This window comes from Cynocephalus volans, chromosome X, assembly GCF_027409185.1.
Source record: "Cynocephalus volans isolate mCynVol1 chromosome X, mCynVol1.pri, whole genome shotgun sequence".
Classification (NCBI taxonomy): Eukaryota; Metazoa; Chordata; class Mammalia; order Dermoptera; family Cynocephalidae; genus Cynocephalus; species Cynocephalus volans.
Window position 1 is genome coordinate 70,021,457 of NC_084478.1, and position 72,089 is coordinate 70,093,545.

The 72,089-nt window shown below is 40.0% G+C and overlaps 1 protein-coding gene across 1 annotated transcript; it reads left to right on the forward strand.

Annotated features, from left to right (window-relative positions):
• Nucleotides 1–32,643: 32,643 nt before the first annotated feature.
• On the forward strand, nt 32,644–40,942 carry LOC134367543 (A-kinase anchor protein 4-like). Its single transcript, XM_063084285.1, has 5 exons — nt 32,644–32,739; nt 33,799–33,849; nt 34,362–34,463; nt 37,594–39,699; nt 40,787–40,942. The coding sequence occupies exons 1-5, from the start codon at nt 32,644–32,646 to the stop codon at nt 40,940–40,942; spliced, it is 2,511 nt and encodes an 836-aa protein (XP_062940355.1).
• The last annotated feature ends 31,147 nt before the right edge of the window (nt 40,943–72,089 follow it).

Genomic DNA, 72,089 nt, shown 5'->3' on the forward strand with positions numbered 1-72,089 from the left:
TGCTGCACAGGCAGGGCCTATCAGGAATTTGTGTAGCAGTATTACTTGATATTTTATTTAATAATAAACAGTTATATAGGATATACTAGTGCTAGGCGTTATTCTAAGCACTTTAAAATATTAACTCATTAACAAATACCAACTTCGTGTTGACCCATGAGGTAGTTGCTATTATTGTCCTCATTCTAGACATGAGTGAACTGAGGCACAGAGGGGTTGTCACTTACTCATGGTCATACAGCTAGTAAGCAGCAGAGCTGGAATTGAGCCAACTCTTAACTATTATGCTCTACTTCCTTTCTCTACAATAATCTTGGATATATGGTTGAATTGAGGTCTTTTAAATCCTGTTAAAGAAATCTTGAGATTATTCTTTCTTTCTCTTCAATAAACTTTTCATTTTGGAATAATTTTAGATTTACATAGATGTTGCAAAAACAGTACTGAGAATTCACATAAACCTTTTACCCAGTTTCCCCTTATGTTAACATGTTATATAACCATGGTCCTTTTGTCAAAATTAAAATATCAGGCCTCGCTCTGGCGCCCTGAACCTGCACCGCGCAGGTGAGCCTGCCAGTGCCAGCCCGCCAGCGCTACCACATGGCTCCACGCAGCCCCCTCACCCGCCGCCTTGGACCCAGGCAGGGGGGAGCTCAAGGCCCCACCCTGGCACCCTGAACCACCACTGTGCAAGTGAGCATGCTGGCACCAGCCAGCCAGCAGAATCACGTGGCTTCATGTGGCCTCTCATCGCACCTCAGACTCAGGGGGGAGCACCAGTCTACAGATCTGACCCACCGAGTTTGTCCCAGCAGAACTCCATGCACTACAGGCTCATTCTATGACCACAGAGTCTCAAACAGGAGCCAAGTTGGTTTAACATAACCACTACCACACCTACTGCCAAGCAAAGACAGTTCACCCCCCACAGTAGCAACCAAGGCCACTCCACAGCCAACCTTAGTGTAATAGAAGAAGCAAACCCCCTACCAAATGACCAAGTATCAGTGAAAAAACACTAGAAGTACAAAGAGTCAAGAAGAAATGACACCACCAAAAGGATACAGTAATGTCCCAAAGTCAGACTACATGGAACAGGGAATCCTTGAAATGTCTGGAAATGAATTTTGAGCAATGATCTTAAGAAAACTTGAAGAAAGAAAGGAAGACTCAATTAGAGAACACAATGAAACAAGAAAAAACATCCAGAATATGAAGGAGGAAATCTACAAAGAGATTAATGTCATAAAAAAGAGTGTAGCAGAACTTCTAGAAATGAAAGACTCACTCAATGAAATAAAAAACATGACTGAGAGCTTGAGCAGCAGGGTAGAGCAAGCATAAGAGAGAATTTCAGAGCTTGAAGGTGGTCTTTTTGAAATAACTAAGGCAGACAAAAAAAGGAAAAAAGAATTAAAAATAATGAGGAAAACCTAAGAGACATAGCAGGTAATCTCAAGCACTCTAACATTCGAATTGTGGGTATTCCTGAAGGGCGGGAGAAGGGAAAAGGTACTGAAAACCTACTCAAGGAAATAGTAACAGAAAACTTCCCAGTTGTAGGGCTAGATACAGACCTTCAGATCCAGGAAGCTCAAAGGACCCCAAACAGATTCTACCCAAAAAGACCCTCCCCAAGACATATTATAGTTAAATTCACAAAGCTCAAAGACAAAGAGAGAACTCTGCAAGCAGCAAGAGAAAAGCGTCAGGTCACTTATAGGGGAACCCCCATCAAACTAACAGCAGACTTCTCAACCAAAACCCTTCAGGCCAGAAGAAAGTGGAATGATATATTCAAAATACTAAAAGAAAAAAAACTGCCAGTCAAGAATTCTTTACCCAGCAAGGCTCTCCTTTAAACACAAGGGAGAAAGGCCAGCTTGTGGCTCACTTGGGAGAGTGTGGTGCTGATAACACCAAGGCCATGGGTTCGGATACTACATAGGTGTATGGCCAGCTGGCTTACTGGCTGAGTGTGGTGCTAACAACACCAAGCTAAGGGCTAAGATCCCCTTACCGGTCATCTTTTAAAAAAAAGAAAAGAAAAGAAAAAAGAAAAAAGGGACAAACAGTGTATTTCCCAGACAAACAAAAGTTGTGAGAGTTCACCACCATATGACCAGCCCTGCAAGAAATTCTCAAAGGAGTCATTCATCTGGAATCTGATTAATGGTGATCATCATCACAAATACACAAGAAAGAGCAAAACTTACAGTTAAAACAAAAATGCCAGCACGAAAGAGAAAGAAGCTAAATCATTCCACCTCAAACTCCCAACTCACATTGAAGAAGAGAAATAAAAGGGGAAATAATTATCAAAAGATATTTAAACCACCTAAACAAGTAGCAATTAAATGACAGGAATTAAACAACACTTCTCAATAACTACTCTAAATGTGAATGGACTAAATTCCCCATTCAAGGGCCAAGCCCGTGGCACACTCAGGAGAGTGCAGCGCTGGGAGCACGGCAACACTCCTGCCACGAGATCGGATCCTATATGGGAATGGCCAGTGCACTCACTGGCTGAGTGCCGGTCACGAAAAAGACAAAAAAAAAAATTAATAAATAAAATAAATTCCCCATTCAAAAGACACAGACTAACTGACTGGATTAAAAACATAGGCCCAAGTATATGCTGTCTTCAAGAGACCCACCTCACCTGTAAAGACACTCATAGACTAAAAGTGAAGGGATGGAAAAAAGATATACCATGCAAATGGAATCCCAAAACGAGCAGGAGTAGCTATTCTTATATTGGACAAAATAGACTTTAAACCAAAAAACATTAAAAAAGATAAAGAAGGCCATTATATAATGATAAAGGGAACTCTCCAGCTAGAAGACATAACAATCGTGAACATGTATGCACCCAATACCGGAGCACCCAGATATATCAAGCAAACACTCTTAGACCTAAAGAAGGAGATAGGAACTAATACATTAATAGTGGGTGATCTGAACACCCCTCTCTCAGTATGGGACAGGACTTCCAGGCAACAAGTTAACAAAGAGACACAGGGTCTAATCTACACCCTAGACCAACTGGACTTGGCAGATATATACAGAGCATTTCACCCAACAGCTAAAGAATACACTTTCTTCTCATCAGCTCATTCTACATTCTCCAGGACAGACCACATATTAGGTCACAACACTAGCCTCAGCAAATTTTTAAAAATTGAAATCATTCCAACAATCTTTTCAGACCAAAAATGGACTAAAACTGGAGATAAACAATAAGCAAATCACTGGAAACTATACAAATACACGGAAAATAAATAATAGGCTCCTGAATGACCTATGGGTCCAAGAAGAAATTAAACAGGAAATCAAAAAATTTCTAGAAGCTAATGAAAATAAAGGTACATCATACCAAAACTTGTGGGATACTGCAGAAGCAGTACTAAGAGGCAAATTTATTGCAGTAAATGCATATATCAAAAAAATAGAAAGACTCCAAATAAACAACCTAATGCTACACCTCAAAGAACTTGAAAAACAACAACAATCCAAACCTAAAGTTAGTAGATGGAAAGAAATAATTAAGATCAGAGCAGAACTAAATGAAATAGAGACCCAAAAAACAATAGAAAAGATCAACAAAACTAAAAGTTGGTCTTTTGAGAGGATAAACAAAATAGACTCACCATTAGCTAAATTAACAAAGAAAAGGAGAGAGAAGACCCAAGTAACAAAAATCAGAAATGAAAAGGGAGACATTACAACTGACACCACAGAAATACAGAGAATCATTAGAGACTATTATAAACAACTGTATGACAACAAATTTGAAAATCTGGAAGATATGGATAATTTTCTAGACACATCCAAATTACCAAGATTGAACCAAGAAGAGATAGAAAACCTGAACAGACCAATAACAAGTAAGGAGATTGAAGCAGTAATTAGCAATCTTCCAACAAAAAAAAGTCTGGGTCCTGATGACTTTACAGCTGAATTCTATCAAACATTTAAAGAGGAGTTAATACCAATTCTCATGAATATGTTCCAAACAATTGAAACTGATGCTACTCTCCCAAACTCATTCTATGAGGCCAACATAACTCTGATACCAAAACCAGATAAAGAAACAACAAAAAAAGAAAATTACAGGCCAATATCCTTGATGAACCTAGATGTTAAAATCCTTAACAAAATATTAGGAGTCAGAATACAGCAATATACTTAAAAAATTATACACTATGACCTAGTGGGATTCATCCCGGGGGTGCAAGGATGGTTCAACATATGAAAGTCAATAAATGTGACACATCACATCAACAAGCTCAAGGACAAAGACCATATGATTATCTCAGTAGATGCTGAAAAAGCGTTTGACAAAATTTAACACTCCTTCGTGATAAAGACTCTCAACAAATTAGGTATAGAAGGAAAATATCTTAACACAATAAAAGCCATTTATGACAAGCCCATCACCAGTATTACTCTGAATGGGGAAAAATTGAAGGCCTTCCCCTTAAGGATGGGAACAAGACAAGGATGTCCACTCTCACCACTTCTATTCAACATAGTACTGGAGGTACTAGCTAGAGCAATCAGGAAAGAGAAATAAATAAAGGGAATCTGGATTGGAGAAGATAAAGTCAAACATTCCCTATTTGCGGATGATATAGAAAAACCTAAAGACTATCAAAAATCTCCTAGAGCTGGTTAATAACTTCAGTAATGTTGCAGGACACAAAATAAATCAGCAGCATTTATATACTCAAATAATGAATGAACAGAAAGAGAAATAAAGAAAGTAAGCCATTTACAATTATCACCAAAAAAATACGATACCTAGGGATCACTTTAACCAAGGAGGTGAAAGACCCCTACAATGAGAATTACAAACCACTTCTGAAAGAAATTAAAGACACAAAAAGATGGAAAGATATTCCATGCTCTTGGATCGGAAGAATTAACATTGTGAATTAACTACCCAAAGCAATCTACAGATTCAATGCAATCCTCTTCAATGACATTCTTCACAGAAATGGAAAAAACAATCTTACCTTTCATATGGAAAAATATAAGTCCCCTAATAGCCAAAGCAATCCTGATCAAAAAAAAAAAAAAAAAAAAAAAGCCAGAGGCATAACTCTGCCTGACTTCAAACCATACTACAAAGCTGTTGTAACCAAAACAGCAGGGTACTGGTATAAAAATAGACATTCAGACCAGTGGAGTAGAATAGAGAACCCAGAAATCACCCCTCAGGCTTATAGCCATCTAATATTGGACAAAGGCAACAAAAATCTACATTGGGGAAAAGATTGCCTCTTCAACAAGTGGTGCTGGGAAAACTGGATATCCATATGCAGAAGAATGAAACTAGATATGCATCTCTCACCATACACTAAAATCAACACAAAATGGATTAAAGACCTAGGTATAAGACTCAGAACTGTAAAATTACTACAGGAAAATATAGGTGAAACACTTCAGCATGAGGTTAGGGCACAGGCTTTATGAACATGAGCCTGAAAGCACAAGCAGCAAAAGAAAAAAATAAACAAATGGGACTATATCAAACTAAAAAGTTTCTGCACAGCAAAAGAAGGAATCAATAGAATGAAAAGACAACCTATCCAGAGTGGGAGAAAATTTTTGCCAACTATGCATCTGACAAGGGACTAATATCCAGAATATACATAGAACTTAAGTAATTATACAGTAAAAAAAATAAATGACCCAATTAAAAAATGGGCAAAGGAGAGGAATAGACATTTTTCAAAGGAAGACATAAAAATGGTCAACAGATACATGAAAAAATGCTCAACATCACTAGTCATTAGGGAAATGCAAATTAAAACCACATTGAGATACCACCTCACTCCAGTTAGAGTGGCTATAATCAAAAAGATGGTGAATAACAAATGCTGACGAGGGTGTGGAGAGAAGGGAACACTACTACACTGTTGGTGGGAATGTAAATTAGTACAACCACTTTGGAAAACAATTTGGAGGTTTCTCAAACAACTACACATAGATCTTCCATATGATCCAGCAACCCCTCTTCTGGGTATATATCCAGAGGAATGGAAAGCATCATGTCAAAGAGATATCGGCACTCCCATGGTTATTGCAGCTCTGTTTACAATAGCCAAGATACAGAACCAACCTAAATGTCCATCAATGGATGACTAGATAAGGAAACTGTGGTACATATACACTATGGAATACTACTCTGCCATAAAAAAAGAATGAAATTCTCCCATTTGCAACAACAGGGATGAACCTGGAGAAACTTATGTTGAGTGAAACAAGCAAAGCACAGAGGGATAAATACCGCATGTGCTCACTCATATGTGGGAGCTGAGAGAGAAAGGAAGGCAGGAAAGAAAGACCACATTAGTGCCGTGATCCAACAGAGGGAGGGAACATTCCTAGGGCTACAAATTGGAGTTGAGGGGAGAGGGGGAAGGGGAGGGAGGTTGGGGGATAATTGGAAGGGGACAAAGGGTACGAAAGTAATTTCTGGTAATGGGTATGCCCCCAATATGAATCTGGCCCCCACATCATGGGCAGGAGGGGGGACAATCAGCTTTGTATCTCATGAATATTCATAATAAAAATTTTTTAAAAATCAACATTGTTACATGACTGTTAACTAAACTACAGACTTTATTCCTATTTCACCAGTTTTTCCACCAATGTCCCTTTTCTGTTCCAGAATTCCATCCAGGATCCCACACTGCATTTAGTCATTGTCTTTCCTTAGTCTCCTCTGATCTGTCTGTTTCTCATTTTTTCCTCAGTTCTCATGACCTTGACCATTTTGAAGAAAGCCCCTCACTTTGGGTTTGTCTGATGTTTTACTCATCTCTAAAGTTATGGGTCTTCAGGAAGAATAACACAGAGGTGAAGTGCCTTTCTTGTGTCATGGTATCAGGGGTTACATGACATCCACATGATATCACAGGTGATAACCTTGATCACCTTGCCGAGGTAGTCTTTGTTGGGTTTCTCCACATAAAGTTACTATGTTTCCATTTCTATACACTTTTATATCCTATGTAGATATTGGTTTGAAGCCAGTTATTAAGTCCAGCTCACACTGAAAGGGGAGGAGATTAAGCTCCACCTCCTGGAAGGAGTGTCTAGATATATTATTTGGAATCATTCTGTAAGGAAGATTTGTTTCATCTCCCCCATTTATTTATTTGTTTAATTATTTATTTATATCAGCATGGACTCATGTATTTTATACTTTGGCTTATAAGTCCAATACTATGTTTTTTATTCCTTTCTAAAATCTATATCCTTCCTATAACTTTGAAAGTTTATTGGCTTGAAAACCCAGAATTCTTTATTGTGGGTTTATTTAAAGCAGGGGCTATCTAAGTTCTGGTAGAAATTTTGTGGGGTGTGTGTGCACATGCATACAACCATTTCACAGATGAGGAGGTTGCAATTTAGTGATGTTAAGTGAGTCAACCATGCTTGTACAGGATGTGATGGAATCTTACACAGGAATTGTCTCTCCAGAACTCCCGACAGTAGATCTCCATCTTCTGCTTAAACGCCTCTTGTGACATGAAGCTTATTACCTCACAAGGCAGCTCTTTTGCTGTAGGATCTGCTCTATTTCTAATGGGACAAGAGTCATCCAGGTAATGGGACTGGAAGAGGGAAAAGGAGATGATGGCCTTGGGAGGTGCAAAGTATGATGGAGCAGCTGGCAAGAAAAAGGATTTGACTAGAGAAAAAGTGGTGATTGAGGCTACAGTGGAGCAGCTGGAAACTAGCGTTTCCCTGGGTTTCAGGGAAGCAGTTGTCTGCCAGGCTGATAAAATGTATGCAGAATGAGAACCGGTAGTGGCCACCCCCCACACCCCAGGCCCATCTAGCCACCATTCTTCCCCCCAGTGGACACATTTGGCTTCTGTACTACTCCTTTTGCCCGTCCCCAATACTTCCATTTTTTAGATATAAACTATATGCATTAATTCAACAAATATTTCTTGAGCACCTACTATGTATGCTGGGACCTATTCTAGGTGTTGCAAGTGAGTGGGAAGGGCAGTGTGTGTGTGTGTGTGTGTGTGTGTGTGTGTGTGTGTGTGTGTGTGTATGAAAAGCCTTCTATTGCTCATTTTTATTTGGTTTAAATAAGTATTTCTCACACCTTTTGTCCCTGATTTCTTTTCTAAAAAACAGCTTTATTGTAATATAATTCACATAGCATACAATTTGCCCGTTTGAACTGTACAGTGCAGTGTTTTTTAGCATATGTGTGGAACCATCACCACAGTCAAGTTTAGAACACTTTTATCACCTCAAGAAGAAACCATTTAACTATCATTCCCCTGTTCCCCCATCCCCTCCCCCAATCCCCAAGTAACAATTAATCTACTTTCTGTCTCTATGGATTTCCCTACTGGAAACTTCCGTATGAATGGTATCATATAGTATGTGGTCTTTTGTGGCTGGCTTCCCTCACTGAGCATAATGTTTTCAAGGTTCATCCATGTTATAGCATATGTATCAGTATTTCATTCCAGACCAAGGGGAGGCTATATCCAGTTAGCTCGCTAGTAATGTTACTCCAAGGGGTTGTTAAACATCTGACTGTGTACAGGCTTTATTAAATGGTGCTCTTTCTGAGGAAAGCCTCATCCTGTGCTAGGTAGTCTCAGCTCCTCATCGTGGAACAATTGTGCCAACACCCTCCTCCTCCCTACCCCAAAGATTTATCTTCTTAACTAATTTTCCCTGCTAACTTCTGTGTGGGTAGAACGGTATGCAGGCCACAGGAGAGGACTAGCTAGTGTTCAGTCTGAGGGTTGTTCGGCCACCCCTGGAGCCCTGTTCAGCCAGTAGCCGGCTCCCCACCACGACCCACTGCCCCCCAACCCTGGCCAGGCTGGTTCCACAGGGAAGATTCATCCACCTGCAGGCTGGACATTGCCGAGGGCCAGGAAGAGGCAGCTCCAGGACCTAGTAGGGGAGGGAGAGCCAAATCGTGCAATTCCTTAGGGTTCACCACTGTAATCAAAGCTATCTCGGATCGCCTCCGCCACCTGCCTCTTTGTCTACTTCGCAGTGTCTGTTTCTCAGGTGAGGGGAGCTGGAACCCTGGAGGGTGGAACGCTGGTGCCCCAGGGAGGGTCTGGAACCAGCAGGAGTTAATCTTATCATTCTTGGGGCTTATTAGCCTCAGCCATAACCTCCCTCCCTCCGCACTTTTCTCCACAAGGACTTGGATTTCTTGACCCAAACGTGAATTGGGGCAGGTCCAGGGCCCAAAACTTAGCTTAACTGTGATCTCGTGGATCGGTGGCAGTGAGGGTGGGGGTGGGGATAAGCTTACTTGGCCCACAAAGGACCAGCGCAGCAAAGTGGAGCCTCTGGGCAGTCTGCATGCTTCTGCCTGCAAGGTGGGGGTATTAAGTACTGCCGTTGTCCTGGAAGTGAACTGTGCACATATGGGCAAGAGCTGGGGGCACAATCAGCCTGGACTCCTCCCAGAGAAAAGACACTGCAGCCAGACTACCTGGGTTCAAGTAGTGACTCCATCACTTATTAGCTGTGTGACTCTAGGAAGGTCACTTCAACTCTCTGTGTCTCAAATGCCACATTATGGGTTCCCTGTAAATGGGAACAATATTTCCTAACTCATAAGATTGTTGAGAGGGTTAAAATGTATTAATATAGTAAAAGTGGTAAGTGTAAACTGTTATCTTCATTGTGGATGGAAAGGAGGGCAAAGGTCTTGGCGTTCAAGGGCATGGTCCTGGCATCGTTGATTTCCATACAGCCAACAGGCCTTGAGCATCTGGTGTGCAGGCCCTTCATATACAATGGCAGCAAATCATCCCACCAACCCAGTGAGGTCTGTATTATCAGCCCCATTTTGCAGATATACCTCTTAGCAAGGAAAAGGATAGGGTGGGGGTGAGCAGGGAGTGAATGAGAAAGTGGAAAGCTCAGTCTCCCGGCTTCCCTGCCAGTGCCTTTCCACTTCACAGCGTGCCATGGAAAGCTGAGGAAGGAATAATTCCTGGGCAGCAGGACCTCAGACGTACCCATTTTCTCCTGTCTATGTAGGCGAAGTGCAACAGCTTGGAAGGAAGAACTGCCAGCAGGGAAGGTCCAACTTCCTGGTTGGACCCACAGCCACGTTTTGGCTACTGGTTCTTAAGGGTTGTGCGTTTTCCCTGAAGTTGCAGTGTATTTCCCCCCTATAGGCGGAACCCAGTAAAGTAAGCTACTCTCCTGTTAGCTAATCTGAGTATTCTCTGCAGGAAGAAACTAGATCCCTGTTATTCACCAACTCTAGCCGCCTTGTCCTTCCCAGCCCTTGCAGGCAAACCTGCACAAACATTAGTCCCCTTGCACAATGAAGACTTTGATTTTTAAGGAGTAAAAATCTCTCACCCCACTGCAGACTTACCAAATAAACATCTAGTGATTCCCCAAGCAGAAGAGATATTACTTGAGGAGGGAGAGATCAAGAGCAAGAGAGAGTGGCCCCTACATTTCTGAGCCCTTGCCACTCTCACAGGGAAGGAGGGAGCTGCCTTTCACTAATATAAAAATGGAGTCCACAAAAGTTCAGAGCCTTAGCTCAGGTGGAGAGTAGCAGAACCGAAGGTCACAAGTATTGATTTCTAGCTCCTGTTTTTTCCCTCACAATTAGGACTCTCCCTAGAGAGAGGAATAGACTTGCCTCCTGAGATTACTAGCCTGACAAATTTCAGTGTACACTTCACCCTCCACTCTCAAACCCTAGGTCAAAGCCAAATTAAGACTAATAATATAAAGATTACAGTTCAGGGGTAGTGGTAGTGGTGGTAGTGGTGGTTTGCTGACCAACATTTTACAGAACCAACCTGGACACAGTGATAAAAGCCCAAAAAGAAACCCATAATGATATATAAAAAATAATTATACATGGATTATCTTAACATAAAAATATTTTTAAAAGGTATTTATTTAAAATTATGTTATTGCTTACTACTCTGTATACCAATGCTATTGTTTAAATGAGACAGTAGTAGGACTAGTTAACAGTGGTAATTAGTAGTAGTTGATAGTAAGACTAATAAAACAAATAATATGTGTGGCAAAAATATAATATAATGTCTTTATGATGTTTCTTTCTGTCCCTCTGATACACCAATTTATTTTAACTCTTTTTTTAACTTTTTACTAGATATTTAAATGTTGTAGGCCATGTTATTCTGTGTTCCTCATGTACATAAATATAAAACTTTTTAGAAAAGAGAACACAAATACAATAGGACTAATTGAACAGATATTACCTATATTTGATTTTTAAAAATAGCAAAGATATGTTTCTTTTGGTCCTATGATACAGTAGGATATTTTTATTCTTTCTGTTTTGTTTTGTTTTATTCTGATAATACTCTGAACTGTCTGTAGCCATTAGGACATTTTTTTTTTTCTTTTATGTGGTGGTAAAACTTTATACAATCAAATATAAAATTCACTTTGACCTACAGCTCTACTCTTATCAAGCCCATATTATGCTGATTCTTGGTGTCAGGTTAGTGTGATAACACCAAGCTAAATAGCCTTTCAACAAAAAAGTTTGAGCATTGAATACTTAGGATTTAACTTACTAGCCACAGCAGGTTTTTAGACTTATAGGCAAGTCCAGCCACTCTGTGTCTACAGGATTGTTTTAGTAGACCAGCTGTTTGTCAATCAAGCCTGTTGTGTCTACAAATTCATCATACAGGCTATCTATGTCTTAACATGCCTATCATTTATAAATACTCTGAAGCAAACCTCTCTTTCTCAGGGAAAATGTTTCTAAAGCACAGAGGTAACTTGAACTTGTGAATTGAGGTTTTATTGAATTAGTTTTATTAAAGAAATTGAGAAAGTACTGCTTCATGTTGCTGCTTTACCTGTAGTCAGTCCATCCTTTTCTAGGCTTCCATATGACCTCTTCAAAGGCCTTCAGACAGTTTTAGAGGATCAGCAGATAAATTTGTGTTTACTGTGATCCTTTTCCTCCATTCTCATGCTCAATGTATTTCCAAATTAGAGAAGGACATTCTTCTTATCCCACACTTTGTAATTATAATTTTATGATGAGTGACATTTTAACATTTTTTCCTGTGGTGTGACAATGATAGACATCTTGTAGGTACATGTCTAAGGAGGCTAGCTCCTTCCATTTCTATGAAGTAAAAAGTTGTCTTTTTGAAGAAATTAAAAAGTGACCCAAAACTTTCATTATGAAAGCTTTGATTTTACAGGTAAGCAAAATACATCCATTTTTAGCAGGATTGTGTACTGTGTACAAGGTGTACATGACACTTTACAGGTGGGATCTTTTAATTTCTTTAATAAGAAATTTATAGACTGAATGGAATTTTCCAAAATTTACATTTTTACAGTCTGCTTAATATGCAGATAGATGAGCAAAGTCTATTTTGTACTGTTTCATGTTTTCTTCAGTTTCATTAATACCTTCAAGAAATCAAGATGATACAAAACTCCATTTTTAAAAATCAAAGTATCTAATAGCCATGGGACCTTTTTTTTTTTTTTTTTTTTTTTTTGCTTCAGTGCGATGCATTCTTTGATATACTGTAAGAAACCATGATCGTTGATAAGATCTGACAGAATCAGCGCTATAGTGTAAGGGACCAACATATCTGTCATCAATATTTCCCCCTGCAGGACATTTTAGTGGCAACCTCTGATCAGGAAATATAATTTTATTTAGTTTCATAGAGCCATCAAGGGAACAAGACAATAATGCATGTTCATTTGTGTGGTATGTGGCCATTATTATTCATTGGCCACTATTTTCAGAGACCTTGATAGTTTTCGTTTTGTTTTCTGGCAGCTAGCTGGTGAGTGGATCCAAATCCTTGACCTTGGTGTTACAAGGCTGTGCTCTAACCAACTGTGCTAACCTGCCAGTCCCAACATGGCCACTATTGTTAACTGAGCATTGGCATCTTTCAGGGAGACTTTTAATTGATATAGAAGTACTTGAGGGTCTTATGCTGAACTCGTGAGATTTACTCTCCATATGTGCTTTCACACACCCTTCTCCATCAGTGCTCAATCCCCAATTGTTTTCTCTGTACAGTGTAGTGTGTTCTGTTTAGGTCATTTACCTCCCTAATCCAGTTGTATGTGTTCTTCATCTGTCATTAAAATAACACAGTAGTTCAGCCTTCTTTTCTTCAGTGATCCTGGCATTGATGTGTAATAGTTTTCATTTTCATTATCTGCTTTCTTACAAAACATGGTGCTATGGGCTGAATTGTGCCCCCCCCCCCGAATTCATACCTTGAAGCCTTAACCCCCAGTACCTCAGAATGTGACTGTATTTGGAGACAGGGCCTTTAAATGGGTGATTAAGTTAAAATGAAGTCATTGGGGTGGGCCCTAATCCAATCCGTTCAGTGTCCTTATAAGAAGGGGGAATTTGGACACACAAAGAGACACCAGGAATACATGAGCCAGAGGAAGGATGATGTGAGCGCACAGAAAGAAGGCGGCCACCTACCAGCCAAAGAGAGAGGCCTCAGAGAAAGCAAACATGCCAACACCTTGATGTCGGACTCAGCCTCCAGAATTGTGAGAAAATAAATTTCCATTGTTTAAGCCATCCAGTCTGTGGTATTCTGTTATGGCAGCCTGAGCAAACTAGTACACATGGTTACAATATTAAAGATGTTAGAGGTTAAACCAGCACTGTCTCGATATATAGCACAACAGTTGATCCACAGGCAAAGTCAAAGATGGACTGCTAAAGCTCATGATTTCAATGCACTTAAGTTGCACACTAAAGAGGCATCACTCACAGTGATGCAACAATGGATAATCTATTATTGTGAACCAGATATCGTGGTTGTCAATGTCAGCAGTTAGGAGAACAAAACGGTCACAGCGACTACGGAAGGCAGATAATCTAAGGCATATCCATTTCACACTAAAAACTGTTGTTTTCACCCCTATTTGGGGGGTTATCTTATGGGTTTTCTATTCTTCCCCCAATCTTCTGTACCCATCACAGAAACTGAGGCTTTCCACATCCCACAGAGGGGTTTCCTGGGGTTTGGGACTTTCCATGCTAAAAGTGAAACAGTGCAAGGCAAACTAAGACAGTTTGCCATCCTGGGTGGGGCTACCCGGATGATGCATTAAATGTTCTATTTCATTCTTGGGTGCTGGTCACATGGCATTTACTTCATAATGACTTTAGCTGTACATTTTATGCATTCTTACGTGCGTGTATTATTTTTCAAACTACATACATTTTGGAAAAAGTTATGTTCCCACTTCCCACCCCTTATGTAATTCAAAATAAAATTATACTAAACCATAAAATAAATGGAATGAAAGCTAACCAATTTCTGATTTTCCCATATTTTATATGTAATGTAAAATTGATTTCCATTTTGTGATGCCCCTGCTTTGCTGATGCCCTAGACACCCATTTCTTTAGGTAACCCAGTTATTACCCTAGGTGAGTGATATTGTGTTACCAGAGGCCACACTGGCAGGCCTCTGGTCCCATCCCTATGGGTCCTCTTGCTTTTTATGACTCTTGCAGGTAGAGTTAGTGGTTCCTTTCCACTGCACTTTGTGAGTCCCTGTGTCAATCACAATTAATTGGAATAAGGTGTTTACTGTGTGTCATCCAGTATTGCACTGAACGTCTTCTGAGAGGAATTGTGCCTTATTCATTTCTGCATCGTCAGCACTTTGTGGTTGACACTTGGTAAACATTTGTTGAATGAACAATAGGCTTTTATTGGGGCTATCTATTAAAGTCATCCCTCCCTCATGTGCAACTGCATTTTTAGCCTGGCTATGTTGGCTAAATCCCAGGTCTGGCTCTGTCCAATTAACACTATTTGTTTTCTTAATATTTATTGAATCAATGAATATTGGGTGTTAGAAGCAAAACCAGAACTTGCTTTGGCCAGTAGAAATTGGGACCTTAAATGCTGCTGCTAATATGATTCCTTTTTCTTTTTTTCTAAGTGACCTGCCCTAACTTCTGCATAGGTAGAATTTGCTCTTCTGTTTTGTTGCATAGGAACTTGTAATGGGCCATAATAATTAACCACATTGTATATTGACGAAATAAAATTAAATTGAAAAAAAATAAAAATAAAAAAATAAATGGAGCCAAGAAACAAACAAACAAACAAACAAAAAAACACTTTGTTTTCTGAGCAGCCCCATCAACCTAAAATGTAGAGCTGGTACAAAATTCATTTCTTTGGGATATATTTATTGACTGTTCATTGCATGCCCTGACCTGTGCCTAGAGTACAAAGAAACAAAATATAAATTGAAAACATAATTGAATGCTAAATTTCTGGCAGGGAAAATTGGTCTATGTGAGTAATTTACTAAACTGTCTGCATCAATGATTCCTGGAAATTACTGTTTGGCGTCATCTTTTATAGACAAGCAGAGCTGAAAATTGACAGTCTGGTCCATGCTTGGGAACATTCAGATTCCAGAGGCATCTTACTGGGTCCTTCTACCCCATAATTCTCTTTGCTGGTAACAATAATGGATGCCCCTCTATCAAGAAGTCTGTTATACCATTGAGGATGGAGGTTGTAGGAAAAGTCTAGTGGGAAAGGGTGCCACTAGAACTGTACAGAGGCTAATACTAGGACACTAGACCACCTTAGGACCTGCCTAGATAGCACATAAACTGCAAATGTCTAGAAACAGGCACACTTTTACTTTTAAGTTTTTTGGTTTATTTCTGCTACATAATCTGGCTCTCACAACCCTGAGTGTAGTATCAAAGGCTGGATGGGTCCTGTATGATCAGAGTTTATTTTCAAAGAACAGAATCATCTCCAGTTAATTTCAGCAGAAAGGGATGTATGGCATTTTAGTGGTTTACAAAAACATTGGTGGAAGTGAAGAAAAAGGATCTAGGTAGAGCTTCAGGAATGCTCCCAAATCCACACCACAGAACTGGGCTATGTAGGTAGCTGCTACTCCTGCCGTAGAAGAGAGCTATCTGTCAAACTGGAGAGCAACCACCATAGCAGCTCGTTCCCACACTGCACCATCTCTGCTATGATCTGCACTAGTAAATGTTTGGCCTTGAGTCCTGCCTCTCTCCCACTTAACTCACATCCAAATTCAAGTTTTGAACTAGTTTTGGTTAGTAGAACTTAAGTCACATCCAGAATCCAGTTACAAGGAAATGTGGAAAGCAGAGGTTTGAGCTTTCCAGCCTCTGAAATACAGGAAAGCACACAATAAGGTGATTGAAATGGATATCGTGTGAGTCAATCTTTAGGATCTGTCACGGGCCGTGATAATTGCGATTGGTCAAGGATTATTGTATCAGCCAAGATATTTTCAATTGCAAGTAATAGAAAAACTCGAACTGGTTTAAACAAAATAAGAATTTTAATGGCTCATATGACTAACAAAACCAGAGGCAGGGTTGGGTTTGGACAAGGCTTGGTATGTCAGTGCTTCCTTGGTGTTGGCCCCATTCTCAGGCAGGCTGGCCCTCAGTGGTCCCAACACAGTGTCAGTAGCTCCCAAGTACATGTTTCCTTCTTAATGGCCAGACAAGAGAGTCTGTACCTCACTCAGCATTCCTAGCAAAAGTTCTGAGATTGGATCAGTTTCTGTCATATACTCACTCCGGAATCAATCACTGTGGCCAAGTGACTGTTAGGTGCTAATTGACTTGGCCAAAGCTGAAATCATGTTTCTGAACCTATCACTGTGGCTAGAGATGTTTGGAGGAACAGAGAATGGGCTCTTTATTTTAAAAGTTATTTCCACATGTAATGCATAAATACATTCTCATAAAATTTAATAGTTCCTGCCAAGTTGCCCTTCAGAGTGGCTTCAATTGACATACCTACCAGCAGTGTATGAGAGTATCCATTTTCCTTTACCCTCATCAATACTTGGTTGAAAATCTAATTGGAAATCTTATTGAAAATCTAATGCAGAGTCTCATTGTTTTGATTTGACTTTCACTGATTAGTATTGAGATTGAACATATTTTCATATTCCTTTTGATTATTATTAGTTTTCTATTCTGTGAATTTCCTGTTCATATCCTCTGTTCATTTTTCCACTGGGATGTTGGTCTTTTCCTTATTAATTTGTAGTTCTCTTTAGCATAATAAAATGTTTAATATAGACAGTAAAATGTTTTCAGCCTTTTACAAATTCTAAAACTCAAAACAAGTTCTGAAACTGAATACGTATAGAACTCCATTCTAAGTCAGCTATGGTTTGCACATGCACAGACAAATATTTCGTATACTATACACTCACGTTTTTGTTTTTCTGAGAGACTTCCTTACAACTAGGTGCAAAGATCATGGGTTAAACTGAATTCATGCAAGTCATTTCTATTAATTTTGAGCAGAAATCTTTAAAAAGTAAAAATCAAAGCATGAGTTGCCACAATTGGCATTACTTATCCTATCTTCCAAAAAATGTTTTATATTTCATGTTAATTTGCACCAATTTTAAAAACTTAACAACCATTCATTCTTTGTAATGCACTATCTCAATGGACTTCCTTTCTACTGGCCCTCAACCTTTTTTTCCTACACATGTCCCACAGTAGAAAAACGAAAACTGAAAAGCAAAACATGCTGCTTTTATTAGTCAGTTTTGTGTTGCTATAACAGAACTATCTGAGACTGGGTAATTTATAAGGAAAAGAGGTTTATTTGGCTTACGATTCTGGGACAGCTGCATCTGGCATGGGCCTCAGGCTGCTTCTACTCATGGCAGAAAAGCAGCAGGCAGCCAGCGGGTACAAGCAGATCACATGGCGAGAGGAAGCAAGAGAGACAGAGAGAGAAGAGGTGCCAAGGTCCTATAAACAACAAGCTCTCACAGGAGCTAATAGAGCGGGAACTCACTCACTACCCCTCCTCCCCCAGGGAGAGCATTAATCCATTCATGAGGGAACCACCCCCATGACTCAATCAGTTTCCAACACTGCCACATTGGAGATCAAATCTCCACATGAGTTTTGGAGGGGACAACACACCAAAACTCCATCACTGCTGGTTTTACCTTACATTCTTCAAAGGCCAAAAGCGTGCTTTTAATGAAATTGAAATCTTATACTAATAAGAAATTTAGTGAAAAGATGAGTTTACCAGTCTCTACCAAACTTAATTTAATCTGTAACACCTACATTCATTTTTTTCTTCTCAAAGCAAAATAATATACAATTCTGATCTGGGCATTCATTCCCAGAAGATTCATAATCTAAACTCTTGTAACACTGTTTCAGAAAAAAAGAGCTAATGGGAAAAGTGATTACACTAGAAACAAGACTGAAGCAATCAATGATAAACTTGAATTTGTATATCAGGACTTACATGGTCAAATACCTAACAGCAGCCATGTGGGTAACCTAAATGAATGAAACCGTTTGGATGGAGGGGGCTGGTGTTGATCTACAGGGCTCCTGTCTAAAGAAGGCAGGAGCTCTTGACCTCTAGCCAGTTCTCGCTAGGTTGCAATATGGGCCAATGATGCCACGTCTTCCAATTGTTTAAGTGAAGCCAGAAATTTGAACTTGTATGTGAAATCCTGATATTTAAATATCGGCAGCTAATTCAAAAAAAATGTTTTGAAGTACATCTGAGCCAAACAAAAAATGTCTGTAGGCCTTTGTGGCACATGAACAGCCAGTGTCTGAACTTTGCTGTAGAGTGCAGTGGTTAAGTGTATAGACTAAGTGTAAGAAAGACCTAACTTCAAGTCTGTATTAGTTTTCTATTGCTGTGTAACAAATTACTGCAAACTTAGAAGGTCAAAACAACATTCATTTATTATCTCACAGTTTCTGTGGTCAAGCCTCTGGGTACAGGTTAGCTGTGCCTCTCAGTCAGTGCAGGCTACTATAACCAATTACCATAAACTGGGTGGCTTAAACAACAGAAATTTATTTCTCACAGTTCTGGAGGCTGAGAGTCTGAGATCAGGGTGCCAGCATGGTGGGGTTCTGGTGAGGATCCTCTTCTGAGTTGCAAACTTCTGACTTCTCACTGTATCCTCACATGGCAGAAAGAGGGTAAGAGAGTTCTCTAGGATTCCTTTTACAGAGGCACTAATCCCATTCACGAAGGCTCCACCCTCATAACCCAATCACCTCCCAAAGGCCCCACCTCCTAATACCATTACATTGAAATTAGGGTTTCAACATATGAATTGCAGGGCCAAAGGGGACATAAATATACAGTCCATTGAACTGGGTCTCTGCTCAGGGTATGACCATACTGAAATCAAAGAATTGGCTGGTGCTGTGATTTCATCTGAGGCTCAAGGTCTTCTTCTAAGCTCACCAATTGTTGATAGAATTTACTTCCTTACAGTTGTAGAGCTGATGTTCCTGTCCTCTTGCTATCTATCTGCCAGGGACTGCTCTCAGCAATTGGAGGCCATCCTCAACAGACAGTATGTGGCTTCCTCCATAGATCCTCTCACAACATGGTAGCTTACTTATCAAAGGCCAACAGGAGACTCTGTCTTTTAATGACTCATCTGATTAGGCCAGTCCCACCCAGGATAATCTCCCTTTTTATTAACTTGAATTCAACTTATTAGAAACCTTGATTACAGTGGCAATATTCCTTCGTCTTTGTCACACAGAGTCACCTAATTATGGGAATAAAATCCCATCATATTCACAGGTTTTGCCCATACTCAAGGAGAGGGCATTATATAATGGGTGCATACCAGGTGTAGGAATATTAAGGGCCATCTTAGGATTCTGAGTACCACAGAGGCCTAACTCTGCCATTTGATTTTATTAATTTAATGTCATTTTTATGAATACATTTATATCTGCCATTTTTCTATTTGTTTTTAATATGCCTCTAGTTTGTTTTGTTCCTCTGTTCCTCCATTACTGTCTTCTTGTGTGTAAAATAGATATTTTACAGTTTTCCATTTTAATTCCTTTGTGGTTGCTTTCTTACTACAATTTTTAGTTCTTTTCCTTAGTTTTTGCTCTGAGAGTTGCAATATGCACCTTAACATAAAACATCCTAATCTGAATTAATGCCAATTTAATTCCAGTAAGATAGGAAACTTTGCTCCATTCACCCTCCTTTGTGCTACTGTTGTCATATATATTACATCTTCATATATTCGAACCCAAAAATATAATTTTATAGGTACTTTATGCAACTGTTTTTTAAATCAGTTAAGAGAAAAAAAGAAAAATATATTTATACTCTATTTTATACTTATCTATGTATTTACCTTTACCAATGCTCTTTATTTTTTCATATGGATTTGAGTTACAATCTGGTGTCATTTCCTTCAGCCTGAAGGCAGATCTGCTAGCAACAATTTCTCTAAGTATTTTTTTTATCTGATGATGCCTTTATTTCTCTTTCATTTTTGAGGGATTTTTTGCTGGGTATAGAATTCCAAGTTTACAGCTTTTTTATCTTTATTTTTTTCTTTCAATACTTTGAAGATGTCTTCCCACTGTCTTTCAGCCTGTATGGTTTCTGGTGAGAAAATCAATAGTTAATCTTATTGAGGATCCCATGTACATGGTAAGTCACTTCTGTATTGCTGTTCTTAAGATTCACTCTTTGTCTTTATCTTTTGTCAGTTTAATTGTGATATATCCTGGTATAGATCTCTTTCTCTTAATTATCCTACTTGCAGTTCATTGAGCTTCTTGTATATAGAGAGGATTTTCATAAAATTCAGCAAGTTTGGGGCTTTTCAATTTTTTTTTCTCTGCCATTTTTCTCTTCTCTCCTTCTGAGATTCCCATTATGTGCATGCTGTTGCACTTAATGGTGTCCCACGTTTCTCTGAGTCTCTGTTCATATTTCTTCACATTTTTTCTTCTCTGTTTTCAGATTGTATAATCTCTACTCATCTATCTTTAGGTTCACTGATTCTTTCTTCTGCTAGCTCAGATATACTGTTGAGCCTCTCTGGTGACCTTTTCATTTCAAGTATTGTACTTTTCAACTCCAGTTGGTTCTCTTCTTTTATACTTTCTGCTTCTTTATTGATATTCTTTATTTGATAAGACATTGTCATCATACTTCCTTTGATTCTTTAAACATTGTTTCTACTAGTTCTTTGAACATAATTAAAATAGCTGCTTTGAAGTCTTTGTCTGCTAAGTCAACATCTGGGCTCTCTCAAAGCAGTTTTTATTTATCTGCTTTCCCCCCTGGGTGTGGTTAGTACTTTCCTGTTTTTATGCATGCCTCTTAATTTTTTGTTGAAAACTGGGTATTTTAGATAAAATATTGTACAATGTCTGGATTCTGATTCCCATCTCTAGCAGTGGTTAACATTCCTGTTGGTTTGTTCACTTAGACTTATTTGAACTCATTTTGTAGAGTTGATCTCTCCTGTGGTATATAGCTGCTGATGTCCACACAGTATTTTTTTATCCTTATTTTTATGTTTTTTTTATTTTATTGATTATGCATACACATGGGGTACAAAGCTGACCATCACCACCTGTGCCCAGATTGTGATGCCCAGATTAATAGTATCAGGATGCCCATTACCACAAATTGCTATTATTCGCCATGTCTCTCACCCAGTCCCTGAACTCCAGCCCCCTCCCCTAGCCCCCAGCAACCCTATGTAAGCTCTCTCCCTCTGCAGGACCAACAACACATCACTGTGGTCTTTTCTTTACTTCCTTCCTTCTCTCTTAGCTCCCACTTAAGAGTGACAACATATGGTATTTTTCCCTCTAGGCCTGGCTTATTTCACTTAACATAATTTTCTCCAACCTTATCCCTGTTACTGCAAATGGCAGAATTTCATTCTTTTTTATGGCCTGGCTTCCTAGCAGTTATCACTGAGTACACATAGCTTAATGGTCAGCATATGATTGTTCAGAAGTTGTACTTAACCATTTTTAGCAAGCAAGACTTCCACCATTTGCCAATTAATCTGTGTGTAGTTTGGTGAACACGTTCAAAGTTCAGGCAGCTTACAAGTCTGCCCAAGCTTTTATTTTCTTTGTGTGCAAGACCTTGTGTTCAGCATGAGATAAGTAGATAGCTAAGTCCCTCTCCTGTCTCTCCTGAGCAAGTGTGCCGCCTTGTGCAAGCACACAGATTTATAGACCACCAGGGATATGTGAAAGCCGCTAGGCCTTTCTTGTTCCCCAGATCTTCCTGTTACATGTCTAGCTAGTCTGCTGGTCTGTTGCCTACCCCAACCTGTACAGAGATCTCAGATTAGCTGTAATGTTTTCCAGATTCTCACTGTTCTAACCAAGGCCCCATGGTTTTTCTTGAATAAATGCTTCTCAATTTGTTGTTATGCCTTTGGTCACATTTCTAATGTTGTTTTTGACAATTTTTCCCTGTTTTATTGTTTTTGGGGGGAGAGAATATTTTCCAAGCTTCTTACTCAGCCATTCTGAAGCTCCCCACAATTGTTTATTAATCGTTACAAAAAATTCTCTCTCCGTGAACATAGATACTGTAATTTTCAAATAGTCCCCACATACAGAGACAATGCTGTCTAAAATCATAAGGTAATATGGGAAATCTCTGTACCTTACACTCAGTTTTGCTGTGAACCTAAAACTGCTCTAAAAAAATGAAGTCTATTAGAAGATACATAAGGCAAAGATTGTTTCTTCATGGCCCAAAAGCATGAAACAAAAGAAAATCTGTCAAAATCATTTTTTTAATATTCAACTCATAAAAAACAAATACTAGGTAATCTGATGGTCCTTAGCCACTATGAGATACTTTTGTTTTCATGTTTTTGTCTTATCGATGTTTTCTATTTTTGATGCAAATTTATTTACTTATATCTTCACGTTTTGTGCCTACCCTACCCCAAGTTTTAAAACACTCTCCTGTATTACTTTTATTTTATGTTTTATGTTCAGGTCTTCAATCTATCAAAAATTTACTTTTATAAAAGTTGCAAGGTAAAGATCTAACTTTATTTTTAAATGGATAACTAATTTTTCTAATACCATTTACTGAATACTTTATCCTTTCTCCCTTGTAAAAAACTGGATTCCCATATATATTTGGATCTGTTTTGAGCTCTTTATTCTGTTTCATTGATCTATTCGTTAAGTTTTGTTCCATTACCACATCATTTCAATTACTATACTTCTATGCTAGGTTGTTATATTTGGTAGGGTAAGTCTCCTCCCACTGTTCTTTTTCAAAATTTTCTCAGCTATTCTTGAACATTTTCTCTTCCAGATGATTTTTAGAGTTATTTTGTTGGGTTCTATACAAAATATCGCTAGGTTTTTTATTGAAATTAAAGTTATAGATACTTTTAGGTAGTTGACATCTTTACAATAGGGAGTTTTACCATGTTGGAATATAACATATCAATCACTTTGTTCAGATATTCCTTTATGGCCTTCAATAAAGTTATGTATTTTTCTTAAATAAATAAATACACAAACAAACGGGGGGCAGGGAAGAAGACACAGCGATCACAGTTCTTTGAACTTGTTAAGACAAGTGAAGAGATATGATGCTGATGAGTGGGAGGGGGAGAGAGAGGGGGAGGGAGGAATCAGTAAAGAAACACGAAAATCTATTACATTGTATATTGATAAAATAAATAAATAAATAAATAAATAAAAATAAAGTTATATATTTTTCTTCGTCTAGATTTTATACATTTATTGTTAGATTTTTTTCCTCTAGGCCATTTATAGTTCTGGAGTTATTGTGACTTGGATTTTTTCAATCTATTACTTTTTCTAGCAGATTATTGCTGTTGTATAAAAACAATATTGTATATTAAATGTTGCTCTTGTATTTTGCCACTTTGCTGAATTCTTTTTTTTTTTTTTTGTTCTCAATAAATTACGATTTCTCAGTTAATTTTACGTTATTTTCTATGTAAGGAGTCATATTTTTAGCAAAAAATGATGGTTTTATATTTCTTTTTTCAGTATTTGCATCTCTTTTGCCAAAATTACCTCATTCATTCTTTTTTATACATTTTTAAACATTTATTTGTACATACTTGTGGGGTATGGTATGTTGTTTCGATACATGCATGTACTACACGATGATTCACTTAGGGTCGATAGCATAGTTTTGTACCCAGTAGTCCACCACTTTTTCTCCTCTCCCCCATTCAGTTAATATTTATTTGGCAGCTGCTATGTAACAGACATTGTTCTACACTCTGAGGACACAATAACGGACCAAACAGACAAAGTTTCTGCAAGTGATGTTCTATTAGCCCTTTTTATTTTGAAAAAATTAAAACCTACAGAAAAATTATAAGACTAGAACAATGAGTACCCATATACCTTCACCATCTGCCTTCACCAATTGTTAATATTTTGCCATCTTGTTTTATCTATCGAGCACACAACTGACTAAAATTGTTTATATATAATAATTATTGTATAAAATTATCATTACCTTGCTGGACCATTTGCAAGTTAGTGCAGACATCATGATATTTAACCCTAAATACTCCAGTGTGTATCTCCTAGGAACAAGGACATTCTCCAAAGACAATTTAGATTAATTTTTCTTAAATATCTCAATAATGGTCTCTATAGCTGTTCCCCTTTACTCTATCCAAGATCCATGCAACTGCATTTAGTTACCATATCTCTTTAGTGTCCTTTAATCTACAACAGTTCCCAGCCCCTTTTCTGGTCTTTTATAACATTGACATTTTTTAACAGTTCACTCATTTTGCAAAATATCCAAGAGACTTTGATCAGAGTCAAAGTTGAGAACAGCTTTAAAAGTACTTTAGTTTGGAGAGGTCATAACTAGTCAATGAACTGAAGGCCAAAATGGAGAGAGCACCATGGGTTAGGAACTGCGTGAAAACTGGAAGGAGGTAAGGAGTGAGGAAGGATGGTGGCTGGGCAGATTGCATGGCTTAAATATATAAGGTCACAGCTGCTATTTTTCCTATAGCTACAAACACCCAAATACACCCAACAGTGACTTCTTCAGTCTTCCAAACAGTCTCCTGCATCCCAGGCCCTTATACTGAACTGTCTACTGGACATAGAAATTTATTGAGCATCTAATAACACAGAATTAAATATAAGATAAAAAAATAACATAGGATTTAAATAATATTTACAACCCCCAGAATTTCTAAACATAGAAATGTATTTATTTATTATGTCAGGTACTGTTCTAAGCACATTTTATGCATTAACTCATTTAATCTTCAGCACGGCAAACCCTCTAGGAGGCAGGAACTATGACTGTCCCTGTTTGAGGGGTGAAAAAATTAAAGCACAGAGGGTAGTTATTTGTTTGGGGTCAGACAGCTAGTAAGTGGTGGCATCAGAATTTGAACCCAGCAAGTTCAAAAGTGAAGCTCCAGAGCCTTCACCTTTTTAAAATTTATTTTTTAAATTATTATCCAGTAAAACTGACTTTTTTTCTCTTGGTTTGCAGTTCTATGAATTTTAACACATGTACAGATTCATGTGTGTGTGTGTGTGTGTGTGTGTGTGTGTGTGTGTGTGTGTGTGAATTTATATATTAATTTTTAGCTCCTACCAATAAGTGAGAACATGTGGTATTTCTCTTTCTGTGCCTGACTTGTTTCACTTAATATAATTCTCTCAAGGTCCATCCATGTTGTTGCAAATGGCAGTATTTCATTCGTTTTTATAGCTGAGTAGTATTCCATTGTGTAGATGTACCATATTTTCCGTATCCACTCATCTGATGATGGGCATTTGGGCTGGTTCCAACTCTTGGCTATTGTAAAGAGTGCTGCGATAAACACTGGGGAACAGGTATACCTTCGACTTGATGATTTCCATTCCTCTGGGTATATTCCCAACAGTGGGATAGCTGGGTCGTATGGTAGATCTATCTGCAATTGTTTGAGGAACCTCCATACCATTTTCCATAGAGGCTGCACCATTTTGCAGTCCCACCAACAATGTATGAGAGTTCCTTTTTCTCCGCAGCCTCGCCAGCATTTATCGTTCATAGTCTTTTGGATTTTAGCCATCCTAACTGGGGTTAGATGGTATCTCAATGTGGTTTTGATTTGCATTTCCCGGATGCTGAGTGATGTTGAGCATTTTTTCATATGTCTGTTGGCCATTTGTATATCTTCCTTAGAGAAATGCCTACTTAGCTCTTTTGCCCATTTTGTAATTGGGTTGCTTGTTTTCTTCTTGTAAAGTTGTTTGAGTTCCTTATATATTCTGGATATTAATCCTTTGTCAGATGTATATTTTGCAAATATTTTCTCCCACTCTGTTGGTTGTCTTTTAACTCTTTTAATTGTTTCTTTTGCTGTGCAGAAGCTTTTTAGTTTGATATAATCCCATTTGTTTATTTTTCCTTTGGTTGCCCGTGCTTTTGGGGTCGTATTCATGAAGTCTGTGCCCAGTCCTATTTCCTGAAGTGTTTCTCCTATGTTTTCTTTAAGAAGTTTTATTGTTTCAGGGTGTATATTTAAATCCTTAATCCATTTTGAGTTGATTTTAGTATACGGTGAGAGGTATGGATCTAGTTTCATTCTCCTGCATATGGATATCCAGTTATCCCAGCACCATTTGCTGAAGAGGCAGTCCCTTCCCCGAGAAAGGCTCACTTTTCTCAGAGCTGGCAGTGTTGTGCCAGTGTACTTAGCTTGATAAGAGGAACGTGGACTGGATTGCAGCCCCCACTCATGCCCCTTGTACAGCACACAACCTGCACAACTACACGTAGCAATTCTGAGTAGCTGGCTCATGTTCCAACCCACCCTTCCCATTGCCCCCAGAGTTGTGTTCTGAAGCACGCATCAGACCATGGCACTCCCTTGCTTAAAAGCCTTTTGTAGCTCTTTATTGCCTAGGTCTGCACTGACAAATACACTGGACCCTAGTCACATGTGGCTCTTGAGCATTTGAAATGGGGCTAGTTCAAATTAAAATGACTTACTATTCAAATAAGAATGTAAAATAGTCATTAGTATTTGTTTATATTGATTACATGTTGAAATGATAAAATTTTTTGATATATTGGATTAAATTACAATATTAAAGTTGATTTTTACCCGTTTCTTGTTTCCTTTTTTAATGTGGCTACTAGAAAATTTTAAATTGCTTATGTGGCTCACTTTATATTCTTAATGGACAGTGCTGGTCTAGGTAAAGTCCAAACTCCTGACTTTGACACTAAAGCAAATATATTTTGGTCTTTGCTTTTTTAAATAACCTTATTTCCCCTCCAGTCTTTCCCCTTTCTCCCCACCCCTCCGACACACATATACACACACTCACTCATCCAGCATTGCAGCCACTTTGAATCCCTTATCATTCCCTTTCACACCTGTTACTTTTGCACAGGCTTTTTTCTTTTCCTCAAATGCACCTGTCTCCCTTGGGTCTTAGGCTCCTTGTGTGTCAAATTAAGAGAGAACGACAGATTTCTGACATTTTTTCCAGCCCAGAGATTCCATAATTTGGCTTCAAAGAAGTATATAATAGATACTATGTAGATGGTAATAGGTACTATGTACTGGTGGCCTACTGCATGCCAGGCTCTGCTCCCATTGCTTTTCATACCACTTAATCTCATCATCAATCCTATGAGGTGGGTACTGTCACTACCACTATTTTACACATGGGGAAACCCAGGCTCAAAGAGATCAAGTGATTTGCCAAGGTTACTAGAGACTTCAGAGCTCATGCTCTTATCACCTATGCTGTTTGAGAAGCTTGAAGTTGATAGCACTTTCCATTGACGGAATCCACACAGTGAAAGGATAACTCGGGAAAAGATGGCAAGCTACTCAGACCTGGTCTCTTTCTGACACTGGTAAACAAGTGTCTCTTCCTCTGCCACTGTCTGACATTGCTTCCAGATTTCTATTCTCATAAAAGCTCAGTCATGGAAGCTCAGCCTGCACTCCCCATGGACACCTTTGGATGCTTCCTTCCACCCTTGCTCAGTTGTCCTCAGGTTCCAAAGGTCTGGCCGGAAGGATATTCTTAATACCCCTCAGGCCCCGCTCTTCAGGTTTAGAGATTCCCCTGCATTCTCTGGAATTAGGTTGTTTCACCGGTAAGAAATACATTCATCTAATAATTCCACCAAGTCATAAGTAAATATGGGGGAAATATACAAATACAAGAGCAGAAGCACATTTATGCTAATTAGGTCTCTCCTCAATACATATTCTCTCTCACACACACACTTTTTTAAAAAAGCAATAGCATTCTGAAAACAATGTAACAGCAACATGAAAAAGTTGTAGAGAAAATCATCTTAGATGATTTAATAGAAAGACTGTGAACATGTCAGACCTGGGTTCCACTCCTGGTTTTGCCAGTTGCCAGCTATGTGACCTTGAGCAAGATAACCGATTTGTCTGAGCCATTTTCTAGGAGATCCACGTGGCCTTCTGACAAACTATAAGCCCCCCCCCCCCCCCCCCCCCCACTCAGTACAGGTCAGTCTGAGAGCCTCAGCAGCTTAAGAGAAAGAAGAGACAGTGGATATGCTGTGACCTATGACTGAGCCATGTCTGCCTTGATTCTTTCCCTACATTTTCTTTATTGGTTTTGCATCCAAATGCTGCGCTTGTCTACTCCTGGTTAGCCTCCAGGATGACAGGATTGGAGTGCCATGGGACAGTGCTCTAATCATCCATAGCAGTTCTCTCTTTGTAATTTGGGGATTTGGTAAAATATTTTCCAGGCATAAATCATGGTCTTTCTCTTCTGGGCCAGGAGACATAAAAGTTTGTTTTTTGTTTTTTTGTTGTTGTTTTTCTGTGATCTCTTAGGGATATATGTTCTGGTGCTTGAAGAATACATGGACATTTTCTGCCTTTGCTTCTTATTCCACAGAGATGATACAGACACAGGAGCTCCAACTTTGTCTTTAATCATAGAAGTTTCTTCTTGACAAAAGGGTGGTATAGGAAAAGCAGGTACCCTGTACTGTGAATTTCAGCTGATCACCATTAACAAAGACTCTCTTCTTGACCAAACTTAAGTCAGCGTTTTCTGAGCCGACTTCTCAACTAGGCCCTAACCTTGGCCCATAAAAACTGCAACTTTCAGCACAAACAATTTCATCCACCTCTCCCTCCTCCTCCCCACTAAGACACTTGAAAAAACACTGATATACTTTCTATCAGCTCAAGGCCATGTCCATAGGATGATGACCCCAGCCCCCTTAAAATGCTTGCCTGAGAAAGCTTAACACTGCCAAAAGAATTTACTGTTTGTTCCAGCCAAAACCTAACTACCGGCCCTGACTCCTTTTCCTTAGAACATGTACTTCAGAAAACTTACCATAACAAATCCTTCCTCTGTCCCTTTGAGATGTATCTTCTACAACTCAGGAGTGTCTTTCTGAAGAACCTGGGAGCCATCCCTTTGAAATATAATCAAGAAAGATAAGGCCCTGTTTCTCAGTCTCTGTGGGAGAGTAGGAGCCTAACTTTGATAAGCACCAGTTAGCAAACACAGAGCCCTAATAACATTGACCAATCTCACCCCCTTCCCCCCATGTCCCTCAGTATACCTTTAGCATACCCCACCTTTTGTTTCAGTGGAGTTGAGCTCTGCTCATCGAAAGTCTCTCTCTCCTACTGCAGTGACCTGAATAAAATCTGTCTTGCCACCTTTAACAAATGTCTGCCTCTGTTTCTCTTTGACATTATGAGCTAACAGGTTCAAAATTGTACAGCAGGGTTAACACATGCAATCGCAGAGGTAACATGAGAGAAGAAATGGAGGTAGAACCAAGAATATGAAACGATTATCTAGGAGATCATCTCAACTGATTTTTAATTCAGATGCATTTATTCACATACCTGAAGTTAAAGTGGAGACATACAGAGAAAGGACAAGGAAAGACAAGATGAGACTTGGCACAGTGAGAGCCACTTGGCTGTGGGCCAATGTTTCCAAACTGGGGCTAAACTGAAGGCCTCTCAAAGTATAACACAGTGGCCAATAATTAATTCAGCACTGGCCAGAATGTAAAAGAATGAGTGGGGCTTAAGTCTTTTCATGGCTTGAGGAGTCTGTGAAAGGCTGACCCTGTACCAACTGGATCAGACATTCTGTGGCCTACTTATGTCTCATGGTGAAGGTCAGAGCTTGCTGGACCACTTAAATTACCTAGAATCCTAAGAATAGAGCCCCACACTTTGCTATCACTGTTCTCTATAGAAACAGTAATGTCATGGAGTAGAATTTCTGGTACCAGCTGGCACTTGAGGTTTAGAAAAGTATGGAGGGTTGAGGAAAGATGCAACATGTTGAGGCAGACAAAGAGTCATCACAGCATCCAAACTGAGAAGAAAAAATCATTCAAAGGTCCTACGTAATAATCTACTCTGATACTTATAATGGTAGGGACATCTTCTGTCTTTCACTAGCTAAAGAGATGTCTTAATGGTGAGGTGAAACCACAGAACTGTTAAGGAAGCCTACAACTTTCTATGTTCACAATTTTATTTGGGATATCCAGAAAAGACTTTGGTCAACATTTCTCTGTTTCTACATAAATCCAGATATCTCTTGCCACAACAGTCTGATTCTCTAGTGAGAAACTCAAAGAGAAATAACCTATCATGTGAAAATTAATAGTTTTATTCACAAAAACTGGTGGTAATTCTGTATGTGAAAACTACAGATCTCCACCAAACTGCTAACTAATATAATTAGATTGGTCTGGAGGTCTAGCAAGAAAAGGAAGAGAAGGGAAATCTTGAGGAGTCATGAGCTGAAGAAAGTGTGAAAGAAATATGTGTTTTATCCTAGAGATAACATAAAAAGTTTGCCCTGCAGCAGAAAACCTGATGTGCTTTTAATGTGAAAAGGCGCTGAGTTTGCCAGTGTGCCATACCTTTGCTCAGCTTGCTGTAGTTTCAGGCATTGTGACCCACCAAACCGCATTGTCATACTTCAGGGTCATAGCCAGCAGGGATGTGTCTGGCCCATCATTCTGGTCCAGCAGCTGACGGGGGTGGCAGCCAGCTGCAGGTGCCCAAGAACTTGGCACTGCCCAGTTCCATCGAAAGGGGCACATCTCCCTTCAGGGTGGCACATTTTCAGCCAAAAGTTGAAAAGAACATTATCAAGGTAATGAGTTCATAATTTTTATTTTTTACAGTTTTTTAGGACTTGAACTGAGGCTGGATCCAAATGACATGAGGGACCTCTATGCCTCTCCTTTTTTTTCTAGGCCAATGTTTTCTAGGTCTTGAAAAAAAGGAAAGAAACTCCCTCTTCTGAGGGTGTGGGGGGGGGGCTTTTCCTATAATTTTTCAAGGTTTCATAGAGATTCTTGAAGGGTAAGCCCAAAAATATCTTGGGAGTGGGGGTGGCAGGGATGGTAAAGAGTAGGAAAGTAGTATTATCATGTGAAAGGATAGCTGCTATAAAAATGTTGTGGGGAGAAATAAGAGGGAGAGAGAGTGAGAGGGAGAAGGGAGGGAGAGAGGGAGGGAGGGAAGAGAAGGGAGAGAGGTGAGGGAGGAAGCGAGAGGGAGGAAGGGAGAGAAGAGAATGAGACTATTTTGGAGGGCTAGAGGAAAAAGGAGGTCTAAATTTTGAAAGAGGCCTGGGGAAAATATATATATAGGGTAAAAAGGAATTCAACAGCCCTTTAATACTTGGCAAAAAGGATTTCTCTTGATAAATTTTAAAAAGAAACCAAATTCAAGCCCCAGATACCAAAACAAGTCTACTGAGCTCTTAACTGTGTCTTGCGAGGATAAATCTGAGGTCTTTTTTAGCAAAAATCAATCACTGGCTTCTTGCGAGGATAAATCTGAGGTCTTTTTTAGCAAAAATCAATCACTGGCTTCTGCCATTTCCTTTTAGCTCCAGGCTGAGTTGGGAGGTTGTAGGGATGGGGGACAGGGGAAGGTTGTAGAAGTAAGTTGGCAGAGATTATTTTTTCTTTTCAAAATAAAATTGAACTTGATTCTATGGGATCAGGTCTGGTTTTCTCTCAGAGACTTGTGTCTTGGCATATTTATGGCTATTAGACTGAGTTTTCTCAGCATTCAGGACCTTGTTCTATATGTTCGAATCTCATGTGTTGTTTTAACTAAAATGGCTGTTTATTTACGCTACTGGTATTACTTTAGTCTTTTCCAATAACCCTCAGTGACGTGTTACAGCTGTTTATCTAATTTCACTTTCTTCAATGTAATGAGACTCTGGTTGGACTAGAGTTAGATAGAATTAAGTTAGAGGGCGATGAGGTGAGCTTGATTCTTTGAAGGTGCCTGAAAGTAGGTAAAGAAATGTGGAGACAGGTGATATTTAGTTAATGAAGTTGGGTAGAAGTAAATCACTAAATGTAATCCCTACAGTCTCTAGACCTCTTTTTAAATTTGCTTCCCTGGTCCACCATTTTTCCTGACTGATGTTCTCCCAAGTCAGTATGATACTCCCATGGTTCCAAATACTTGGTGTGGGGAGTCTAAATTGAAGGAGACTATGGGTTTTGCTAAAAGATAATGATCCTGAGCATCAAGTTCAAACATTTCAGTGTCCTTCCCCACTACTCATCCTACCAGCTCCTAGCCTAAACCTATATAAAACACAGAGATGGGTTCAGGACCCTCTCCAGAGATTCTTATCCAAACTGACCCGGTTTCTAAAAACCCTATATAAGCATTTCAGATTTCTTTTATTTCTCTTTCCAGATGTCTGATGATATTGACTGGTTACGCAGCCGCAGGGGCGTGTGCAAGGTAGATCTCTACAGCCCAACAGGACAGAAAGATCAAGACCGGAAAGTGGTAAGATACAAAAGGACTCCTACCAAAAAATTAGAAAAAAATGCCATATGGGTATAGATATCCTGGGGCCCAAGATAAACTAATGCAAGCTGATACTGTGACTTCTCCTAGCAACCAAGCTCAGTAAAGTCTGTCATAGCCAACACACTCACGCATGATACAGGGATAAATGAAGAGTGGGGCAGGGTGAGGAGTGATGTAAGGGAGGTGGAGAGGGGAGGGCTAGGGAGGAGACAGGGGAGGGAAGAGTAGTGGTTACCTCATAACTAACCCCTATTCCTTAAGACCTAAGTCATAATAACGTCACCTAACTATCAGTAAGTTACACTGGGACCCTTCGGGAGTGCAAAATACTTCAAGCTCAGTTTCCCAAACCTCAAGTGATTTACATAATATTTCATATTTTTTATCATGCTCAAGTACCACTCATACTATTACTTACTTAATATGTGCTTTTGCAATGTTTTCAAAATCAACTTACGTTTTAAAAATCACCATCACCCTAAGCATTACCAATAATAGCACAGGTTTGGAGTTCTAGTATGTATTTTCCCCAATGCACAACAAAAATGCACTTATTAAACACAGAAATGATTATACATGTACCACCTAAAATTTTCTACATCATCAACAGTAAAAATATCACATTTTGAGAAGCACTAGTGTAGTAGAAAGCACCCTAAACTAGAAGCCAGGGAGACTGGATTCTAACACAAGCTTCAACTTTGGGTTTGTGTCACTTGGAAAAGCTGCTTCTCTTCTCTGTTTTCTCATTTACTACATGTAGGTACTGTACTTTGGGCCTCTATCTGACAGGTTGGTATTCTCATTTAAGAAACAGAGTAATGCTAAGATTCTGTCTGCTTAATACTCACAATATTAAGATTTACTCTGTACTTACTAAGTTCCAGGCACTCCGCTAAAAGCTTTGCATGCACTGTCTTGAATTAATCCCCATAAGAATCCTGTGAGGTAAGTGCTGTTGTTGTCATCTCCCAGAAAGAGAAATAATAGCCTTTTCTAGAGTTATTCTAAATTCATCCTCCTAATTTGATACAGATATGCTTTGTCGATGTGTCTACCCTGAATGTGGAAGATAAAGACTCCGAGGTGGGTATTCTCTGCTAAGAGTTGGAATGGGTGGGAAAATGCTGAGAAGGGTTATCAGTCAAGTATGAGGAAAGGGAAAAGCTGTGGCAGAGGGTGGAAAGCCATCATTCTCATGATCCCAGGATCCCTGGTTCCTAATTTACTGTCACTCTTGATATAAAGTCTCATTTTAGAAGCCACTTAAGTTGATGGTAGGGCTGAAAGAACTAAAACATGGAAGATAGCTGTCAGAAAAGTTCTTTAAAAAACCTGTCTAAAAGGATGATGACTAATGGAATATGGTCCTTGAGATTGATGATTTTGTAAACATCTTCGGAGGGGGAAGTAGTAATTGGTGGAGGGAACTTTGTCTTATTCTTCAAAGACTAGCTAGCATTACAAGCCTACCTCTCCTGCAGAAAGAAAAAGGATAATAGGAAACATGACATTCATGAAGTGGTAGCCTAGGGGGGTAGCTTGGAGAAATCTCAAAAAGCATCTGTTCATAAGAATCTCGCCCTTTAATTCCATAGGGTGCTGCTGGTTGCAGCTCAGAAGGTGACTTAAACCTGGAGACTCTGGAAGAAAAAGAGATTATCGTGATCAAGGACACTGAGAAGCAAGACCAGTCTAAGGTATACTTAGCCTCTGAGATTCTACCCCTTCTAATTACAAAAGACCAATGTTTTTTTTTTAATTGAAGCACAATGGATTATACATATTTTAGGGGGTACAACATTGACTACCATCACCTGTACACAATGTGTGTTGATCAAATCAATATTATTAGCATGTTCATTATCACAAATAATAACCATACTTTATGCTAAGTCTGAGGACTCTGGTTCAGAGACGGTAAGAAAACTATGGTCAAACAGGCCCATTAGTTTGAACACTATGACATTCTAGAGAACACAGGCCTAAGTTCAGGGCCACAGTAAGTGCAACACCCAGTTATTTAATGATGGGACTAATCACAGAGGTTCAGAATGCCCTTTCCTGATTTTCAGGTACCTACTCCAATCAGAATTTTGCTATTTTTACCCTAACAAAGATGTGGGTGTATAGGCAAGATCTTTTGCAATGTTCTTTGCTGGCTTGTAATGGACTTGTGTGCCCTATATTGCCCAACATCCAACAGAAAAGAAGGAGGGATACGGAGCAGAGAAAATCCATAACAACCAAGAATTTGAGTGCCTAGTCTCCACTCTGTTGTCTAAGAGATTAGCCAGGCTGTTGGGTAACTTAAAGTTAGAAACAATTAGATTTGCACACTACTGTCTCATACATAATCCTCTTGTTTTTGTGTAAGTATCCCAAATTATATGTTAGGCTCCAGGTTTGGGAAGGGCATTGGAGCACACAACAAGTCACCCCCACATCCCTACAAGCCTGGAGTCGCTGGTATTGGGACAGGATATTTGGCTTTAGCACAAAAGAATCAAATATTTCTTGTTCTGTGTCCCTAGGCTAACAAGTAATAACCAAAACATCATTTCTGACCCCAGAAACCTTTATAGTGAGAGCAAGGAAAAAACGTTACATAACATTCTCCAAAGAGTTTTGGGTTTAGTTGGGGGTGGCCAACTCCATTTTGGAGTCTTAAGAAAAGCATAAATTATACCTGGCATTTATTTTTAACAGAGCAGCCCATATTTCCTACACACAATGCAGATCTCCTTGATTGTAACTTAAGCCCATTTGTCAACCTGATCATGACCTCACACTTCCAGGAATTCAGTGAAAAGAGAAGAGAGGAAGCAAGGCGAGGGGCAAAGAGGGCAATGGTATTTACTGATGAATGCACACTGTGTACATAATACATATACACATACCCATACATGGGCATACACAGTCACAGACATAGATGTACACATATAAATTTATACAAAGTGACACGCACATCAGTATATACATTTACATACATTAACAAAAGATAATTTATACAAGTAATGATACACACAGGCCTGGCTACATGTGATTGAGGAACACATACAAGCATTGATATATCAAACTCAATATATTGATCTATTCATATACAAGGACTTACACACATATACAAAGATATACGAAGTCATATATAGAGTCAGATGCAGTGACATGTCAACATGTAGTATACATAAACACCCATCTTACACACAATGTATAAATATACACTCACATTAACACACTCTAGCCTTGATCAAAATACAGTGACTATATGGACCCAGGTATTGGCATACATACATATTAATATACATGTCTATGCAAAGACATGTATGGTCATACACAGTCATGCTGACACACACACATAGAAACTTACACAAAGTGATACACTTTCACAATCGTTTGTATGCATTGATACACACATTGACATGAATGCTGTGACATACCCACTCATGTATTCACACACATACTCAAATGCCAGGGTATGTGCAACACCGACACACACATTGTCAAGCATTGACATAGCATATAAGTATAGCATAAATTGGCACCCAATTCATTGATGTACACAGTCATTATACAATCACCTACTTACACATATCCATATTTTAACACACACATTCATTAATATTATAATAGATTAATCTATAATATATCAATAGATACTATATTAATATAATGTATCAATCTATTATAATATTAGTGAATGTGTATGTTAATGTGTAAATTTCTGCTTTAATATACATAAATGAATTTATAGCTTCATGACACATACTAGTGAGTTTATATCATAAACATATACATAGACTACTCAAATTGACACTTGCTCATTTTTATAGTCAGAGACATACTGACATACACACTCATATCTTGACACATGCAAGTACAAATAGATATACTAGTATGCACATTTTGACCTATACAGTAAATATATACAATGGGTAACAATGTCAAAATACATTATTATGCATGCTTACACATGGTCACACATATGCACACACATACACATACTGGCACATTTTCACACACTAACAATACAGACTGATACATTCTCACATCTGTTGAGATGTTCACACAAATGAATTCCTATGTCAATGTACATATACACACACAACAGTCACATTCACACATTGAAATAAACACACATACTCATACGGTACTGACAAGCATATTGATAACACCCGTGTATTAGTCTGTTTAGTGTTGCTATAACAGAAATACCTGAAACTGGGTAATTTATAAGGAAAATACAATTATTTGGCTTATGATTCTGGGACAGCTGCATCTGGCATGGGACTCAGGCTGCTTCTACTCATCGTGGAAAGCGGCAGGCAGCCAGTGGGTACAAGCAGATCACATGGTGAGAGAAAGCAAGAGAGAGAGAGAGAGAGAGAGAGAGAGAGAGAGGAGGTGCCAGGGTCTTTTAAACAACCAGCTCTCATGGGAAGGGAACTAATAGAGCGAGAACTCACTCATTACTCTCCCCACCTAGGCAGACCACTAATCCATTCATGAGGGATCCACCCCCATGACTCAAACAGTTTCCAACACTGTCGCAATGGGGATCAAATTTCCACATGAGTTTTGGAGGGGACAACACATCCAAACTCCATCAACCTGTATATAGTTAAGTGTACAAATGTATATACTGTTAGCTTTCGTTGCTGCCACTTCTGCTTACATGTGTACTAATGGATATAATTGAATGTTATATTCCCATGCCAATTCTAAAAGGTCAAGTCCCTAATCTATGCAATTTAGAAGATATATCTACTAAATGAAATAAGGGGAAAAGAAGTAGCCTACCCAAACTCTTATAGCTAGATGTTCTTTTTTCAGATGGAGGGATCTGTATGCCTTTTCAAACAAACTCCCTCTGATCCCATGAGTGTCCTCAATTGGCTTCTCAATGATCTCCAGAAGTATGCCTTGGGTTTCCAACACGCACTGAGCCCCTCAGCCTCTAGCTGTAAACATAAGATAGGAAACACAGATGGCGAATATCACAAAATACCCTCTGGGAACTGCTACAGTGTCTATGCCAATCAGCTGAACATGGATTATGTGGCCAACGGACCTCAAAGCCTACATCTAGAAATGACAGCAACCAAAAACACCAACAATAACCAAGGTCCTTCGACTCCTCCAGCCAAGTCTCCTAGCACCCAGAGGGCAGTTATCTCCCCTGAAGGAGAATGTTCTACGGATGACCTTTCCTTCTATGTCAACCGACTATCTTCTCTGGTAATCCAGATGGCCCATAAGGAAATCAAGGAGAAGTTAGAAGGTGGAAGCAAATGCCTTCATCATTCAATCTATCCACCCCATGGGGACAAAGGAAAAAACAGCCCCCGCAGTGCTGTGAGCAAGATTGCTTCTGAAATGGCCCATGATGCTGTGGAAGCGACCTCTGCAGAAATGAATGGCAATGGGGAGGAGTGTAGGGAAGGTGACCAGAGGACATTTCTGTATAGTGAATTATCCAACAAGAACAAGGGTGGAGACAAGCAGATGTGCCAGAGAGATAGCAAAGACTTTGCAGATTCTATCAGCAAAGGCCTCATGGTTTATGCAAATCAGGTAGCATCTGACATGATGGTTTCCGTTATGAAGACCTTGAAAGTGCACAGTTCTGGCAAGCCAATTCCAGCCTGTGTGGTCCTGAAGAGAGTGTTGTTAAAGCACACCAAGGAAATTGTGTCTGATTTGATTGATTCCTGCATGAAAAACTTGCATAATATTACTGGAGTCCTGATGACCGACTCAGATTTTGTCTCGGCTCTCAAGAGGAATCTGTTCAACCATGGAAAACAAAATGCTGCTGACATCACGGAGGCCATACTGAAGCGCCTGGTTAGTGCCCTTCTTGGCGAGAAGAAGGAGACTAAGTCTCAAAGTCTGTCATATGCATCTTTGAAAGCTGGGTCCCATGATCCTAAATGCAAGAACCAGAGTCTTGAATTCTCAGCCATGAAAGCTGAAATGAAGGGGAAGGACAAAGGCAAAACGAAGCCAGACCCATGCAAGTCATTAACCAGTGCTGAGAAAGTTGGTGAACACATTCTCAAGGAGAGCCTGACCATGTGGAACCAAAAGCAAGGAAACCAAGGTAAGATGACTACCAAAGCATGTACCAGTAAAGAAGAGAAAAGAGAGAAGATCAGCCCTTCCACAGATTCACTGGCCAAGGACCTAATTGTCTCTGCCCTTATGCTGATCCAGTACCATCTGACTCAGCAGGCCAAGGGCAAAGATACATGCAAAGAAGACTGTCCTGGTTCTACCATGGACTATATGACTCAGAGTGCCCAGTATGAAAAGTGTGGAAGTGGCCAAAGTGCCAAAGCAATGTCAATGAAACATCTAGAAACTCACGGAGCTCCTGGACCATCCACCTCTCTAAAGGAAAATCAACAGCTGGACTCCGAGAAGCTGGATATGTCAAACATTGTTCTAACGCTGATTCAGAAACTGCTTAGTGAGAGCCCCTTCAACTGTGATGATCTATCTGAAGGTGAGAACAAGCGTTCTGAGAAGGCAAGCAAAGCAGCTTCTGTGTCCAAGAGATCTAACAGAGGGGAAGAACAATGCCAGGACAATCAAGAACTTGACTTTATCAGGGGGATGAAGCAAATGAGCTGGCAATTTATAGATCAGCTGGTAGAATCTGTGATGAAGCTGTGCCTTATCATGGCTAAGTATAGCAGCAATGGCGCAGCCCTTGCTGAATTGGAAGAACAAGCAAACTTGGCCAGATGTAGTCATGATGGTGAGATGTCACAGAACAATCAAGACTCTCCTGGGCCTGAAGTCATCGTCAATAATCAGTGTTCTACAAGTAACTTGCAGAAGCAGCTCCAGGCTGTCCTGCAGTGGATTGCAGCCTCCCAGTTTAATGTGCCCATGCTCTACTTCATGGGAGATGATGACGGACAACTGGAGAAGGTAAGGAATGCATCAAAGCAAGAGAAGAAAGAGGGTTAGAATGGGCAGAGGCGGGGAGGCAGCCTTGTACTTAGAGCCTAAGATTGATCCAATTTCTTTTCAAGTCTATTCTGTACCATGTGCTTCATGAAATACTTTCACCTCATAAAAAGACACAGAAGTGCTGAACCACTAGCTAAGTGGGGCAGTGGACACCTCAAGGCCTGTGTATTTCCACCAAGAGGAGGAGATTGAGATTTGCTCATTTTATCAGTGACTGTTTCAACAAACTATTTGGTAAAACATTGGGGAGTGATTTTTTAGTCTTACGTTTTGAGTTTTAAGATCCCCAAAGGACTTTGGAGAGAAAAAAAAAGAAAAAGGGAGCTCCTCCCCTTTGAGGTAATAGAAGTGTCATGGACCCATTTTGTCTTTGGCCAGAAACAATTTAAAACTAGTCTCATTATGACTTCTATATTCCTCCCCAAAACTCACAGGTCCTACAAGTGCCCAGAAAGTGCCTGTCTCCTTAAATTTTATGCCCTCAGTGCCTCACTTGCCTCACCCTCGTCCTGCTCCTCAGATCCCATGAAGGCCAGCATTATTCATACACATACACACATTCTCTGTGTGTGTGTGTGTCACACACACACAGACACACACACACACACACCATAGCTGCATTTCTTACATTAGATGGGTTCCAGAGAAACCAAATACTTAACCAAATTATTTTCAGTCCAGGAGATGAACCCAGGTAATCTCCTAACCCTCAATCTCATACTTTCTTAGGGAGGCGGGGGTAATGTCTACCCCAAACCTTGACTAGCACAGAATAACCGAAAGGTCCAGCATCTGGTGAGAAGTATTTAATGAACACAGTTGGTTTCAGAGTTTGTTTTTAAAGCTCAAAAGCAAAGTACCTTTGGCATTTTGATAATGTCATTAGAGAAGATTCAAGGAAAAAGGAAAGCTATGTCAACAGCCTCCTTCCAGATCTTTAATCCTAGAATCATAGGAGTGAGGGCTGTGGGGTGTTCACTTTGTCCAGCGGGTCCTTCCTCCAAAAAGCACCAGGTGACTCAAGCTAGCTCTGCTCTCTCCACAGCTTCCTGACGTTTCAGCTAAGGCAGCAGAGAAGGGGTACAGTGTGGGAGACCTTCTTCAAGAGGTCATGAAGTTTGCCAAGGAACGACAACTGGATGAAGCCGTGGGAAACATGGCTAGAAAACAACTTCTAGACTGGCTGCTCACTAACCTGTGAGCTAACAACTCCTTTGACTCCTCTCCATCCTACTCCCCCCAGCAGCATTCCATCCCAGCTGGAGCCCCCTCACCATCAGGCCAGTGAACTGCACAATGCATGATTGTATTTCCTAATACATCTGAGCAGTTACACTGTGCCAGTACAGGGTGTCCGACAAGTTGGGCTAGAAAATGAATAAAAAAATTTAAAAAAAAAAAGAAGTGTCATTATTTTCTTGACAGATTTATCTGAGGCAAAGGACGGAATAGATCCAATTCCCAGGACTGGTGATACAGTGTTGGATTTGTGTCCAGATCTCATTCTGGGTTATTTTCTGAGCACCCAAGATACAGGGATATAAATGATGTCCACATCACTGAGTAATCTGGTTTGTCCAAGTAATCTCGAATTCATAGTCTAAAGTTTTGGCACCTGTGGCCTCCCTGTTTCTCCCAGAATCACATACCTAATTTGATAATCCCCTTTCTAATCCCAAAGATGCCACTTTCACGTTAAGAGTGTGCAGATGGGCTACCTTAGATGAAAAGCAAATTGAAAAAAGTGTATTGCCCATGGACATTGCTCTGCCTTGCCACCCCCTTTCCCCCGCAGTGTTCACTGCACATGGCTAAATACTTATCCAGAACTACAATGGGATCTGATTTTCCCCCATATGTTAGTAAAGCTTCCTTATAACTAATATCCTTCAATTGAGATTTCTTTGTCTTCCACCACTCTGAAAGAAAAATTTTCCAGAACATAAAGTTATAGGGTGGAAAATTCCTCATGAGTCTCAATGTCCCAGTGTCCTGACATGAGGACAACCTCCCCTTTGGGACTAGAACCAAGTTCCTAGATTTGTTCTATGCTTCCCAGAAGTTAACTGCAATGCTAAAACTCATTACAAATCAAGACAGTCGTTTCATCCCTGTGGTCCTCTGTTAGCTAGTTGCTGTGTGCTCTCATGGCATGCCGTGGCACCCTTGAGGTGCTGTGGCTTAGTAGAACAAGCACAGGATGTGACATCCTTCTGGACTCAACAGTCAAAGCTTTGCCCCTCACTAGTGGCATGGCCTTAGGCAGTCCTCCAGACTTTGAGCCTATTTCTTCATCTGTAAAATGTAGCTAAAAATTACAGTATTTAGAGGTCAAACTGGTGGAATAGATGTGATAGTGTTTTGCACAGGGTGAATCTTGTAACAAATGCAGATATGTGAAGGAAGCTGTACCTTCAAAGCCCCTCCTAGCACAGTTGAGAGTGCTCTCTTGATTTGTTTCAGAACTGAAAGTAAGATCCTCTGAGTATGGGACCCAGAGAAACACTTTTGGGGGGAGGTAAAAGGCACACAGGCAAACTTTGCCAACTTCCTCACAATGCCTGGATTAGTAGGGTAGAAGCAAAGGCAGGCCCCTTCAGAGCAGGACCTTTAAAACTCTCCAGCCCAGACGAAAGCTGATCAAACATTTTCCAGTCTCACCTCAGCCCATGAAAAGCCTTGGAGTTGAGCCACCACAGATCCTTCTCTTTGCCCTTGAAGAAAATCCTTAATAAACAAATCCCAAGGCCAGGGCTGCATTTCTAATGACTCAATCATCCCTGAGCACAGCTGGGTCCCATAGTAGTTTATTTCTTTGATTAACTTGGCTCTTACCTTGCTCCTGATTTTTATTATGAAGTGGCCTTGGGGATTCCTTGGAACGTGGAAATAGAGCAAAGGAAGTTATATGTTCTGTTAAATGAGGGGGGTTGAGGCAAGATGGTCCATAAGGGCCCTTCCAGTTCTGACATTTAAGGATTATAAGAATAAGTTTCTTTTGAATAATTTCTAAGGGAAACGTGTGTGAGTGAGGTAAGTTCACGGTAAAGAAACTTGATTTTTGCCAGAGCTAATTGACAGACTCCAGCAGAGAAAGGAATGCTTTGGGCCACAAGGACCCTGACAAGGGTCTGCAGGAGCTCAATAGCCCTTGAGGTTTATTCCTGGAGAGTGAAACCCTGGCATCCCAATAGCAATGTGGCCATGCTTAGTGCCAGCAAATGGAAATGGACAAGGACTTCTGCTGAGCTGACAGCCCTGCATATAGTAGGAAAGGGACAACGGGAGCAGAAAAAGAGGAAAACATGGTTCTCTCCTGGCAGGTGGTGTGACTGGCTTGCTATCTCTTGCAAACAGTTTCAATTTCTCTGTCTTCTTGCCTTCGTTTCAAAAGAAAGTTGGGAGGAGAATTTGTCTGGGAGGTTACTTCAGAGCCAGGACTAGACTGTGGTGAGGCAAGTACTTGCGTCAGGGGCCAAAAAACTCAGTAACCAAGGTAAATAATATTTTAATGCAATATTTTGAAAAATCAAAATTAATGCCCAAAAAACCCCACGATGAACAAAATATCAAAAATTTTAATACAGAGAATCAGTAACAGTATTGTGCCAAGCCCTAATGAAGCATGAAGCAAAAGGAAAAATTGGTAAGACTGATTTTATGGGAGTAACACTTTATGGGAGATTGCCAGGCACTATTTAGAGGATGTATTGCCCTTAAAGCCTATATCAGTACAAAAGAGAAACAGTCAAGTCCATGCCTAAAAAACTGAAAAAGGGAACAAATAAATCAAACAAGTTTAGGTAAGGAGAAATAAAATTTGAAGCAAGGAAAGAACAAATGGAGAAAGCAAAGTTTCACTTAATCCTTCAAATGTCAGGGGTTGGGGCATGTTGCAGTTGTTTTTTCTCTTGCTTAACATGAAAAGTACATCTTTCCAAACAAAAGCTCATATTAGATTAATTCTGGTTAAAAAAAAGGATCCATGAGAGATTGCCCCTGCTAAAATTCTATCTTAAAGTAGTTCTAATAACGAATGAAAAAAAAAATAAGTGAAAAGTAGAAATATAGGAGAGGTAGAAATAAAAATACTGCTTTTGCAAATGATGTATTTGCACATCCATGAAAATCATATCCCCAAATACCAGAGGTAACGAAAGAGTTTTGCAAAGTTATATGATAGAAGATACTAGTGAGCTGTAAGAATTTGTCATCAACTAAAACAGTTCCAGCTGCTTTTCCCCCAGTGACTCAGAGACATGTAAAAAGTTCACCAGTTCCCCCACACTAAATCTTTGCAGTGTCAGAACATAAATCTAAAAGATTCTATTAACTTCCTATACCCTAGAGCCACCCAGACAGAAAAGGGAGAGTCTATTTACAATAGTGACAGTAATATTAAACACTCAGGTATTAAGGAAGGCAAGAAATGACAATTACAGAGCATTTACTGAGTGCTGGACACTACTAGGTGCTTTAATTCTTTCCTAAACCTTGTGAGATGGTTTCTTCTTAGCTGCTTTTTATGGATTGGAATTTAGAGGCTCAGGCTTAAATGCCTTTTCAAGGTCATACAATCAGTAAGTGGGAGAGGTGGGATTCAAATCCGCGTTTGCCTCATGTCAGATACTGTGCTCTTTCCATTCTGTCACACCATCTATTAACCCAGATCTATGCTTATTAAAGGAAGAAACTATGAAACACAAATGAGAAGAATAAAGGAATACAGATAAACAAAAAACCGGATTATGCTCCTGACTGGTAAAACTAAACAACACTCTCTAATTCAACGAAAGGTCTTAAGTAATGTCAATTTAAATCTTTATGGGATAGTCTCAAAATATGTCCCCCAAGATATTTATTAGTTACAAAGGGAAAAATAGAAACTTTACAATGTAGAACCTGTCAGTCACATGTTAATTAGGTGATCGAGGTTAACATCACTAGTAAAGACATACTGATATCATGTATCTCCTGATAGGATGTGATGAGAAGGGCATATCGCCTTGTTGGCATTCTTGCCCAAAACCCCTAAACCCAGGCCAATCATGGAAAACCATCAGACACACCCAAATTTAGGGACATTCTACACAATACCTGACCACAATTGACTGCAAGAGTCACTAGGGAACATTTTAGGGTGATGGAAATATTCTATAAATCTTGATAAGGGAGGTGTTTAACACAGGTATATACATTTCTCAAGACTCATCAACCTCTATGCTTAAAATAAGTGAATTTTATTCTATCCAAATTATATCTCAACAAAGTCGATGTAAAACATGTTTAAATTTAATAAATACCTATAGGGAAAAAAATTCCCCTTCCACTGTTCACCATTTGAAGGGTTTGAGCCCGCAGTTCCAGAGTGAGATTTGGGTTCACTCAGTCTGCTGTAAGAAGGTTGGATTGGAGGGAGTGGTCTGCTGCTCAACTAACTGTTTTTCACTTCCTTTTTATTTGTTTTTTTTTTTTTTTTTCTTCCTTTCATTATTCCTTTTTAAAATGCCAGCCTCACTGGACTTTAGGTTAAAAGGATCTCTCCACACCTGGGCCAACATACCCCTTGGGGGGCAGGTGGGGGAGGTAAAATGTGCCCCCTATGACTGGCTGGGAAACCCCAGCTATGATGGACACAACTGGTGAAAGGGAGGGTAGCAGGTTTTCACTTTCCTTCTCTAAGGCTGCAGTTTGTCTCATGCCTGTGTTCACCATTCTCACTCCTACTACCAGATGCCAGGAACAGTGGACTCCAGACTCCAGAATCTCTCCCACTCCCAAGTAACACATGGCTGTATTTTCTCTGACCCTGAAGTGGTTTCACGCAATTCCTCCCAGAAACTATAAATCCTGTGCCAGAACTCAGCAGGAGGGGGAAGCAAAGGCAAACACCCTGACCTGCTAACCTTCTGGGGGATGGGGGGTTGATAGCATATGGCTTCCAGAGCCCTTGCTTTCGGAAAAGAAATTTATCTTGTTGGGAGATTTCAGGTGTCTTTGTCAGCCCGTCCTGTGACACAGACTATCTGCTAGAGGGAATGGGGGATTGCCAGGGAAATCTCTGGCACCAAATGGTCTACTTGTGAACTGATACAGCCACTTAGTTCTCCTCATTCCGATGCAATTCTAACCAGGCACACCAAGAATGACTTGTCATGTTTCTCCATTCTCCTCTGAGTCTACTCTTGGGGTTTCCTTTCTACTTCCCTGGCACTTCCTTCTCAGTCTCTTTCATTGAATACTCTTTCTCTGCCCATCTGATAAATGCTGGAGTACCCCAGGATCTATCCTCGCCTCACTGCTCTTTTCAACACCCCCAATCCCTAGCTGCACCCACTTTACAGAGGGTTGGAGGCAGGCCCAGGTGGGACATTACCAAAGGGAACTAGTGCTAGGGTTTGGTTCCTGAAAGACATCAAGAACCAGAGAAGGCAGAGGAAGGTGTGAGATGGAGTCCTCCCAATAGTACTTCTTTCCTGGGGTCCTGGAACTTTTAAAATGTAGATTTCCAGCCTGCCCCCACGCAGGAAAACTCTCAGTTCCTTAGTTTTGTGTTGCAACTAGACATGCATATTTTGAAAAATCTTCTGCAAGTGATGTCCTATTAGCCCTTTTTATTTTGAAAAAATTAAAACCTACAGAAAAATTATAAGACTAGAACAATGAGTACCCATATAGCTTTACCATCTGCCTTCACCAATTGTTAATATTTTGCCATCTTGTTTTATCTATCGAGCACACAACTGACTAAAATTGTGTATATATAACAATTATTGTATAAAATTATCATTATCTTGCTGGACCATTTGCAAGTTAGTGCAGACATCATGATATTTAACCCTAAATACTCCAGTGTGTATCTCCTAGGAACAAGGACATTCTTCCACAGACAATTCAGATTAATTTTTCTTAAATATCTCAATAATGGTCTCTATAGCTGTTCCCCTTTACTCTATCCAAGATCCATGCAACTGCATTTAGTTACCATATCTCTTTAGTGTCCTTTAATCTACCACAGTTCCCAGCCCCTTTTCTGGTCTTTTATAACATTGACAGTTTTTAACAGTTCAGTCGTTTTGCAAAATATCCAAGAGACTTTGATCAGAGTCAAAGTTGAGAACAGCTTTAAAAGTACTTTAGTTTGGAGAGGTCATAACTAGTCAATGAACTGAAGGCCAAAATGGAGATAGCACCATGGGTTAGGAACTGCGTGAAAACTGGAAGGAGGTAAGGAGTGAGGAAGGATGGTGGCTGGGCAGATTGCATGGCTTAAATATATAAGGTCACAGCTGCTATTTTTCCTATAGCTACAAACACCCAAATACACCCAACAGTGACTTCTTCAGTCTTCCAAACAGTCTCCTGCATCCCAGGCCCTTATACTGAACTGTCTACTGGACATAGAAATTTATTGAGCATCTAATAACACAGAATTAAATATAAGATAAAAAAAATAACATAGGATTTAAATAATATTTACAACCCCCAGAATTTCTAAACATAGAAATGTATTTATTTATTATGTCAGGTACTGTTCTAAGCACATTATATGCATTAACTCATTTAATCTTCAGCACGGCAAACCCTCTAGGAGGCAGGAACTATGACTGTCCCTGTTTGAGGGGTGAAAAAATTAAAGCACAGAGGGTAGTTATTTGTTTGGGGTCAGACAGCTAGTAAGTGGTGGCATCAGAATTTGAACCCAGCAAGTTCAAAAGTGAAGCTCCAGAGCCTTCACCTTTTTAAAATTTATTTTTTAAATTATTATCCAGTAAAACTGACTTTTTTTCTCTTGGTTTGCAGTTCTATGAATTTTAACACATGTACAGATTCATGTAGGTGCCACAACGAACAGGATACAGAACAGTTCCATCACCTCCCAAAAACTCCCTCTGCTGCGTGTGTGTGTGTGTGTTTTGTCTGTGTGTGTGTCTGTGTGTGACCGGTAATGGGATTGGAACCCTTGGCTTGGTGTCTGCTGCCCTTTTATCGTCATGCACACCCTCACCACCTATGGGGAACTTTTTTTTTTTTTTTTTCCTTCTGCAGTCTGTTTCCAACGTCAGTTGTTTTCAAAAATTCTGCAGTGCTAATCGGGTCCACGTGACCAAACAGTGGCCAGTTAGGTCGGTGGTGAGGAACGTTTAGATCGGTTCTCAGAGTTCTCATTATGCTAATTAGGATCAGAAAACGTGCACAGAGGTCAACGATAAACCACAGAGTTCGTAACAGCTTTATGAGCCCCGCGCTCCTGAGTTCCTCACTTTCCGTTAACTCCCGAGCTTCCCAGTACTTCCGTGTTCTGGGGGCCAGAAATAACCCACTTCCGGGATTGCGCTGTGTCTGTGTCACGTGGCGGGGGGGGGGCGGGAAGGAGACAGAAAAAAAAAAGGCAATCGGTTTTGGCCCCTCCTTCTCAGAGCTGCAGCTCTACTAAACAGAGAAGCTTCTTCTTCAGAGTTTTGGCTTCTTCAGTTTCCCATTCCTGGCTGCTCTTTGCCACTGCCATTACCCAAGTGCCTGGTGACTGGGCTGCAAGAGAACAGAGAAAAAAGCACACAGTTATTTCCACTACTGTCCCTTTCCCGCTCCTCCATTCAGAAGTAAAAGGTTTCTACTGGATCTCCACACAGCAGTGCTCACTTCCAGGTTTCGGATTGTGGTGTTTGTGCCGGGAGATGATGCAGGAACAAAAGCAGTCAACTCACTACCAGTTTGGTGGTGCTTTTAATTCTAGTGTCTTCTCTGATCTGCTTGCCGATTCACTATTCAGAGTTCTCAAAAGAATTGCCCATGCGTTCTGTCCAAGTTTTATAGTCAAGTTCAGTGGGAGTTAAATGGAGGTGCATGTTTACTCCATCATACCCAGAATCAAAAAATCAGCTCTCAGTTTTAAACCCCAAGCCATTGTGCCTCTCCCCATAAATGTCCCATAGACACTATGAACTCATTGTGTGCCAATTGGATTCGTTACCTGTTCACCTAGTCTTACTCCTTCTATCGCTCCCAGTCCTACCGTCATTTACCCAGTTGTCCAAGCTGGAATCCTGGGCATTGTCTTGGGCTCTTCTCTCTCTTTAATGTCTACATTCAGTCATTCAATCAGTCCTTTATTCTCTCTCCTTATTTCCACTATCTTAAATTATTCAGGACTGTATTCTTCGTCACTTGGATTATTATTACAGTCAGCTAATTGGTGTGACTGGCTGTTTTTTTTTTTTTTTTCAACTTTCTACTGTTTAAAGTTTTTATTGGCTATATACAAAAAAGTGCAGAAAGTTATAAGCTCAATGAATTATCACAAACTGAACCCACCCACTATCAAGAAACAGAACATTCCCAGCATCCAAAAGCTTTTCTTATGCTTCCTCTCAAGTATTACCCCTTCCCTTCTCCCTATAGGTGATTCTCAACACCACATCTTGGTTTTGCCATTTTAAAAATTTATATATAAATAGAATCATTCTGCACGGTTTTGTGGGTGTCTGGTTTCCTTAGCTTGACTTATGTTGTAAGCTTTAACCATGTTGTTTTATTTTCACTGCTGTATAATATTCCATTATATATTATATCATCCATTTTATGATTGATGGACATTTGGGTTGCTTCCAGTTTGGGCCCGTTAAGAACAGTGCTACTATAAATACTCCTATACATGTCTTTTGGTGGTCATAAGCTCTCATTTATATTGAAATATACCTACAAGTGATATTTTTGATATGTATATGATCAACTTTATGCATATGCCAAACTTGACCAAAGTGTTTGTATCAATTTACACTTTCCACCGGTAGTATATGAGATGTCCTGTTGCTCTATAGCTGAATAACATTTTAAGAGATTATTACATTTATGTATTTCTTCTCCCTGTACTTCTTTTCTTTTCTTTTCTTCTTTTGTTCCATGAAGCAGGTAACTTGATTCTGGCCCTCTTGGATACCAGGAGGTGTGTAGTAGAGCAGAAAACTGACATTTCCCACACCACTTCCTGACTTTTATTCAAACATCCTTGAGCCCCAGAGGGAGGAAAGTTTGCTGGTAAAGAAAAAAACATCTGGGAAGAAACATAAAGGGAAGATGATTTTCCCAGATTAGAAAAGAGATTTCCCTGATATAAGGGAAGAAGAGAAATTTCTAGAGCAGCAGAGCCTGGCCTGCCTTCTGGGCAGTGTGAAGGGAAGGCAGCAAGACCCCAGAGAGAAATGGTGAGGTGGGGAATCTAGTAAGTTGGGTTTAAGCAAAAGATTTTCACAAAATCATCTGAGTGCTGCCAGACCTAAAGGGCCCTGCACAGAGGCCAGTGGCTATCTCAGTATTAGGCAGGGTGAGCAGAAGACTTGATGACCAGAGGGCCATACCCCCATGCCCTGGTACATATAAAATCCCCGAGCATGGGCAGAATTCTGAGTGAGGGGTCCCAAGAATAACAGGTTGAGCTTCCCTCCAGACTGAGGGGATTGGGAGCTCAAATTGGAATTTACTCTGATTTTTAAAGAGATAATGATGTTTCTTATCACAGGGTGGACTGAGGTTTGTACCTCCTACACTGGTCTGGTGTTCCCCAGGGCTACTGCTAACACATATAGCATCTCTGTGAAAATTAGAAAAAAGGCACTGCCTCTGGGTTGACCAATTAGAGAAAGGCTCACTTTTTTAAAAAAAAAATTTTATTTTGTCGATATACATTGTAGCTGATTATTGCTCCTCATCACCAAAACCTCCCTCCCTTCTCCCTCCCCCCCTCCCCCCCAACAATGTCCTTTCTGTTTGCTTGTCGTATCAACTTCAAATAATTGTGGTTGTTATATCTTCCCCCCCCCCGTTTGTGTGTGTGTGTGTGTGTGAATTTATATATTAATTTTTAGCTCCTACCAATAAGTGAGAACATGTGGTATTTCTCTTTCTGTGCCTGACTTGTTTCACTTAATATAATTCTCTCAAGGTCCATCCATGTTGTTGCAAATGGCAGTATTTCATTCGTTTTTATAGCTGAGTAGTATTCCATTGTGTAGATGTACCACATTTTCCGTATCCACTCATCTGATGATGGGCATTTGGGCTGGTTCCAACTCTTGGTTATTGTAAAGAGTGCTGTGATGAACATTGGGGAACAGGTATACCTTCGACTTGATGATTTCCATTCCTCTGGGTATATTCCCAACAGTGGGATAGCTGGGTCGTATGGTAGATCTATCTGCAATTGTTTGAGGAACCTCCATACCATTTTCCATAGAGGCTGCACCATTTTGCAGTCCCACCAACAATGTATGAGAGTTCCTTTTTCTCCGCAGCCTCGCCAGCATTTATCGTTCATAGTCTTTTGGATTTTAGCCATCCTAACTGGGATTAGATGGTATCTCAATGTGGTTTTGATTTGCATTTCCCGGATGCTGAGTGATGTTGAGCATTTTTTCATATGTCTGTTGGCCATTTGTATATCTTCCTTAGAGAAATGCCTTCTTAGCTCTTTTGCCCATTTTTTAATTGGGTTGCTTGTTTTCTTCTTGTAAAGTTGTTTGAGTTCCTTATATATTCTGGATATTAATCCTTTGTCAGATGTATATTTTGCAAATATTTTCTCCCACTCTGTTGGTTGTCTTTTAACTCTTTTAATTGTTTCTTTTGCTGTGCAGAAGCTTTTTAGTTTGATATAATCCCATTTGTTTATTTTTCCTTTGGTTGCCCGTGCTTTTGGGGTCGTATTCATGAAGTCTGTGCCCAGTCCTATTTCCTGAAGTGTTTCTCCTATGTTTTCTTTAAGAAGTTTTACTGTTTCAGGGTGTATATTTAAATCCTTAATCCATTTTGAGTTGATTTTAGTATACGGTGAGAGGTATGGATCTAGTTTCATTCTCCTGCACATGGATATCCCGTTATCCCAGCACCATTTGCTGAAGAGGCAGTCCCTTCCCCGAGAAAGGCTCACTTTTCTCTGAGCTGGCGGTGTTGTGCCAGTGTACTTAGCTTGATAAGAGGAACGTGGACTGGATTGCAGCCCCCACTCATGCCCCTTGTACAGCACACAACCTGCACAACTACACGTAGCAATTCTGAGTAGCTGGCTCATGTTCCAACCCACCCTTCCCATTGCCCCCAGAGTTGTGTTCTGAAGCACGCATCAGACCATGGCACTCCCTTGCTTAAAAGCCTTTTGTAGCTCTTTATTGCCTAGGTCTGCACTGACAAATACACTGGCCCCTAGTCACATGTGGCTCTTGAGCATTTGAAATGGGGCTAGTTCAAATTAAAATGACTTACTATTCAAATAAGAATGTAAAATAGTCATTAGTATTTGTTTATATTGATTACATGTTGAAATGATAAAATTTTTGATATATTGGATTAAATTACAATATTAAAGTTAATTTTTACCCGTTTCTTGTTTCCTTTTTTAATGTGGCTACTAGAAAATTTTAAATTGCTTATGTGGCTCACTTTATATTCTTAATGGACAGTGCTGGTCTAGGTAAAGTCCAAACTCCTGACTTTGACACTAAAGCAAATATATTCTGGTCTTTGCTTTTTTAAATAAACTTATTTCCCCTCCAGTCTTTCCCCTTTCTCCCCACGCCTCCGACACACATATACACACACTCACTCATCCAGCATTGCAGCCACTTTGAATCCCTTATCATTCCCTTTCACACCTGTTACTTTTGCACAGGCTTTTTTCTTTTCCTCAAATGCACCTGTCTCCCTTGGGTCTTAGGCTCCTTGTGTGTCAAATTAAGAGAGAACGACAGATTTCTGACATTTTTTCCAGCCCAGAGATTCCATAATTTGGCTTCAAAGAAGTATATAATAGATACTATGTAGATGGTAATAGGTACTATGTACTGGTGGCCTACTGCATGCCAGGCTCTGCTCCCATTGCTTTTCATACCACTTAATCTCATCATCAATCCTATGAGGTGGGTACTGTCACTACCACTATTTTACACATGGGGAAACCCAGGCTCAAAGAGATCAAGTGATTTGCCAAGGTTACTAGAGACTTCAGAGCTCATGCTCTTATCACCTATGCTGTTTGAGAAGCTTGAAGTTGATAGCACTTTCCATTGACGGAATCCACACAGTGAAAGGATAACTCGGGAAAAGATGGCAAGCTACTCAGACCTGGTCTCTTTCTGACACTGGTAAACAAGTGTCTCTTCCTCTGCCACTGTCTGACATTGCTTCCAGATTTCTATTCTCATAAAAGCTCAGTCATGGAAGCTCAGCCTGCACTCCCCATGGACACCTTTGGATGCTTCCTTCCACCCTTGCTCAGTTGTCCTCAGGTTCCAAAGGTCTGGCCGGAAGGATATTCTTAATACCCCTCAGGCCCCGCTCTTCAGGTTTAGAGATTCCCCTGCATTCTCTGGAATTAGGTTGTTTCACCGGTAAGAGATACATTCATCTAATAATTCCACCAAGTCATAAGTAAATATGGGGGAAATATACAAATACAAGAGCAGAAGCACATTTATGCTAATTAGGTCTCTCCTCAATACATATTCTCTCTCACACACACACTTTTTTAAAAAAACAATAGCATTCTAAAAACAATGTAACAGCAACATGAAAAAGTTGTAGAGAAAATCAACTTAGATGATTTAATAGAAAGACTGTGGAACATGTCAGACCTGGGTTCCACTCCTGGTTTTGCCAGTTGCTAGCTATGTGACCTTGAGCAAGATAACCGATTTGTCTGAGCCATTTTCTAGGAGATCCACGTGGCCTTCTGACAAACTATAAGCCCGTTCTATCCCTTCAACTCCCCACCACATCTCCAAATATCTAGCCAGCCCCCCAGCCACCCACCCACCCACGCACCACGTTTTGAATTCTTCCACAAACCCAGACATTCAGCTTGCTTTTCTCTCCTTCAGGAGCTGTCAGCCCTCACTCTCTGCCTCAGGCTTCAGCTTTCCCAAGATTGACTGAGGTGTGGGATCCAAGCCTACAGGTCTCCCTTCTTTGCTGCCCCTAAAGACAAACAGCCATGGCCTGGCCCATGGGAAATTCTTACTGGTACTTTTCATGATTTTCATTCAAGGGTTTTGCTGTCAGCCTCTTCAAGAGAAACAAAAAGGAATTTAAAAAAATCACTAACACCGAAATATTGAAAAAATTTCCAAAATATTAGAAAGTTCTCAACATCATGCTATAAACCTTAAATTTATACAATAAAAATACATACATACATACACAGACATGTATTTTTTAATTTTTTTTTTTTTTAAAAAAGAATTTCTCTGAGTTCCTGTCCTTGTTTTGTCCCCGGGACTCTGGCCAGATTCTACCTTGAACTTCAAGAAGATTTCTGTTCAATTTTATCTCTCAGGATGGAGCTCATTAATCCTCTCATTTGTCACTGACTAGCTATGTAATCTTGAGCAGGCCATTTAACCTGAGTCTCAGTGTACATAATATCTCCTACTGACTATTTCTACTCATGCTTTCTTCTTTTTAAAAAAATCTTTCTCTACTTTTTCACTCCCCTCACCTGGAACACTCTCCCCAACCCCCAACCCCAATCTGCACTGCTAGCAACTTAGTCTTTCGGTCTCAGCTTAAATACTTCCTCCTTAGAGAGGCTTTCTCCGTGTGCCAAGTCTAAAGTAAACCCTCTCCCCTGTTACTTTCTCTGTTTTCTTAACAGTTATCACAATCTGCAATTATGGATTTACCTGTTTGCGCTTTCATGAGGAGTCTCATCCCTAGACTGTGAGCCTCAGGTGGGCTGGCACTGTCTGTCATGTTCCCTGCCTCATCACTAGCACCTGGCTCTCCACTGGCCACCTCTATGCAGATGGCAGTCATAAACGCAGAGCTGCAGTGGCAGGACTCCGGAGACGGGGCACATTCATTTTGCATTTTATATCTTTCTCTGGTTTCCATAAGCAATCCAATGGCATTAAAGCTTTTATTTGAAAAACAAAATGGGGATGAGGAGCAGAATCTACTGAAGATGGAGAAACTGGGGGAAGAAGGGTCAAACCTTCCTATGTCTCCTTTCCTGCTTCTCTAACCTCCCTCCCCAAGCTCCAAATTTCTCTCTCTCTCTCCCCCCTCCCCCCCATAGGAATTCCCCCTTCCTCCCACCTTTGCCTCAGTTTCATGCCCTCTGGAGACTTTTTTTTCCTTTTTCCCAGATAATTAAATTATGGATAAAAGAACATTACGTACTGATAAAGTCAAACAAAGACTGCTTTGTTCCTTTCCCCTGCCCCATTTTCCCTACCCCCAGCAGAGGCAAACACTATCATGAATTTGGGGTGTAAAGTTTTGATCCAAGATGTGGGCTTCCTGAGGACAATGAATCCAGCTCCCCCACCCCAAGCACAGGCTCAGTAAGTATTCAATGAATGAAAGGAGGAGTGGACTTTCTGTTTTGTCTTGAACACTAATTGTTGGTTCACCTCCTACAGGGGCAGGGGAAGGGAGACCAGTCCTGTGAGAAATGTGCCTGTGAGGGCAGTGCCTGCCCTTGAGGTACTCAAGTTCTAATTGAGGAGAGAGAGAAATTAATAAGGCAGCATATTTTAGGGGCCCAGTTGATGGAGTTTGGATATGTTGTCCCCTCCAAAACTCACGTGGAAATTTGATCTCCAATGTGGCAGTGTTAGAAACTGATTGAGTCATGGGGGTGGATCCCTCATGAATGGATTAATGCTCTCCCTGGGGGAGGGGGGAGTAATGAGTGAGTTCTCGCTCTATTAGTTCCTGTGAGAGCTCCTTGTTTAAAGGACCCTAACACCTCCTCTCTCTCTCTCTCTCTCTCTCTCTCTTGCTTCCTGTCGCCATGGGATCTGCTTGTACCCGCAGGCTGCCTGCCACTTTCCACCATGAGTAGAAGCAGCCTGAGACCCGTGCCAGATGCAGCTGTCCCAGAATCGTAAGCCAAATAAACCTCTGTTCTTTATAAACTACCCAGTTTCAGGTATTTCTGTTATAGCAACACAAAACAGACTAAAACACCATTGAAGGAATGAGCTAGCACTATTGGAGTTCAGAGGAAAGGCTGGGGTAGGATTTAAGTTGAGTGTTAAAGGAAGGGAAGTTCTTAATCATAGAGTAAGTGGGGAAGGCATTGGAAGACAAAAAACAACTCAAGCAAATATGTGGAGGATGGAATACAAATACTTCCTTGGACACACTTGAGTCTGGTAGGTTTCTCTCTGACATACCATCATCTACAATTAACTGCCAGTCTATGCCCAGCGTCCCCAAGGCAACCTGTTATTCAAAAGTGACTCCTCTGATCATCTGTTTGGGATCATGAAGGCTACTTCACAGGTTGCTAATTTTATAAATAGCCCTAAATTGTACTCTGAACATATTGTATGAATCCAGTGGATGTGTACTGAGGTATATGATGGGCTGCTGCACAGGCAGGGCCTATCAGGAATTTTTGTAGCAGTATTACTTGATATTTTATTTAATAATAAACAGTTATATAGCATATACTAGTGCTAGGCGTTATTCTAAGCACTTTAAAATATTAACTCATTAACAAATACCAACTTCGTGTTGACCCATGAGGTAGTTGCTATTATTGTCCTCATTCTAGACATGAGTAAACTGAGGCACAGAGGGGTTGTCACTTACTCATGGTCATACAGCTAGTAAGCAGCAGAGCTGGAATTGAGCCAACTCTTAACTATTATGCTCTACTTCCTTTCTCTACAATAATCTTGGATATATGGTTGAATTGAGGTCTTTTAAATCCTGTTAAAGAAATCTTGAGATTATTCTTTCTTTCTCTTCAATAAACTTTTCATTTTGGAATAATTTTAGATTTACATAGATGTTGCAAAAACAGTACTGAGAATTCACATAAACCTTTTACCCAGTTTCCCCTTATGTTAACATGTTATATAACCATGGTCCTTTTGTCAAAATTAAAAAATCAGGCCTCGCTCTGGCGCCCTGAACCTGCACCGCGCAGGTGAGCCTGCCAGTGCCAGCCCGCCAGCGCTACCACATGGCTCCACGCAGCCCCCTCACCCGCCGCCTTGGACCCAGGCAGGGGGGAGCTCAAGGCCCCACCCTGGCACCCTGAACCACCACTGTGCAAGTGAGCATGCTGGCACCAGCCAGCCAGCAGAATCACGTGGCTTCATGTGGCCTCTCATCGCACCTCAGACTCAGGGGGGAGCACCAGTCTACAGATCTGACCCACCGAGTTTGTCCCAGCAGAACTCCATGCACTACAGGCTCATTCTATGACCACAGAGTCTCAAACAGGAGCCAAGTTGGTTTAACATAACCACTACCACACCTACTGCCAAGCAAAGACAGTTCACCCCCCACAGTAGCAACCAAGGCCACTCCACAGCCAACCTTAGTGTAATAGAAGAAGCAAACCCCCTACCAAATGACCAAGTATCAGTGAAAAAACACTAGAAGTACAAAGAGTCAAGAAGAAATGACACCACCAAAAGGATACAGTAATGTCCCAAAGTCAGACTACATGGAACAGGGAATCCTTGAAATGTCTGGAAATGAATTTTGAGCAATGATCTTAAGAAAACTTGAAGAAAGAAAGGAAGACTCAATTAGAGAACACAATGAAACAAGAAAAAACATCCAGAATATGAAGGAGGAAATCTACAAAGAGATTAATGTCATAAAAAAGAGTGTAGCAGAACTTCTAGAAATGAAAGACTCACTCAATGAAATAAAAAACATGACTGAGAGCTTGAGCAGCAGGGTAGAGCAAGCATAAGAGAGAATTTCAGAGCTTGAAGGTGGTCTTTTTGAAATAACTAAGGCAGACAAAAAAAGGAAAAAAGAATTAAAAATAATGAGGAAAACCTAAGAGACATAGCAGGTAATCTCAAGCACTCTAACATTCGAATTGTGGGTATTCCTGAAGGGCGGGAGAAGGGAAAAGGTACTGAAAACCTACTCAAGGAAATAGTAACAGAAAACTTCCCAGTTGTAGGGCTAGATACAGACCTTCAGATCCAGGAAGCTCAAAGGACCCCAAACAGATTCTACCCAAAAAGACCCTCCCCAAGACATATTATAGTTAAATTCACAAAGCTCAAAGACAAAGAGAGAACTCTGCAAGCAGCAAGAGAAAAGCGTCAGGTCACTTATAGGGGAACCCCCATCAAACTAACAGCAGACTTCTCAACCAAAACCCTTCAGGCCAGAAGAAAGTGGAATGATATATTCAAAATACTAAAAGAAAAAAAACTGCCAGCCGAGAATTCTTTACCCAGCAAGGCTCTCCTTTAAACACAAGGGAGAAAGGCCAGCTTGTGGCTCACTTGGGAGAGTGTGGTGCTGATAACACCAAGGCCATGGGTTCGGATACTACATAGGTGTATGGCCAGCTGGCTTACTGGCTGAGTGTGGTGCTAACAACACCAAGCTAAGGGCTAAGAACCCCTTACCGGTCATCTTTTAAAAAAAAGAAAAGAAAAGAAAAAAGAAACAAGGGACAAACGGTGTATTTCCCAGACAAACAAAAGTTGTGAGAGTTCACCACCATATGACCAGCCCTGCAAGAAATTCTCAAAGGAGTCATTCATCTGGAATCTGATTAATGGTGATCATCATCACAAATACACAAGAAAGAGCAAAACTTACAGTTAACACAAAAATGCCAGCACGAAAAGAGAAAGAAGCTAAATCATTCCACCTCAAAATCCCAACTCACATTGAAGAAGAGAAATAAAAGGGGAAATAATTATCCAAAGATATTTAAACCACCTAAACAAGTAGCAATTAAATGACAGGAATTAAACAACACTTCTCAATAACTACTCTAAATGTGAATGGACTAAATTCCCCATTCAAGGGCCGAGCCCATGGCGCACTCAGGAGAGTGCAGCGCTGGGAGCACGGCAACACTCCTGCCGCGGGATCGGATCCTATATGGGAATGGCCAGTGCACTCACTGGCTGAGTGCCGGTCACGAAAAAGACAAAAAAAAAAAAAATTAATAAATAAAATAAATTCCCCATTCAAAAGACACAGACTAACTGACTGGATTAAAAACATAGGCCCAAGTATATGCTGTCTTCAAGAGACCCACCTCACCTGTAAAGACACTCATAGACTAAAAGTGAAGGGATGGAAAAAAGATATACCATGCAAATGGAATCCCAAAACGAGCAGGAGTAGCTATTCTTATATTGGACAAAATAGACTTTAAACCAAAAAACATTAAAAAAGATAAAGAAGGCCATTATATAATGATAAAGGGAACTCTCCAGCTAGAAGACATAACAATCGTGAACATGTATGCACCCAATACCGGAGCACCCAGATATATCAAGCAAACACTCTTAGACCTAAAGAAGGAGATAGGAACTAATACATTAATAGTGGGTGATCTGAACACCCCTCTCTCAGTATGGGACAGGACTTCCAGGCAACAAGTCAACAAAGAGACACAGGATCTAATCTACACCCTAGACCAACTGGACTTGGCAGATATACACAGAGCATTTCACCCAACAGCTAAAGAATACACTTTCTTCTCATCAGCTCATGGTACATTCTCCAGGACAGAACACATATTAGGTCACAACACTAGCCTCAGCAAATTTTAAAAAATTGAAATCATTCCAACAATCTTTTCAGACCAAAAATGGACTAAAACTGGAGATAAACAATAAGCAAATCACTGGAAACTATACAAATACACGGAAAATAAATAATAGGCTCCTGAATGACCTATGGGTCCAAGAAGAAATTAAACAGGAAATCAAAAAATTTCTAGAAGCTAATGAAAATAAAGGTACATCATACCAAAACTTGTGGGATACTGCAGAAGCAGTACTAAGAGGCAAATTTATTGCAGTAAATGCATATATCAAAAAAATAGAAAGACTCCAAATAAACAACCTAATGCTACACCTCAAAGAACTTGAAAAACAACAACAATCCAAACCTAAAGTTAGTAGATGGAAAGAAATAATTAAGATCAGAGCAGAACTAAATGAAATAGAGACCCAAAAAACAATAGAAAAGATCAACAAAACTAAAAGTTGGTTTTTTGAGAGGATAAACAAAATAGACTCACCATTAGCTAAATTAACAAAGAAAAGGAGAGAGAAGACCCAAGTAACAAAAATCAGAAATGAAAAGGGAGACATTACAACTGACACCACAGAAATAGAAAGAATCATTAGAGACTATTATAAACAACTGTATGACAACAAATTTGAAAATCTGGAAGATATGGATAATTTTCTAGACACATCCAAATTACCAAGATTGAACCAAGAAGAGATAGAAAACCTGAACAGACCAATAACAAGTAAGGAGATTGAAGCAGTAATTAGCAATCTTCCAACAAAAAAAAGTCTGGGTCCTGATGACTTTACAGCTGAATTCTATCAAACATTTAAAGAGGAGTTAATACCAATTCTCATGAATATGTTCCAAACAATTGAAACTGATGCTACTCTCCCAAACTCATTCTATGAGGCCAACATAACTCTGATACCAAAACCAGATAAAGAAACAACAAAAAAAGAAAATTACAGGCCAATATCCTTGATGAACCTAGATGTTAAAATCCTTAACAAAATATTAGGAGTCAGAATACAGCAATATACTTAAAAAATTATACACTATGACCTAGTGGGATTCATCCCGGGGATGCAAGGATGGTTCAACATATGAAAGTCAATAAATGTGACACATCACATCAACAAGCTCAAGGACAAAGACCATATGATTATCTCAGTAGATGCTGAAAAAGCGTTTGACAAAATTTAACACTCCTTCGTGATAAAGACTCTCAACAAATTAGGTATAGAAGGAAAATATCTTAACACAATAAAAGCCATTTATGACAAGCCCATCACCAGTATTACTCTGAATGGGGAAAAATTGAAGGCCTTCCCCTTAAGGATGGGAACAAGACAAGGATGTCCACTCTCACCACTTCTATTCAACATAGTACTGGAGGTACTAGCTAGAGCAATCAGGAAAGAGAAATAAATAAAGGGAATCTGGATTGGAGAAGATAAAGTCAAACATTCCCTATTTGCGGATGATATAGAAAAACCTAAAGACTATCAAAAATCTCCTAGAGCTGGTTAATAACTTCAGTAATGTTGCAGGACACAAAATAAATCAGCAGCATTTATATACTCAAATAATGAATTAACAGAAAGAGAAATAAAGAAAGTAAGCCTATTTACAATTGTCACCAAAAAAATACGATACCTAGGGATCACTTTAACCAAGGAGGTGAAAGACCCCTACAATGAGAATTACAAACCACTTCTGAAAGAAATTAAAGACACAAATAGATGGAAAGATATTCCATGCTCTTGGATCGGAAGAATTAACATTGTGAATTAACTACCCAAAGCAATCTACAGATTCAATGCAATCCTCTTCAATGACATTCTTCACAGAAATGGAAAAAACAATCTTACCTTTCATATGGAAAAATATAAGTCCCCTAATAGCCAAAGCAATCCTGATCAAAAAAAAAAAAAAAGCCAGAGGCATAACTCTGCCTGACTTCAAACCATACTACAAAGCTGTTGTAACCAAAACAGCAGGGTACTGGTATAAAAATAGACATTCAGACCAGTGGAGTAGAATAGAGAACCCAGAAATCACCCCTCAGGCTTATAGCCATCTAATATTGGACAAAGGCAACAAAAATCTACATTGGGGAAAAGATTGCCTCTTCAACAAGTGGTGCTGGGAAAACTGGATATCCATATGCAGAAGAATGAAACTAGATATGCATCTCTCACCATACACTAAAATCAACACAAAATGGATTAAAGACCTAGGTATAAGACTCAGAACTGTAAAATTACTACAGGAAAATATAGGTGAAACACTTCAGCATGAGGTTAGGGCACAGGCTTTATGAACATGAGCCTGAAAGCACAAGCAGCAAAAGAAAAAAATAAACAAATGGGACTATATCAAACTAAAAAGTTTCTGCACAGCAAAAGAAGGAATCAATAGAATGAAAAGACAACCTATCCAGAGTGGGAGAAAATTTTTGCCAACTATGCATCTGACAAGGGACTAATATCCAGAATATACATAGAACTTAAGTAATTATACAGTAAAAAAAATAAATGACCCAATTAAAAAATGGGCAAAGGAGAGGAATAGACATTTTTCAAAGGAAGACATAAAAATGGTCAACAGATACATGAAAAAATGCTCAACATCACTAGTCATTAGGGAAATGCAAATTAAAACCACATTGAGATACCACCTCACTCCAGTTAGAGTGGCTATAATCAAAAAGATGGTGAATAACAAATGCTGACGAGGGTGTGGAGAGAAGGGAACACTACTACACTGTTGGTGGGAGTGTAAATTAGTACAACCACTTTGGAAAACAATTTGGAGGTTTCTCAAACAACTACACATAGATCTTCCATATGATCCAGCAACCCCTCTTCTGGGTATATATCCAGAGGAATGGAAAGCATCATGTCAAAGAGATATCGGCACTCCCATGGTTATTGCAGCTCTGTTTACAATAGCCAAGATACAGAACCAACCTAAATGTCCATCAATGGATGACTAGATAAGGAAACTGTGGTACATATACACTATGGAATACTACTCTGCCATAAAAAAAGAATGAAATTCTCCCATTTGCAACAACAGGGATGAACCTGGAGAAACTTATGTTGAGTGAAACAAGCAAAGCACAGAGGGATAAATACCGCATGTGCTCACTCATATGTGGGAGCTGAGAGAGAAAGGAAGGCAGGAAAGAAAGACCACATTAGTGCCGTGATCCAACAGAGGGAGGGAACATTCCTAGGGCTACAAATTGGAGTTGAGGGGAGAGGGGGAAGGGGAGGGAGGTTGGGGGATAATTGGAAGGGGACAAAGGGTACGAAAGTAATTTCTGGTAATGGGTATGCCCCCAATATGAATCTGGCCCCCACATCATGGGCAGGAGGGGGGACAATCAGCTTTGTATCTCATGAATATTCATAATAAAAATTTTTTAAAAATCAACATTGTTACATGACTGTTAACTAAACTACAGACTTTATTCCTATTTCACCAGTTTTTCCACCAATGTCCCTTTTCTGTTCCAGAATTCCATCCAGGATCCCACACTGCATTTAGTCATTGTCTTTCCTTAGTCTCCTCTGATCTGTCTGTTTCTCATTTTTTCCTCAGTTCTCATGACCTTGACCATTTTGAAGAAAGCCCCTCACTTTGGGTTTGTCTGATGTTTTACTCATCTCTAAAGTTATGGGTCTTCAGGAAGAATAACACAGAGGTGAAGTGCCTTTCTTGTGTCATGGTATCAGGGGTTACATGACATCCACATGATATCACAGGTGATAACCTTGATCACCTTGCCGAGGTAGTCTTTGTTGGGTTTCTCCACATAAAGTTACTATGTTTCCATTTCTATACACTTTTATATCCTATGTAGATATTGGTTTGAAGCCAGTTATTAAGTCCAGCTCACACTGAAAGGGGAGGAGATTAAGCTCCACCTCCTGGAAGGAGTGTCTAGATATATTATTTGGAATCATTCTGTAAGGAAGATTTGTTTCATCTCCCCCATTTATTTATTTGTTTAATTATTTATTTATATCAGCATGGACTCATGTATTTTATACTTTGGCTTATAAGTCCAATACTATGTTTTTTATTCCTTTCTAAAATCTATATCCTTCCTATAACTTTGAAAGTTTATTGGCTTGAAAACCCAGAATTCTTTATTGTGGGTTTATTTAAAGCAGGGGCTATCTAAGTTCTGGTAGAAATTTTGTGGGGTGTGTGTGCACATGCATACAACCATTTCACAGATGAGGAGGTTGCAATTTAGTGATGTTAAGTGAGTCAACCATGCTTGTACAGGATGTGATGGAATCTTACACAGGAATTGTCTCTCCAGAACTCCCGACAGTAGATCTCCATCTTCTGCTTAAACGCCTCTTGTGACATGAAGCTTATTACCTCACAAGGCAGCTCTTTTGCTGTAGGATCTGCTCTATTTCTAATGGGACAAGAGTCATCCAGGTAATGGGACTGGAAGAGGGAAAAGGAGATGATGGCCTTGGGAGGTGCAAAGTATGATGGAGCAGCTGGCAAGAAAAAGGATTTGACTAGAGAAAAAGTGGTGATTGAGGCTACAGTGGAGCAGCTGGAAACTAGCGTTTCCCTGGGTTTCAGGGAAGCAGTTGTCTGCCAGGCTGATAAAATGTATGCAGAATGAGAACCGGTAGTGGCCACCCCCCACACCCCAGGCCCATCTAGCCACCATTCTTCCCCCCAGTGGACACATTTGGCTTCTGTACTACTCCTTTTGCCCGTCCCCAATACTTCCATTTTTTAGATATAAACTATATGCATTAATTCAACAAATATTTCTTGAGCACCTACTATGTATGCTGGGACCTATTCTAGGTGTTGCAAGTGAGTGGGAAGGGCAGTGTGTGTGTGTGTGTGTGTGTGTGTGTGTGTGTGTGTGTGTGTGTGTGTATGAAAAGCCTTCTATTGCTCATTTTTATTTGGTTTAAATAAGTATTTCTCACACCTTTTGTCCCTGATTTCTTTTCTAAAAAACAGCTTTATTGTAATATAATTCACATAGCATACAATTTGCCCGTTTGAACTGTACAGTGCAGTGTTTTTTAGCATATGTGTGGAACCATCACCACAGTCAAGTTTAGAACACTTTTATCACCTCAAGAAGAAACCATTTAACTATCATTCCCCTGTTCCCCCGTCCCCTCCCCCAATCCCCAAGTAACAATTAATCTACTTTCTGTCTCTATGGATTTCCCTACTGGAAACTTCCGTATGAATGGTATCATATAGTATGTGGTCTTTTGTGGCTGGCTTCCCTCACTGAGCATAATGTTTTCAAGGTTCATCCATGTTATAGCATATGTATCAGTATTTCATTCCAGACCAAGGGGAGGCTATATCCAGTTAGCTCGCTAGTAATGTTACTCCAAGGGGTTGTTAAACATCTGACTGTGTACAGGCTTTATTAAATGGTGCTCTTTCTGAGGAAAGCCTCATCCTGTGCTAGGTAGTCTCAGCTCCTCATCGTGGAACAATTGTGCCAACACCCTCCTCCTCCCTACCCCAAAGATTTATCTTCTTAACTAATTTTCCCTGCTAACTTCTGTGTGGGTAGAACGGTATGCAGGCCACAGGAGAGGACTAGCTAGTGTTCAGTCTGAGGGTTGTTCGGCCACCCCTGGAGCCCTGTTCAGCCAGTAGCCGGCTCCCCACCACGACCCACTGCCCCCCAACCCTGGCCAGGCTGGTTCCACAGGGAAGATTCATCCACCTGCAGGCTGGACATTGCCGAGGGCCAGGAAGAGGCAGCTCCAGGACCTAGTAGGGGAGGGAGAGCCAAATCGTGCAATTCCTTAGGGTTCACCACTGTAATCAAAGCTATCTTGGATCGCCTCCGCCACCTGCCTCTTTGTCTACTTCGCAGTGTCTGTTTCTCAGGTGAGGGGAGCTGGAACCCTGGAGGGTGGAACGCTGGTGCCCCAGGGAGGGTCTGGAACCAGCAGGAGTTAATCTTATCATTCTTGGGGCTTATTAGCCTCAGCCATAACCTCCCTCCCTCCGCACTTTTCTCCACAAGGACTTGGATTTCTTGACCCAAACGTGAATTGGGGCAGGTCCAGGGCCCAAAACTTAGCTTAACTGTGATCTCGTGGATCGGTGGCAGTGAGGGTGGGGGTGGGGATAAGCTTACTTGGCCCACAAAGGACCAGCGCAGCAAAGTGGAGCCTCTGGGCAGTCTGCATGCTTCTGCCTGCAAGGTGGGGGTATTAAGTACTGCCGTTGTCCTGGAAGTGAACTGTGCACATATGGGCAAGAGCTGGGGGCACAATCAGCCTGGACTCCTCCCAGAGAAAAGACACTGCAGCCAGACTACCTGGGTTCAAGTAGTGACTCCATCACTTATTAGCTGTGTGACTCTAGGAAGGTCACTTCAACTCTCTGTGTCTCAAATGCCACATTATGGGTTCCCTGTAAATGGGAACAATATTTCCTAACTCATAAGATTGTTGAGAGGGTTAAAATGTATTAATATAGTAAAAGTGGTAAGTGTAAACTGTTATCTTCATTGTGGATGGAAAGGAGGGCAAAGGTCTTGGCGTTCAAGGGCATGGTCCTGGCATCGTTGATTTCCATACAGCCAACAGGCCTTGAGCATCTGGTGTGCAGGCCCTTCATATACAATGGCAGCAAATCATCCCACCAACCCAGTGAGGTCTGTATTATCAGCCCCATTTTGCAGATATACCTCTTAGCAAGGAAAAGGATAGGGTGGGGGTGAGCAGGGAGTGAATGAGAAAGTGGAAAGCTCAGTCTCCCGGCTTCCCTGCCAGTGCCTTTCCACTTCACAGCGTGCCATGGAAAGCTGAGGAAGGAATAATTCCTGGGCAGCAGGACCTCAGACGTACCCATTTTCTCCTGTCTATGTAGGCGAAGTGCAACAGCTTGGAAGGAAGAACTGCCAGCAGGGAAGGTCCAACTTCCTGGTTGGACCCACAGCCACGTTTTGGCTACTGGTTCTTAAGGGTTGTGCGTTTTCCCTGAAGTTGCAGTGTATTTCCCCCCTATAGGCGGAACCCAGTAAAGTAAGCTACTCTCCTGTTAGCTAATCTGAGTATTCTCTGCAGGAAGAAACTAGATCCCTGTTATTCACCAACTCTAGCCGCCTTGTCCTTCCCAGCCCTTGCAGGCAAACCTGCACAAACATTAGTCCCCTTGCACAATGAAGACTTTGATTTTTAAGGAGTAAAAATCTCTCACCCCACTGCAGACTTACCAAATAAACATCTAGTGATTCCCCAAGCAGAAGAGATATTACTTGAGGAGGGAGAGATCAAGAGCAAGAGAGAGTGGCCCCTACATTTCTGAGCCCTTGCCACTCTCACAGGGAAGGAGGGAGCTGCCTTTCACTAATATAAAAATGGAGTCCACAAAAGTTCAGAGCCTTAGCTCAGGTGGAGAGTAGCAGAACCGAAGGTCACAAGTATTGATTTCTAGCTCCTGTTTTTTCCCTCACAATTAGGACTCTCCCTAGAGAGAGGAATAGACTTGCCTCCTGAGATTACTAGCCTGACAAATTTCAGTGTACACTTCACCCTCCACTCTCAAACCCTAGGTCAAAGCCAAATTAAGACTAATAATATAAAGATTACAGTTCAGGGGTAGTGGTAGTGGTGGTAGTGGTGGTTTGCTGACCAACATTTTACAGAACCAACCTGGACACAGTGATAAAAGCCCAAAAAGAAACCCATAATGATATATAAAAAATAATTATACATGGATTATCTTAACATAAAAATATTTTTAAAAGGTATTTATTTAAAATTATGTTATTGCTTACTACTCTGTATACCAATGCTATTGTTTAAATGAGACAGTAGTAGGACTAGTTAACAGTGGTAATTAGTAGTAGTTGATAGTAAGACTAATAAAACAAATAATATGTGTGGCAAAAATATAATATAATGTCTTTATGATGTTTCTTTCTGTCCCTCTGATACACCAATTTATTTTAACTCTTTTTTTAACTTTTTACTAGATATTTAAATGTTGTAGGCCATGTTATTCTGTGTTCCTCATGTACATAAATATAAAACTTTTTAGAAAAGAGAACACAAATACAATAGGACTAATTGAACAGATATTACCTATATTTGATTTTTAAAAATAGCAAAGATATGTTTCTTTTGGTCCTATGATACAGTAGGATATTTTTATTCTTTCTGTTTTGTTTTGTTTTATTCTGATAATACTCTGAACTGTCTGTAGCCATTAGGACATTTTTTTTTTTCTTTTATGTGGTGGTAAAACTTTATACAATCAAATATAAAATTCACTTTGACCTACAGCTCTACTCTTATCAAGCCCATATTATGCTGATTCTTGGTGTCAGGTTAGTGTGATAACACCAAGCTAAATAGCCTTTCAACAAAAAAGTTTGAGCATTGAATACTTAGGATTTAACTTACTAGCCACAGCAGGTTTTTAGACTTATAGGCAAGTCCAGCCACTCTGTGTCTACAGGATTGTTTTAGTAGACCAGCTGTTTGTCAATCAAGCCTGTTGTGTCTACAAATTCATCATACAGGCTATCTATGTCTTAACATGCCTATCATTTATAAATACTCTGAAGCAAACCTCTCTTTCTCAGGGAAAATGTTTCTAAAGCACAGAGGTAACTTGAACTTGTGAATTGAGGTTTTATTGAATTAGTTTTATTAAAGAAATTGAGAAAGTACTGCTTCATGTTGCTGCTTTACCTGTAGTCAGTCCATCCTTTTCTAGGCTTCCATATGACCTCTTCAAAGGCCTTCAGACAGTTTTAGAGGATCAGCAGATAAATTTGTGTTTACTGTGATCCTTTTCCTCCATTCTCATGCTCAATGTATTTCCAAATTAGAGAAGGACATTCTTCTTATCCCACACTTTGTAATTATAATTTTATGATGAGTGACATTTTAACATTTTTTCCTGTGGTGTGACAATGATAGACATCTTGTAGGTACATGTCTAAGGAGGCTAGCTCCTTCCATTTCTATGAAGTAAAAAGTTGTCTTTTTGAAGAAATTAAAAAGTGACCCAAAACTTTCATTATGAAAGCTTTGATTTTACAGGTAAGCAAAATACATCCATTTTTAGCAGGATTGTGTACTGTGTACAAGGTGTACATGACACTTTACAGGTGGGATCTTTTAATTTCTTTAATAAGAAATTTATAGACTGAATGGAATTTTCCAAAATTTACATTTTTACAGTCTGCTTAATATGCAGATAGATGAGCAAAGTCTATTTTGTACTGTTTCATGTTTTCTTCAGTTTCATTAATACCTTCAAGAAATCAAGATGATACAAAACTCCATTTTTAAAAATCAAAGTATCTAATAGCCATGGGACCTTTTTTTTTTTTTTTTTTTTTTTTTGCTTCAGTGCGATGCATTCTTTGATATACTGTAAGAAACCATGATCGTTGATAAGATCTGACAGAATCAGCGCTATAGTGTAAGGGACCAACATATCTGTCATCAATATTTCCCCCTGCAGGACATTTTAGTGGCAACCTCTGATCAGGAAATATAATTTTATTTAGTTTCATAGAGCCATCAAGGGAACAAGACAATAATGCATGTTCATTTGTGTGGTATGTGGCCATTATTATTCATTGGCCACTATTTTCAGAGACCTTGATAGTTTTCGTTTTGTTTTCTGGCAGCTAGCTGGTGAGTGGATCCAAATCCTTGACCTTGGTGTTACAAGGCTGTGCTCTAACCAACTGTGCTAACCTGCCAGTCCCAACATGGCCACTATTGTTAACTGAGCATTGGCATCTTTCAGGGAGACTTTTAATTGATATAGAAGTACTTGAGGGTCTTATGCTGAACTCGTGAGATTTACTCTCCATATGTGCTTTCACACACCCTTCTCCATCAGTGCTCAATCCCCAATTGTTTTCTCTGTACAGTGTAGTGTGTTCTGTTTAGGTCATTTACCTCCCTAATCCAGTTGTATGTGTTCTTCATCTGTCATTAAAATAACACAGTAGTTCAGCCTTCTTTTCTTCAGTGATCCTGGCATTGATGTGTAATAGTTTTCATTTTCATTATCTGCTTTCTTACAAAACATGGTGCTATGGGCTGAATTGTGCCCCCCCCCCCGAATTCATACCTTGAAGCCTTAACCCCCAGTACCTCAGAATGTGACTGTATTTGGAGACAGGGCCTTTAAATGGGTGATTAAGTTAAAATGAAGTCATTGGGGTGGGCCCTAATCCAATCCGTTCAGTGTCCTTATAAGAAGGGGGAATTTGGACACACAAAGAGACACCAGGAATACATGAGCCAGAGGAAGGATGATGTGAGCGCACAGAAAGAAGGCGGCCACCTACCAGCCAAAGAGAGAGGCCTCAGAGAAAGCAAACATGACAACACCTTGATGTCGGACTCAGCCTCCAGAATTGTGAGAAAATTAATTTCCATTGTTTAAGCCATCCAGTCTGTGGTATTCTGTTATGGCAGCCTGAGCAAACTAGTACACATGGTTACAATATTAAAGATGTTAGAGGTTAAACCAGCACTGTCTCGATATATAGCACAACAGTTGATCCACAGGCAAAGTCAAAGATGGACTGCTAAAGCTCATGATTTCAATGCACTTAAGTTGCACACTAAAGAGGCATCACTCACAGTGATGCAACAATGGATAATCTATTATTGTGAACCAGATATCGTGGTTGTCAATGTCAGCAGTTAGGAGAACAAAACGGTCACAGCGACTACGGAAGGCAGATAATCTAAGGCATATCCATTTCACACTAAAAACTGTTGTTTTCACCCCTATTTGGGGGGTTATCTTATGGGTTTTCTATTCTTCCCCCAATCTTCTGTACCCATCACAGAAACTGAGGCTTTCCACATCCCACAGAGGGGTTTCCTGGGGTTTGGGACTTTCCATGCTAAAAGTGAAACAGTGCAAGGCAAACTAAGACAGTTTGCCATCCTGGGTGGGGCTACCCGGATGATGCATTAAATGTTCTATTTCATTCTTGGGTGCTGGTCACATGGCATTTACTTCATAATGACTTTAGCTGTACATTTTATGCATTCTTACGTGCGTGTATTATTTTTCAAACTACATACATTTTGGAAAAAGTTATGTTCCCACTTCCCACCCCTTATGTAATTCAAAATAAAATTATACTAAACCATAAAATAAATGGAATGAAAGCTAACCAATTTCTGATTTTCCCATATTTTATATGTAATGTAAAATTGATTTCCATTTTGTGATGCCCCTGCTTTGCTGATGCCCTAGACACCCATTTCTTTAGGTAACCCAGTTATTACCCTAGGTGAGTGATATTGTGTTACCAGAGGCCACACTGGCAGGCCTCTGGTCCCATCCCTATGGGTCCTCTTGCTTTTTATGACTCTTGCAGGTAGAGTTAGTGGTTCCTTTCCACTGCACTTTGTGAGTCCCTGTGTCAATCACAATTAATTGGAATAAGGTGTTTACTGTGTGTCATCCAGTATTGCACTGAACGTCTTCTGAGAGGAATTGTGCCTTATTCATTTCTGCATCGTCAGCACTTTGTGGTTGACACTTGGTAAACATTTGTTGAATGAACAATAGGCTTTTATTGGGGCTATCTATTAAAGTCATCCCTCCCTCATGTGCAACTGCATTTTTAGCCTGGCTATGTTGGCTAAATCCCAGGTCTGGCTCTGTCCAATTAACACTATTTGTTTTCTTAATATTTATTGAATCAATGAATATTGGGTGTTAGAAGCAAAACCAGAACTTGCTTTGGCCAGTAGAAATTGGGACCTTAAATGCTGCTGCTAATATGATTCCTTTTTCTTTTTTTCTAAGTGACCTGCCCTAACTTCTGCATAGGTAGAATTTGCTCTTCTGTTTTGTTGCATAGGAACTTGTAATGGGCCATAATAATTAACCACATTGTATATTGACGAAATAAAATTAAATTGAAAAAAAATAAAAATAAAAAAATAAATGGAGCCAAGAAAGAAACAAACAAACAAACAAAAAAACACTTTGTTTTCTGAGCAGCCCCATCAACCTAAAATGTAGAGCTGGTACAAAATTCATTTCTTTGGGATATATTTATTGACTGTTCATTGCATGCCCTGACCTGTGCCTAGAGTACAAAGAAACAAAATATAAATTGAAAACATAATTGAATGCTAAATTTCTGGCAGGGAAAATTGGTCTATGTGAGTAATTTACTAAACTGTCTGCATCAATGATTCCTGGAAATTACTGTTTGGCGTCATCTTTTATAGACAAGCAGAGCTGAAAATTGACAGTCTGGTCCATGCTTGGGAACATTCAGATTCCAGAGGCATCTTACTGGGTCCTTCTACCCCATAATTCTCTTTGCTGGTAACAATAATGGATGCCCCTCTATCAAGAAGTCTGTTATACCATTGAGGATGGAGGTTGTAGGAAAAGTCTAGCGGGAAAGGGTGCCACTAGAACTGTACAGAGGCTAATACTAGGACACTAGACCACCTTAGGACCTGCCTAGATAGCACATAAACTGCAAATGTCTAGAAACAGGCACACTTTTACTTTTAAGTTTTTTGGTTTATTTCTGCTACATAATCTGGCTCTCACAACCCTGAGTGTAGTATCAAAGGCTGGATGGGTCCTGTATGATCAGAGTTTATTTTCAAAGAACAGAATCATCTCCAGTTAATTTCAGCAGAAAGGGATGTATGGCATTTTAGTGGTTTACAAAAACATTGGTGGAAGTGAAGAAAAAGGATCTAGGTAGAGCTTCAGGAATGCTCCCAAATCCACACCACAGAACTGGGCTATGTAGGTAGCTGCTACTC

What these genes read in the sequence shown, in the direction of transcription:
- LOC134367543 (XM_063084285.1), top strand. Translation starts at nt 32,644, where the DNA reads ATGTCTGATGATATTGACTGGTTACGCAGCCGCAGGGGCGTGTGCAAG. An exon ending in AAGATCAAGACCGGAAAGTG is followed by an intron (nt 32,740 to 33,798) that starts GTAAGATACAAA and finishes AATTTGATACAG; the next exon opens with ATATGCTTTGTCGATGTGTC. An exon ending in TGGAAGATAAAGACTCCGAG is followed by an intron (nt 33,850 to 34,361) that starts GTGGGTATTCTC and finishes TTAATTCCATAG; the next exon opens with GGTGCTGCTGGTTGCAGCTC.